This window comes from Schistocerca gregaria, chromosome 8 (assembly GCF_023897955.1).
Source record: "Schistocerca gregaria isolate iqSchGreg1 chromosome 8, iqSchGreg1.2, whole genome shotgun sequence".
In the NCBI taxonomy this organism is placed as follows: domain Eukaryota; kingdom Metazoa; phylum Arthropoda; class Insecta; order Orthoptera; family Acrididae; genus Schistocerca; species Schistocerca gregaria.
In genome coordinates, this window is record NC_064927.1 from 333,563,169 (window position 1) to 333,635,257 (window position 72,089).

Below are 72,089 nucleotides of genomic sequence, written 5' to 3' on the forward strand. Positions count from 1 at the left end.
AATTTTCATTTTTGTCATTGCTGTTTGTGTTAATTGTTTCGTGCTGCTGCTTTGCTTCGTCCCTTAGTTTATACATCCTAGCTCAGTATATTTAAGTTAGCTTAAGATGGGGTAGGCTATATAAGAGAACGAGTGGTTATGAATGGGAAGAAATGCATTGAGAAGTTATATGAAAAAGATTTGGACCAAAATGAGTATTGTACAATGAGAAATAATTATTTTGAAACAGAATATGAACCAAACATTACGGTTTAGGGACAACAGGCAGAGACAGGACATTTTTTGAATAATGATGAACTAAAGGAGATCTCCAAGAAGTAAAGAAAGTCTTGTTTGGAAATCAAATACGATAAATACTGCAGTAAAACAAACCCTGTCTTTCCTTTTGTGTTATTCCACTATGTGTTTGTGTACCATTATGTATTTGTGTTCTTCCTGTCTTTATGTGTTTATCTGATAAAAATAATGTTGTAGAATTTTCTAATACTATGTTAATTACTTTGTAAAGATGTTTAGACATTATTTATTCTGTTCTGTTTTAATGCTCATGTGTGAAGTTGCTGTTTCTAAAACTATTGTGATCTTTAATTTATTTTCTTATTTCATAATTCATGTAACACTGATGTATATGTTTATTTATATTCTTTTGTGAAGCCTGTATTACTACAAATGGTATCTGTATTAATATGTTCTTTAATGATGTATTTTGTACCTTTGTAATTGTATTCTTATGTTGTAAATTTGCAACTGTATAGACACTAGATCTTTAAATTAAGTTTCGTTTCACTGCACTCGCTCCTGTTGGTCATAGTATATGCACAATATGTGAGAAGAAAATAAGGGGAACGGTTAGTGTTTGCATGTGTGTTAATAATTCAGCAAGGGACTGGTTAACAGCAATACTGGTTCTAAGGACAATTCCAAAAAGTTTGCGAGTACACAATTGGTGCTTCATGGACTTGCTACATTGTCTGCAAGACCCTTCAATGGTGATTGTGCACCCTCACAGTCGCAACGGATGGCTGCTAGCCATGTCTACAAGGACTACAGCGGGACTCCTATTTGATGTCCTACCTACCCATATTCTTCAAAACTTCGGCTGACTCTGCTGTTGGTTTGCTCTGTTGTGGGCCATTACCTGTCAGCATGTCAAGAGTTATCTCTGCCTTTCCGTTGGAAGGACAACACTACTTCTTCAAGACTGCATGGAAATCCACTACTTCCATGTGCATTTTCTTTTACTGCTCAGACTTTGAGAAAAAACTGCTATTACTACTCTGATGAATGATCAGGACTGTCTTTTTGGACTTTGAGAAAATTTTTGGTTTTGACCAACATTGTATCGATAACGGTGTGCGTTTGATATATTTATTAGCATTAATATAAAAAATTTAACATATATGTATTGGCCAGTGCCCAAAATACTTGTAAATTTTGTTTGCGGGGAGCATGGGGGCTATGTATGTAGGTTGTTTAGGTTTTTGTGTTGGTAACGCCACGTAGGAAAATAGGAATGCGGGTAAGCTACTACAAACAGCATAGTGAACGCATTATTGTGGCCAAGATAGATACGAAGCCCACACCTACTACAGTAGCACAAGTTTATATGCCAACTAGCTCTGGAGATGACGAAGAAATTGAAGAAATGTATGATGAAATAAAAGAAATTATTCAGATAGTGAAGGGAGACGAAAATTTAATAGTCATGGGTGACTGGCATTCGAGTGTAGGAAAACGGAGAGAAGGAAACATAGTAGGTGAATATGGATTGGGGCTAAAAAATGAAAGAGGATGCCGCCAGGTAGAATTTTGCACAGAGCACAACTTAATCATAGCTAACACTTGGTTCAAGAATCATGAAAGAAGGTTGTATACGTGGAAGAACCCTGGAGATACTAAAAGGTATCAAATAGATTATATAATGGTAAGACCGAGATTTAGGAACCAGGTCTTAAATTGTAAGACATTTCCAGGGGCAGATGTGGACTCTGACCACAGTCTATTGGTTATGACCTGTAGATTAAAACTGAAGAAACTGCAAAAATGTGGGAAATTAAGGAGATGGGACCTGGATAAACTGAAAGAACCAGAGGTTGTACAGAGTTTCAGGGAGAGCATAAGGGAACAATTGACAGGAATGGGGGAAATAAATACAGTAGATGAAGAGTGGGTAGCTTTGAGGGATGAAGTAGTGAAAGTAGCAGAGGATCAAGTAGGTAAAAAGACGAGGGCTAGTACAAATCCTTGGGTAACAGAAGAAATATTGCATTTAATTGATGAAAGGAGAAAATATAAAAATGCAGTGAATGAAGCAGGCAAAAAGAAATACAAACGTCTCAAAAATGAGATCGACAGGAAGTGCAAAATGGCTAAGCACGCATGGCTAGAGGACAAATGTAAGGATGTAGAGGCTTATCTCACTAGGGATAAGATACATACTCCCCACAGAAAAATTAAAGAGACCTTTGGAGATAAGAGAACCACTTGTATGAACATCAAGAGCTCAGATGGAAACCCAGCTCTAAGCAAAGAAGGGAAAGCAGAAAGGTGAAAGGAGTATATAGAAGGTCTATACAAGGGAGATGCACTTGAGGACAATATCATGGAAATCGAAGAGGATGTAGATGAAGATGAAGATGAAATGGGAGATATGATATTGCGTGAAGAGTTTGACAGAGCACTGAAAGACCTCAGTCGAAACATGGCCCCCAGATTAGACAACATTCCATTGGAACTACTGACGGCCTTGGGAGAGCCAGTCCTGACAAAACTCTACCATCTGGTGATAAAGATGTTTGAAACAGGCGAAATACCCTCATACTTGAAGAAGAATATAATAATTCCATTCCCAAAAAAACAGGTGTTGACCGATGTGAAAATTACCGAATAATCAGTTTAAGAAGCCACAGCTGCAAAATACTAACACGAATTCTTTACAGACGAATGGAAAAAGTAATAGAAGCCGACCTCGGAGAAGATCAGTTTGGATTCCGTAGAAACACTGGAACACGTGAGGCAATACTGACCCTACGACTTATCTTAGAAGGAATATTAAGGAAAGGCAAACCTACGTTTCTAGCATTTGTAGACTTAGAGAAAGCTTTTGACAATGTTGAATTTAATGCTCTCTTTCAATTTGTACAGAAACCAGATGGCAGTTATAAGACTCGAGGGACATGAAAGGGAAGCAGTGGTCGGGAAGGGAGTAAGACAGGGTTGTAGCCTCTCCCCGATGGTATTCAATCTGTATATTGAGCAAGCAGTAAAGGAAACAAAACAAAAATTCGGAGTAGGTATTAAAATCCACGGAGAAGAAATATAAACTTTGAGGTTCGCCGATGACATTGTAATTCTGTCAGAGACAGCCAAGGACTTGGAAGAGCAGTTGAATGGAATAGACAGTGTCTTCAGAGGAGGATATAAGATGAACATCAACAAAAGCAAATCGATGATAATGGAATGTAGTCGAATTAAGTCGGGTAATGCTGAGGGAATTAGATTAGGAAATGAGACACTTAAAGTAGTAAAGGAGGTTTGCTATTTGGGGAGAAAAATAACTGATGATGGTCGCAGTAGAGAGGATATAAAATGTAGACTGGCAATGACAAGGAAAGCGTTTCTAAAGAAGAGAAATTTGTTAACATCGAGTATAGATTTAAGTGTCAGAAAGTCATTTCTGAAAGTATTTGTATGGAGTGTAGCCATGTATGGAAGTGAAACATGGACGATAAATAATTTGGACAAGAAGAGAATAGAAGCTTTCGAAATGTGGTGCTATAGTAGAATGCTGAAGATTAGATGGGTAGATCACATAACTAATGAGAAAGTATTGAATAGGATTGGGGAGAAGAGAAGTTTGGGGCACAAATTGACCAGAAGAAGGGATCGGTTGGTAGGACATGTTCTGAGGCATCAAGGGAGCACCAATTTGGTATTGGAGGGCAGTGTGGATCGTAAAAATCGTAGAGGGAGACCAAGAGATGAATACACTAAGCAGATTCAGAAGGATTTAGGTCGCAGTAGGTACTGGGATAGTGTAGCATGGAGAGCTGCATCAAACGTAGCGCTTTGTATGAAAATCACTGACTTCGAAGTGTGAAGTCTGAGGCTGGATTAATTGTTGGAACATTTTCTATTATAGTGTTGGGCAGTTGGATGTGAAGAGCACATAGTGTTGTGCTATTGCAGAGTTTTGGAAAATTATTAATGTAAATACATTGTTTGTTCTCTATCAAAATCTTTCATTTGCTGACAGTGCCTAACAGTAGTTAGTGCCTTCCATAGCTAGAATCTTTTATGTACATGACAGTATTGGCGCTCGCTGTATCGTAGTAGTTCGAGTAACGAAGATCTTTGTGAGGTGATTCATGAAAGGTATAGTTTATTGTTAGTCAGGGCCATTCTTCTGTAGGAGTTATTGACAGTCAGATTGCGTTTCGCTAAAAGTATTGTGTGTCACTTTATTGGTGATCTGAATAAGTAAAGTGTGAAATGTTTGAGCATGATCAGTTTTGCTCAGCTGTTTGAAAATCAAATAACGTAAGAGGTTTACCGGCACAGTAATATACACTCCTGGAAATTGAAATAAGAACACCATAAATTCATTGTCCCAGGAAGGGGAAACTTTATTGACACATTCCTGGGGTCAGATACATCACATGATCACACTAACAGAACCACAGGCACATAGACACAGGCAACAGAGCATGCACAATGTCGGCACTAGTACAGTGTATATCCACCTTTCGCAGCAATGCAGGCTGCTATTCTCCCATGGAGACGATCGTAGAGATGCTGGATGTAGTCCTGTGGAACGGCTTGCCATGCCATTTCCACCTGGCGCCTCAGTTGGACCAGCGTTAGTGCTGGACGTGCAGACCGCGGGAGACGACGCTTCATCCAGTCCCAAATATGCTCAATGGGGGACAGATCCGGAGATCTTGCTGGCCAGGGTAGTTGACTTACACCTTCTAGAGCACGTTGTATGGCACGGGATACTTCCGGACGTGCATTGTCCTGTTGGAACAGCAAGTTCCCTTGCCGGTCTAGGAATGGTAGAACGATGGGTTCGATGACGGTTTGGATGTACCGTGCACTATTCAGTGTCCCCTCGACGATCACCAGAGGTGTACGGTCACTGTAGGAGATCGCTCCCCACACCATGATGACGGGTGTTGGCCCTGTGTGCCTCGGTCGTATGCAGTCCTGATTGTGGCGCTCACCTGCACGGCGCCAAACACGCATACGACCATCATTGGCACCAAGGCAGAAGCGACTCTCATCGCTGAAGACGACACGTCTCCATTCGTCCCTCCATTCACGCCTGTCGCGACATCACTGGAGGCGGGCTGCACGATGTTGGGGCGTGAGCGGAAGACGGCCTAACGGTGTGCGGGACCGTAGCCCAGCTTCATGGAGACGGTTGCGAATGGTCCTCGCCGATACCCCAGGAGCAACAGTGTCCCTAATTTGCTGGGAAGTGGCGGTGCGGTCCCCTACGGCACTGCGTAGGATCCTACAGGCTAGGCGTGCATCTGTGCATCACTGCGGTCCGGTCCCAGGTCGACGGGCACGTGCACCTTCCGCCGACCACTGGCGACAACATCGATGTAGTGTGGAGACCTCACGCCCTACGTGTTGCGCAATTCGGCGGTACGTCCGCCCGGCCTCCCGCATGCCCACTATACGCCCTCGCTCAAAGTCTGTCAACTGCACATACGGTTCACGTCCACGCTGTCGCGGCATGCTACCAGTGTTAAAGACTGCCATGGAGCTCGTTGTGCCACGGCAAACTGGATGACACTGACGGCGGCGGTGCACAAATGCTGCGCAGCTAGCGCCATTCGACGGCCAACACCGCGGTTCCTGGTGTGTCCGCTGTGCCGTGCGTGTGATCATTACTTGTACAGCCCTCTCGCAGTGTCCGTAGCTAGTATGGTGGGTCTTACACACCGGTGTCAATGTGTTCTTTTTTCCATTTCCAGGAGTGTATATTTTTTCTAAGCGCACGTTTCAAGTATGACGACCACGAACTGTGTTACATAATGTGCAACGACAAACTACGCATAATCTCGAGAATGAGATTTTCACTCTGCAGCGGAGTGTGCGCTGATATGAAACTTCCTGGCAGATTAAAACTGTGTGCCCGACCGAGACTCGAACTCGGGATCATTGCCTTTCGCGGGCAAGTGCTCTACCATCTGAGCTACCGAAGCACGACTCACGCCCGGTACTCACAGCTTTACTTCTGCCAGTATCCGTCTCCCACCTTCCAAACTTTACAGAAGCTCTCCTGCGAACCTTGCAGAACTAGCACTCCTGAAAGAAAGGATATTGCGGAGACATGGCTTAGCCACAGCCTGGGGGATGTTTCCAGAATGAGATTTTCACTCTGCAGCGGAGTGTGCGCTGATATGAAACTTCCTGGCAGATTAAAACTTTACGCATAATCTGATTTTCTTTAAAAATCCACGCTATCCTTTGATGTTATCGACTATTACATAATTGCATTGACTAAGCCGATGTACTGTTCCTAGTGGTGTTAACTGCACATCGGACATTGTATAACCCCAGAGGAAAAGGTGGCAAAGTGAGGGCAGCTCACGGACTAAGGGACGAGCCATTCCCTTCCAACTACATACACTCTGAAGCTGTCTGTGAGCTAGAGCGCCAGTGTTCTGAAAACACAAATTAGTGCGCAGTTACGAGGGACGCATGGCCACAACAGTGTTTGCAACTGGCCACGTACTAGAGTTCTGCGTTTTTGCATTTGCAACAAAAGATTTTCTGGGTGGGGTCTGGATCCGCATTTTTCTATGTTATTATGAGAATCACTCCTCCTCTCGCATGTGTTGAGCGCAAACTGATAAAATCTGGTCGTTACCCAGCGATGCCTGCACTTGTAGGCGGTTTAGAAGAGAACGGTACAGAGAGAGGTCTCGAGTAAGCAGCGGAATGGGGGTTTACTACAGATTTACAGAGATGTCCACAGCAAATGTTTTGATGTCTCAATGGTACAATACCACAAGACACCTTTTCTCTGCTTCATAAACTCGACATGATTCTGTGTCTGGCTGTTTGAAAATATCAAGTGAGACACCGAATGGCTTTCTGTTCGTAAACGGTAATGATACAGTGTACAACCTCATACCGAAGACAGGTTTCACTGAGTGCAGCAAATATACTGAAATCCTGCAACTAAAGAATTTCGTACCAAGCGAGGAACGCCATAGCTGAGTATAATTTCAGTAGTAAACATAAGACCCAATAAATAACCACCAATGGGGTATCCAAATAATTTGTCTGGACGGTTATAAGATTTAGCTTCGATAATGCGACAGAGACAGTGCAATTAGGTTAGCCGAACGTCAGATTTATGACTGCTGGGCATGTACTGAGTGAGAGTTACAACTGCCAGCCACAGTCTCATGACCTTCACTTAGCAAACAAACCCTCAAAAAGTGAATGCGCTGGAAGAAGAACTCCTTCGGTTGAATATGCAACCACTTTGTCGCAGCTGGCAACAGTTCCTCGTCTGATTTAGCGTGGTGCCCCTGGAGGCGTTTCTTCAGGGGGACAGAAATACGGAAATCAAGGACTGAAGTTGGCCGGGTGATATATCGTTTACCACTTCTACGAGTACGACGCTAGAAGATCCTGTGCTTGTTTGGCGACATGAGGCCGGGTATTGTCATTCAATAAGATGATGCCCTTTGTGATGTTACGCCGGCGTTTATTCTCGATTGCTATCCGCAGCCGACGGAGAACGTTGTACTGATTGCTGGCTTTTAATGTTTCCCCTTTGGGGAAGCAACCAACAGAGGCCTCTGCTCATCGAAGAACACAGTCACCATTTCCTATGCAGCCGATGTTATGGAACGGATTTTTCTTGGTTTAGTCGATCCTGCCTGCTTCCACTGCATACTCTGACGTTTGAACCCCAGTTGAAACAGTAAGAATACACATGCATCTCCGGCGATGATCTTTGAAGGGATATCGTCGCCCTCGTTCTGAAATCACTTTAAATGCTTCGTGATGTTCCCATTCTGTTGTGTCACTGACCTTTGGACAATCATTTGGGGACTCATTGAGAACAAACCTTCTGGCAACCGAGTCAACTGCTCACATCGAATGCCCACAGCCATGGGGCACCTTAACTTGAGCGCCAATAACATCCAAGCTGATCCATTTATCAGTCTGAATGCAACTGGCAACAGCAGCAACTGTCACATCAGGAATACGATTCGTCACCTGCCCCGCTAGTACATCACTCATCAGTGTCTCCTTGCTACCACGAAGACGCCGACACCACTTACACACTGTTTTTCTGAACCGCATTTCGCACCATACACACCTTGCACTCTCCACTGGATGCACACCTTCCGCACAAAGAAAGCGTATCATGCCCCTCTCATCTTCCTCGGTAGCTTTCCTCACTGGCACCTCCATTCGCGTCTCACATGGCGCCACGTCTTACGTGGGGAAGAAAAATGAACAGTGCCATGTAACCAAGTTCTGCTCACATGCCACACTATGCCCGTGCACAATAAACATAACATTTATTATGGCCTGTACACAGTAGGATATAAACAGCGTACAGGACTAACATCTCAGTCAACAGGGATTCCGGATGTCTGCAATTGCACCTTTTCATATGACTCGACACAGGCAATCTCCTGATTGACTGACCCCTCCTCACCCAGCCCAAGCTGCTAAGGATAGAAACATGAAAATTGGAGAGAGTATTGATGTTATACTGTAGCACCCGTTTAAGAAGGAATTATTCGAAATCACACCCCTAATGGAGTGAAATATGGCGTGAAGGGGTTTTTTGATAATATTTCGTTATTAACACAGTTTCCAAGCTCTTTAAACATTTTCGTAAATTTAACTCCTTTGGTGTTGAAACAGATGGTTAAAGATTTTGTTTTTGAACTGTATTATTATTATTAAAGAACGTGTTAAAGCATTTTTATAGCTACATCTACGAAAATTGATATTGTTAGAAATAACAGTGTAAAAAGCTGTGTAAACAGAAGTACTGCCCAGATCTCAATTGATTCATATACTGATTGTTAGTTTCACAAAAGTTGCACTTACATCTTCAGATCATCTTATACGTGAATTATGATGCAACTATATGCGGCACATTGCCATTGAAAACAAGGAGGTAAACTCGTAGAAAGGACACTCCCAAGCAACACTAAGCACACTAAATAACAGCCATAACTTTATAAGCAAGGCACGGAGGTATCGTATACATCAAATAGAGCACATAAGCTGTGAAACTTCTTTATTTCATTCCGAAACTGCTGAATGCAACTGAATCTTCTTAAACTGCTGTGTGAAACTGAACCTACAGTCACATTACTTGTTTTTATCGTTTCAACACTGACTTATAGAACTTTCAACTTATTCATTCATATATGACCCACAATTACAAACGTAACGCAATCTGACTGCAAATAATGAACACAAAAAATGGCCCTGAATTTGAAAAGATCGTACCAATAACCGATACATTTCATAAGTCACTTACCTAACAGAAAATCTTCATGACACGAACTATAGCAAGTTTACAGCCAGGTAAATGAAAAGAGTCTAACTACTGTAGACTTTAATTACTAAAAGGCATGTGGTTAGCAAAAGAAATATTTTGTTGCAGAGAAAACAATGTATTTAGTAGATTTTACCTCAATAATGTGACATACAGTTCCAAAATTACAAAATCGTCAATAATTCTATTTCCCAGACATTAGCAAATACATCAATCATCATTTTACAATCCATTTCCCATCGACACTAAATCTCAATGACAGACACACGTCCAAACCGTCCGCTTATGTTAGCTCTCCTAACTTTCTGCTAAGCATTAACTTCCAACTGCGAGTCCGACCCGCCGCAAAGTTTCTTTCTCGAGCACGCAGAGGGCTGTCAGTGATATTAATGCCGTTTATAGCGCTGCCAACGTACAAACATATAAACAGGCTACTTAAAACTGCTGCCAGATGCGCATATGCTGATAGCATGAGCTGGAGATGACAATATAACTCTGTTGAAACCTGTAATCAGGATGTCTGTCAACTTACATCTGGGAAATAAAACTTCTATTTTGGAAGCCGTTTTACATCAAAAAGTTAATGTTTCAGTGTTTCTGGAAAATGAACCCCTAATCGGATGAAATAGGAGATGGAAATTTTTTTTGAAATATTTCATTAAGAAAGCATTTGAGAAGCTAAATCTCCAGTGGAAATAAAAACAAAGGTGTTTCGGTGTTGTTGGAAATTCAACCCCTAAGGGGTGAAATAGGGTATGAAAAACTTTATGAAAATACTTCGTTTCATTAAAACATTTTTAAAGCTTAAGCTATGAAATATATGTTTGGCTTCTGAAGAAATGTGTTAAAGGGATGAAAGTCTTTATGGAAATATCACAAGAACTCAAAAGGCAGGCTTAATTATTACCTCCGAGCATGCGAAAATCGCTTATTGATCATATGCACATTCGCGAATGATTATGCTTCAATGGCCTTAATTAGTGTACAAAGTTTAGATAATTTTGCAATTTGTGAAGAACATAAAGTTCTTTTAACGGAAACAGAGAAAAATATGTGCAGACCATACAGTCAACGCGAGCGTCGTAGCTGCTCTAAGCTGCTTGTAAAATACTTGAGGGGGAGTAATTTCTATTGTGTATACTAACATTATCTTCCGTACCATATTGAGCTGTGGAAGACGCTTGTATGTCATTTACTGGATCGGTATTACCCAAATTATATCTTCAAGAACTGCAGACGTTCCACAATATTCGTATGCCATTCGATTCATAACGATAAAATGTATTAATTAACCATTAGTATAAAACGAAATAAGAAGCTCCCAGTTGCATAAAAGAAATTCAATTTCTTTACCAGTTTCGGGCGCTTAATGCCCTTCTTCGGTAGGTTATACCTATCGCATTATTAGCCAGTGTGACATTCGCAACAAATTCGATAGTTATAACCTCATGAAGAAGGGCACTAAGTCTCGAAACCCATAAGGAAACTAAATTTCTTTTTGCTTATTATTTCGTTATATAGACTGTCAAGCCCAATCTTTACTACCACCCGCTTCGCAACTCGATGGCCCACTTTTAATCTCAATACGTCACCGACTATGCGTATCAAGGTTTCGACAGTTTGTTGATAGGTTTGTGGAGGGATTTCGCACCATATGTCCAAGCACAAGTCACATGATTTCCTCAAACTGCAGGTCACCGATTTGTGTACGAGGTGATGGAGCCTAATAGCTACCCAAATGAGTTCCATTGGATTCATATCAAGTGAATTTCGTTGACAGACATGGACGGGAGTACACTATCATGCTCTTGAAACCAGCGTAGCAAAGTTCTGGCTTTAAGCCACAGACGATTATCCTACTGGAAGATGGCATTCGCTGGCGGGAGAGACAACAAGCATTAAGGGCGGAAATGTGTCTCACAGCTGTCAGCGTGTCACCGTTGACTGCCGCAGGTCCCACGCGAGCGCAACAGATTGTCTTCCATAACAAAATATTGCTCCCACCAGCCTGCGTCCTTAATGCGGTGCACATTTCGAACCGCTGTTCGCGTGGATAATGGTGTTTGTGGAGGCGACCATCGACTTAGCGTAGCAAAAATGTAGTTCATCCAAGAAGGTGATATGTTTCCACTTATCCACGGTCCAATCTAAAAAAAAGGGTGGCCACTGCAATATGAACTGACGATATCATTGCGATCGACTGCTGTTGAGTCCCTTGTTGAACAACGTACGATCAACGGTGTGCTCCGAAACACTTACGTGCGCTTACGTATTGTGCTCCTTTGGCAGAGACGCCACGGGTCGCCACCTGTCATGCTATACAGAACAGGCAAGCCTCCAAGTCTCACCTTCTGTGAAGAGAAGTGGACATCTAACGAGGTATCATCTAATGGTAGTTTCACTGTCGCTCTGCCACTTTCCACAGATGCAAACTACAGTAGCTGTTTTCGAGCTACTCGTTTGCAGGCTCTCGGAAATTATAATATCACCTTTGCCAAAGGCACTTATGTCAGCAGATTTCCCCATTTGCGAACGGTGTCATCTCTAGAATGATTCCCCTCCTTGATCCACTTCCTTTCCTTAACGAGTCACGTTCCCACAATGCCACCAGGCAATATCCGACGTTGTGGTGGTCAATATGGTTCAAAAGGCTCTGAGCACTATGGGATTTAACATCTATGGTCATAAGTCCCCTAGAACTTAGAACTACTTAAACCTAACTAACCTAAAGAAATCACACAACACCCAGTCATCACGAGGCAGAGAAAATCCCTGACCCCGCCGGGAATCGAGCCCGGGAACCCGGGCGCCGGAAGCGAGAACGCTACAGCACGGCCACGAGCTGCGGACGCGCTGGGCAATAGTCATAACGTTGCTAAGGATGGACAAAATGCTATTATAGGTAGAGAAAACACTTAAAACTTAAACTGTTTTTGGAATTTTCTGACATTTTCTTACCGGGTACCTTCCTGCTCTCAGCATTGTCATTGCCCCAGAGTAAAGCACAGTAGATTTCAAGACAATTAGGACAAACCGGCGCCGGCCGGAGTGGCCGAGCGGTTCTAGGCGCTTCAGTCTGGAACCGCGCTACCGCTACGGTCGCAGGTTCGAATCCTGCCTCGGGCATGGATATGTGTAATGTCCATAGGTTTGTTAGGTTTAAGTAGTTCAAAGTTCTAGGAGACTGATGATCTCAAATGTTAAGTCCCATAGTGATCACAGCCATTTGAACCATTTTTGACAAACCGACTCTCGTAATGTTCTCGATAGGTCTCCTCACGTTATCGTTCTCACCTAGTTTCTAGGATCATCTCCACAGCAGGAGACAGGATGTTTACTGCTTGCGGAGCTAGTGTGAAGTGGTGCGATGCCACGGTAATTACGGGGTTGTGTCGCCTTCCGTCGAACAACACACGGGCGTCAAATTTCCGGCCCATCGTGCGGTTACCTCAGCTTCCAAGCGGAAATTTGGCCACCTCCAATTTATGTGAGCGTCCTCGCAACATCTAAGGCTTACCTGCAGTCAACAGTGAATGTGTTGTTCTTCATCCAAGAGCTATGCGCAGGGTTACAATTATTTAAGTATATGAAAAAACCTAATTCTATTACGTCTACGATGTGTAGACACTTTATTCAACATGTAAACGTCATTTCAGATATTCGATATGCCTGCCATCATTGGTGATGATGTGGCGCATACGAGTAGGGAAACTCGGCATGAGCGTGAAGTGTCGGAACATCGATGCTGTCGATGACCTCCTTAATGGTTGCTTTCATCTCAGCAATGGCTTTGAGGCTATTGCTGTACACCTTGTCTTTAACATAGCCCCACAGAAGAGTCGCTTGTGTTCAGATCTAGAGAATGTGGCGGCCAATAGAGGTTGATACCAGTGGCCTGTAAGTAGCCAGAGTTGGAATGCGGTCCCCAAAGTGCTCCTCCAGCACAACACTCTCCTGCTTCGATGGGCTCTATCTCCGTCTTGCATGTCATTAGGGTCACTTTGGCTATTGGGAAACGTACCGTTTGGTAGCCGAAGTGCCATCAGGGAATATCGTACCGATTATTCCTTCACGGGACATTACACACCGTACAGTCAGGTTGAAGAGACTTCTCCATGGCGAAATGTGGTTTCTCAGTCCCCCCCAAATGAGCCAATTTTGCTTATTGGGGAACCCATCCAAATGAAAATGGGCTTATCGCTAAACCAAACCATGCATGCGCGCACAAATTCCCATCGTGCCCCGCGGCCAACAGTGCAGTTTGAATGTCCTAAAGTAAACGTTTCAGAAGCTATGATGATTTTATTTCATATAGTTCAATAATTGTCACTCTGTAATTTTCAGAACAGACTCTTTGAAACAAGTGAATCATTTTTTCGTACTGAAGGATAGAGGTCAGTCGCCGCAAGTAAATGACTGAATGATTGTGTCTAATTTGGTGATAATTACCAAGAAATTGTGACGAATACAAGATATGACGCGGGAAACGGTGCAAGTAAACCTCTTCTGAGGATATTTATGGATCTGTATTTGCCAATTTTTCACGATATAGAGTCTATAGAACATTGTCAGATATCTCGATAATAAAGTAGTTTAGAATGACTACATCTGCATCTGCAATCCGGAAATCACATTTAGGTTAGTCACTGTCGCTTAAACCCTTGTCTCTTCCAGTCACGACTGGTTCCGGCGGAAGTTCGAGTCCTCCCTCGGGCTTGGGTGTGTGTGTGTGTTTGTTGTTAGGATAATTTTGGTTAAGTAGTGTGTACGCTTAGAGCCGGATGGCCTTATCAGTTAAGTCCCATAAGTTTTCACACACATTTGAAATTTTTTTGTTCCAGTCACGAATGATTCGCAGGAAAAGAGACTCATAATATTTCTCACGCGAGATATAGTCCATCTGTAGTACTACCTTCATAGTCTTTCCACGAGATATACGTAGCAGGAAGCACAACCGCTCTTAGGAGGGCGGATTAACTCTGCATCGAAGGCTGTAAATTGATTCGGCAGAGTAACCCTGAGAACACACCGTGTAGGAAGACTGCTGTGCGACAGAGTCCATGATTATTTGGAGCCATCAGTGTAAGTTGCCTTAAAATTGCGACGATCATGTAGAGTTCGTAAAACACTTGTACTTCAACTAGTATCAAAGGGCGACCTTTATTCCAGTCCTATAATAAGACATTCATGTCTGCCACAGGTAGGTTTGTCACATGCTAGTTTGCGTAGATCGTTTAAGACAAGGTTGCTCTACCATGATTTAGAAAAACGCGGTCGAACGTGGTTCGTGCAACGAAATGGAACACTGGCAACTGAGGGAATGAGTTTATCTTATAAGCATGTCGTATGGAAGAGAAATTTTTCCGGCTGGGAAATGACAACGCACTACCTACCATTCTTACGTGGGGAAATCTCGAATTTAGTTCAAGCTTTGTACCCCTTTAGTAGTCCATGAAAAAAAAATGTGCAAGTAGTAAGTAGCATTACTGTGACAATTCCGAGAAAATTGCAAGAGTCATTTTACGCGGCTATCACATATCCGATGCATCTGTGCGAAGATGCCAGCTGTAAGAAGTCATTGTGGCCAAATGGTTAGCGTTCGCACGTTGCAAGAGGGGTGACGGGCGAAGCGACGGTTTGAATCTCAGTAATATTTATTTTTTAGCTATATTTTTCAGGACTGGTCAATTAATTTAATTTATATGACATTTGAGAGGTAATGTAATGAAAAAAACAACCAGCATTTTCATGAAGTTGTAGCAAATTTCATAAGTTATTTGACTCTTTACTATTTGTAATTAAATGTGCAAGGACAAAGGACAGGTTGGAAAAGCCCAAGTCGAACCTCGATAAACAGTGATGCGAATGGCGATTTTCACAATCAGTAACATAGTAAGTGTCCACCCTTTGTAGCTGAGTGCTTCAGAGAGTACTTTTTGAAATTGATAAGCTAATGAACAGAACTTATATGACATTGAGATTGTGTATCTAATAGGTGCATTGTTGGCTTATACTAGACATTTGGAAATAGTTTTTATAGAAATTCCTTCTCGATTGGTTAAAACCATAAGATTCTATCTAATTTATGTCATATTCAATGGCTGGCACATTGCCTGGTTCATTTTTGCACTGTGATGTGTAAGTCACTTTCGCAGTGTGAGACTGATTATACAGATCTGATCACTTCAGAAACTTAAGAGTCAATTAATGTCCTGAAAGTGTAGTTGGAAGGCTAGGCAACTTTATTATATATCTCCTTTCCGCCATTCTCAAGTATTTCAGAAATAGTCTAATATGATTATTAAATTGTTTTATGAGAATGAGATTTTCACTCTGCAGCGGAGTGTGCGCTGATATGAAACTTCCTGGCAGATTAAAACTGTGTGCCCGACCGAGACTCGAACTCCGGACCTTTGCCTATCGAGGGCAAGTGCTCTACCAACTTAGCTACCGAAGCACGACTGACGTCCGGCACTCACAGCCTTACTTCTGCCTGTATCTGACCTCCTACCTTCCAAACTTTACAGGAGCTCTCCTGCGAACCATCTGAGCTACCGAAGCACGACTCACGCTCGGTACTCACAGCTTTACTTCTGCCAGTATCTCGTCTCCTACCTTCCAAACTTTACAGAAGCTCAGATGTTAGAGCACTTGCCCGCGAAAGGCAAAGGTCGCGAGCACGACTCACGCTCGGTACTCACAGCTTTACTTCTGCCAGTATCTCGTCTCCTACCTTCCAAACTTTACAGAAGCTCAGATGTTAGAGCACTTGCCCGCGAAAGGCAAAGGTCGCGAGTTCGAGTCTCGGTAGGGCACACAGTTTTAATCTGCCAGAAAGTTTCATATCAGCGCACACTCCGCTGCAGAGTGAAAATCTCATTCTGGAAATATCCCCCAGGCTGTGCCTAAGCCATGTCTCCGCAATATCCTTTCTTTCAGAAGTGCTAGATCTGCATGGTTCGCAGGAGAGTTTCTGTAAAGTTTGGAAGGTAGGAGACGAGACACTGGCAGAAGTAAAGCTGTGAGTACCGGCCGTGAGTCGTGCTTCGGTAGCTCAAATGGTAGAACACTTGCCTGCGAAAGGCAAAGGTCCCGAGTTCGAGTCTCGGTCGGGCACAAAGTTTTGATCTGCCAGGAAGTTTCAAATTGTTTTATGTTTAAAATTATCCCACCAACTTGCTGATATCCATCATAAAAAAGTAATTATGCTTCTGTAAAGATTGGAGCTCATGTAATTCAAATTGCAGATTTTACTTCTTTAGGTCGAAGTTTGAATATCCTTACAAATGTTTAACTTAATTGTTTCTGGGAATTTAGTCAGTAACACAATCTTCTGTTGTCTTTCCTTAACGTCAGCGTAATTGAAATGATCAAACCGTTTTGTTTAAATAATTTCTTGTATGTATAACTTAGTATGTATTTGGAATGTGTAACATTGGTTTTTTTAATAAATGTTTTTATAAAAAAAAAGCGTGTTCGGTGAGAGGACTGCGTGCTCTCTGTAACAAAAAAACTCAGTTAAGGCATCAACGATGAACTTGAACGGATGTCTTGTGACATCCACCAAGACCAAACGCAATGAACTATATGGAACAAAATGAAAAAAAAGAGGAAAAATTGGACAGCTGGACAGAATGCCATACCTAACGGCCTGGGTTCAATTCTCGACTAGGTGACAGATTTTCTCCGCTCATTAACTGGGTATTGTATTGCCCTTATCATCATCATTTCATCCCCATCGCGACGCAAATCGCCGAATTGGCGTAAACTCCAATGTAGTAAGTCACAATGTGCCAGATAGCAAAAGTACTGTACAATTAAAGGGAAGAACAGCGTTGCCCGCAATACTGATGTTTTATTAATAGCTGAATCGATTTTCGATCACATGGTGATCATCTTCAGTGCTGTACAAATCAAACTGTATAATTGCTTATCGGATGTTCTGTTGACATCACGCCTTGCAGGATAGTATTTGTCATGCATACAGGGAAAACATAAATTAAAACTTCAGACGAATATAAGCATTTTTTCATTATATTACCTGTCAACTAAATAATATGATGAGTGATAAAGAAAAAAGATTAGTAATTAAGGTGGAGCGGACGTCGGACTGTCGCCTCATATACACTCCTGGAAATGGAAAAAAGAACACATTGACACCGGTGTGTCAGACCCACCATACTTGCTCCGGACACTGTGAGAGGGCTGTACAAGCAATGATCACACGCACGGCACAGCGGACACACCAGGAACCGCGGTGTTGGCCGTCGAATGGCGCTAGCTGCGCAGCATTTGTGCACCGCCGCCGTCAGTGTCAGCCAGTTTGCCGTGGCATACGGAGCTCCATCGCAGTCTTTAACACTGGTAGCATGCCGCGACAGCGTGGACGTGAACCGTATGTGCAGTTGACGGACTTTGAGCGAGGGCGTATAGTCGGCATGCGGGAGGCCGGGTGGACGTACCGCCAAATTGCTCAACACGTGGGGCGTGAGGTCTCCACAGTACATCGATGTTGTCGCCAGTGGTCGGCGGAAGGTGCACGTGCCCGTGGACCTGGAACCGGACTGCAGTGACGCACGGATGCACGCCAAGACCGTAGGATCCTACGGAGTGCCGTAGGGGACCGCACCCAGCAAATTAGGGACACTGTTGCTCCTGGGGTATCGGCGAGGACCATTCGCAACCGTCTCCATGAAGCTGGGCTACGGTCCCGCACACCGTTAGGCCGTCTTCCGCACACGCCCCAACATCGTGCAGCCCGCCTCCAGTGGTGTCGCGACAGGCGTGAATGGAGTTACGAATGGAGACGTGTCGTCTTCAGCGATGAGAGTCGCTTCTGCCTTGGTGCCAATGATGGTGGTATGCGTGTTTGGCGCCGTGCAGGTGAGCGCCACAATCAGGACTGCATACGACCGAGGCACACAGGGCCAACACCCGGCATCATGGTGTGGGAAGCGATCTCCTACACTGGCCGTACACCTCTGGTGATCGTCGAGGGGACACTGAATAGTGCACGGCACATCCAAACCGTCATCGAACCCACCGTTATACCATTCCTAGACCGGCAAGGGAACTTGCTGTTCCAACAGGACAATGCACGTGCGCATGTATCTCATGCCACCCAACGTGCTCTAGAAGGTGTAAGTCAACTACCCTGGCCAGCAAGATCTCCGGATCTGTCCCCCATTGAGCATGTTTAGGACTGGATGAAGCGTCGTCTCACGCGGTCTGCACGTCCAGCATGAACGCTGGTCCAACTGAGGCGCCAGGTGGAAATGGCATGGCAAGCCGTTCCACAGGACTACATCCAGCATCTCTACGATCGTCTCCATGGGAGAATAGCAGCCTGCATTGCTGCGAAAGGTGGATATACACTGTACTAGTGCCGATATTGTGCATGCTCTGTTGCCTGTGTCTATGTGCCTGTGGTTCTGTCAGTGTGATCATGTGATGTATCTGACCCCAGGAATGTGTCAATAAAGTTTCCCCTTCCTGGGACAATGAATTCACGGTGTTCTTATTTCAATTTCCAGGAGTGTATGTTTGTCTTGCGAAACTCGAACGCCAAACACTTTTTGTTCAATCTCATATTGTTCGTTGCGCTTCTCAGGCGTGGACGTCCCTAGTTCATCTTTGATCTATTCTCTCAGGGTTTTTTTTTTTTTTTTTTTTTTTTTTTTTTTTTTACACAGGCCACCTAACCCTCTGTGTGAACACGCTGCTAATACCGTGACGGGGCCTCTTGACCACTATAGACGCTAACGCCTGGCACCTACGCCTAGACATATAAGCCACATAATAGACATGCAAAAGTTCTGTTGCGATTTTCTCGGAAGTGCCAGCGTAGTGCCACTTGCTACTTGCACTTTATGCTGTTTTAACGGCCTACTAAAGGTGTACAAAGCTCTGTAGTAATTCTGTGATCTCAACGTCGTGGCCCCCCTTTGTTAGATAAGATATTCTTGCTGATGCATAGATTTCTTAGCCGCAGTCCGATCGGGATCGAACGAAATAGGATGATAAAAGACCTGTCTGCATCCCTGGTTCTCACAGTAACTCACTTTAAAATGCTTAAGGTCTTTAAACATATTTTAAGATCTCTTAGGTGAAGCCACCTAAGTTTCTCGTCAAATAAGCACACTGGACAAAAAAAGAAAAGTAGAGATCAACATAATCATTTTTGTCCTTTTTATTGCTCATGAAAACCACACATTCCATGTTGTACTACCATACAGCGAGACCTTCAGAGGCGGTGGTCTAGATTGCTGTACACACCGGTACCTCTAGTATCCAGTAACACCTCCTCTTGCATTGATGCATGCCTGTATTTGTTGTGGCACGCTACCCTTTGAGTGTGGAGTTCATCAAGCCACTGTTAGTCCAAATAGTCCCACCCTCAACGGCGATTCGGCGTATATCTCTCAGAGTGATTGGTGAGTCATAGCATCCATAAACAGCCGCTTTCAACCTATCCCAGGTACGCTCGATGTGATTCATGTCTGGAGAACATGCTGGCCACTCTAATCGAGCGATGTCGTTATCCAGAAGGGAGTCATTCACAAGTTGTGCACGTTGGGGGCGCGAATTGTCGTCCATGAAGACGAATGCCTCGCCATTTAGCTACCGATATGGTAGCACTATCGATCGGAGGATGACATTCACGTATCGTATAGCATTTACGGCGCCTTCAATGACCACCAGCGGTGTACGTCGGCCCCGAAACAGCAAGGAATCTCCACCTTGCTGCACTCGCTGGACAGTGTGTCTAAGGCAGTCAATCTGACCAGGTTGCCTTCAAACACGGCTCCGACGATTGTCGGGTTGAACTCATATGCGGCACTCGCCGTTGAAGAGAACGTGCTGCCAATCCTGAGCGGACCATTAGGCATGTTGTTGGGCCCATCTGTACCACGCTGCATGGTATCGTGGTTTCAAAGATGATGCTCGCCTTGGGCGTCGGGAGTGATGTTGCGCACCATGCAGCCCATGCAGTCCATTGCCCACTATGCGGGGACAGTTTGAGTCGTAAAACCAAGTCCTGTGGCAGCACGAAAAGCATTATTCAACATGGTGGCCTTGCTGTCAGGGTTCCGCCGAGACATAATTCGTAGGTAGCGGTCATCCACTGCCGTAGCAGCCCTTGGGCAGCCTAAGCGAGGGGTGTCGGAGACAGTTCCTGTCTCTCTGTATCTTCTTCATTTCCGAACAACATCGTTTTGGTTAACTCTGAGACGCCTTGACACTTCCCTTGTTGAGAGCCCTTCCTGGCACAACATGTCCTGCAACCGATCCCTTCTTCTGGTCAAGTTGTGATACAAACTTCTCTTCTCCTCACCCTATGAAATACTTCCTCATTAGTTATGTGATCTACCCATCTAATCTTCAGCATTCTTCTGTAGCACCACATTTCGAAACTTCTATTCTCTTCTTGTCCAAACTATTTATCGTGCATGTTTCACTTCCACACATGGCTACACTCCATACAAATACTTTCAGAAATGACTTCATGACACTTAAATCTATGCTCGAAGTTAACAAATTTCTCTTCTCCAGAAACGCTTTCCTTGCCATTGCCAGTCTTCATCTTGTATCCTCTCTACTTCGACCATCAATAGTTATTTTGCACCCCAAATAGCAAAACTCCTTTACTACTTTAAGTGTCTCATTTCCTAATCTAATTCCCTCAGCATCACCCGACTTAATTCGACTACATTCCATTATCCTTGTTTTGCTTTTGTTGATGTTCATCTTATATCCTCCTTTCAAGACACTGTCCATTCCGTTCAACTGCTCTTCCAAGTCCTTTGCTGTCTCTCACAGAATTACGATGTCATCGGCGAACCTCAAAGTTTTTATTTCTTCTCCATGGATTTTAATACCTACTCCAAATTTTTCTTTTGTTTCCTTTACTGCATGCTCAATATACAGATTGAATAACATCGGGGAGAGACTACAACCCTGTTGAACCCCCCTTCCCAACCACTTTTTCACTTTCATGCCCCTCGACTCTTATAACTGCCATCTGGTTTCTGTACAAATTGTAAATAGCCTTTCGCTCCCTGTATTCTACCCCTGCCACCTTTGGAATTTGAAAGAGAGTATTCCAGTCAACATTGTCAAAAGCTTTCTCTAAGTCTACAAATGCTAGAAACGTAGGTTTCCCCTTCCTTAATCTAGCTTCCATGTGTGTATATGTATATATCAAATCACCCCACTGTGCATTCAGTGATCAATCGCCATTACACATCGCCGCACATACAATAACTTCGTGAGAGTGTAAGGCAGTAGAGATAGGAGAGACATTTATGTTTCAAGCGGACATCTTACGAAAGAAGAATGACTTCAGGGACGTGGCAGGATGGATAATACGGGCAATCGTGTCTGGCCGTGCATGTGAAGATGCTGGAGTGGTCGGTGTTTCGCAGCGGACAGTTTAGAGGGTCTATAGCAGTGGTGTGACTCATGTGGCCACGTAACACAACGTCAGAATTATGGTCAAAAAAATATCCTGTCTGAGACGGACTGGAGACGCAATTCATGGCTTGTGAATCAAATCGCTTCCAAACCCTACAGAAGATGCACTACGCAGTGAATGAGTATCCATCACCTCGTGTTAGTGAGAGAACGTACTATGAACATTTTGAATCGGTCACCTAGCAAGAGATCATTGCACAAACAGTCACATAACGACGAGAAAATCTGTCTGGAAGAACATATGACTGGTTGTCTGAACTATATTATATTATTTTAAGTGTATTTATTTTATATTTGTATTTGTTTATTTGTGGGTGTGTTGGATGATATGAGGATGGGTGACTTAAACCTAACTAACCTAAGGTCATCACACACATCCATGTCCGAGGCAGGATTCGAACCTGCAACCGTAGCGGCATCGCGGTTCCAGACTGTAGCGCCTAGAACCGCTCGGTCACTCCGCCGGCTTCACAGCATCCTTTGTTGATATAGTGTCCTCACTGAGATCACCATCAATATTGCGGCTTAAGAGGAGTCTTGGACCATAACGTTAGCTAAGGCGGTTTTGTGAACACACACTCTGTTTATTAAACTATGTATATCTCGGTTCCGTCCCATAGAAAATATGTTGTAAATGTTGGAACGCCGACATCAAAGACCCCGAAATTTCGTGATATTGCGCGATAAAATTCTCAGAGATTGGCTTAACCTGGATGCGACGTAGCTGCACAATCCTATGGATTCACATCCTAACCGAAATCAGGCGGTTATCAAGTCTAGGTGCGGGACTATACCGTATTAAATGATAGTTGTAATGATTTGTGAAAAGGTGACAAATTCTTTTCCAATCATAATGACGGATCATTAAAGGCGCGGCGGATTCAGCTAGCACATACACTTCACTCAAGGCAGAACTTACGTGCTGTGTCTTCAGCCAAAATCTTCCATCTCATCAACGTCACTTGTATCTGAAATGAAGCGGCCGACAGATTGAAGCCAGAATATGAAGTTGAACTATTGTCCATTACCAGACAGAATCTGGCACGACGCCTTGCTGATGATCATATGCTGGCTTTCCCTCTACCAAAACATGTAGTACTTAATACGCTCGTTTGAGCAACTCTGGTCTCTTGTGAGTACTGATTTGAGAAATAGCAGTCAACTTGAATCCGAAATGTTGTTCAGCCAAAACCGATTGCAATATTATTGGTAGGCGGCCGCAATATATCTAAGACGTTACACCACCATGATCTATCATATAACCTGTTATTAAAAAAAATTTTCACCTACAAATACTGTCAGCGTACAAAGACCTCCTATACTGACGATTACTGTAAGGTGTGGTTATTGAATGTTGAGCTACGTTTCTTTAAACAGCTTTGTGCAGTGCTCTGCTGGGTCCTCAAGTAGCAGTACTAAATGGCATTTAATTTGGTGCTCTAGTCTTTCCAATGCGGCTGGCGAGGAACACATTTAAATAACTATCGAGTTTCGTTCGGTCCTTCATTGGTTTCAGGCTCAACTACAGTTAAAAATATCAGGAAAAATGCTGTTAATGTGCTGCTTCAGTGCTTCATAGTGTACACTTTGCGGCGTTGGTTCTGTAGTGTGGGCTACAAGCAATGCTGCAACTCCCACATGGTAAAGAGGCAAATGCATTCCTCCAAATTCGTTGAATTAAAATTCAAACATCATTTTATCTCGGAAAGACGTTGGTGTATAGCACCAAGGTTCTCTCATATTAGTGCCGCGAAGGTAACACTACATCTCGCGTTCATTATTCACAGAATTTAGAAAAGCGACATTATTCTCGTGTCGTTTTAAAATCTCAGCGCTGGCTCTGTCTGAGTTATGTCCTTTCTGTGTGGTACTGGATCTGAAGACTGGTTTTTCAAAAAGGGCAAATGTTTTCCTACCACAGTTCCGTTAACTTTTTTTTTAACCATGCTAATCGGTTCCTGGTACAGTGCCCCTCACCTGTAACCTGATATTATACGGTTAATTCATAGGTGAGTGTTCGGACAAAAGTTTGAAATACTTGACCGTCCGTACAAAATGAACCTACGTTCCTCCGTCTCAGAGCGTTGGCATTAGCAACGGTGGTGAGCAGCGACAACATCAGCGTTGCACTCCTCCTCTGTTTCATATTCATCACATGCAAATTTGCATTCGGACTGGAGTCTCTTCTTCGTAGTTATAAAAAGTTTCGGATTATTTCTCGCACAACGGAACATGTAACGCGTCGAAGTAACTGCCACCCATTTCTTTTTACTGTAACATCTTTTTTTCCGCAGAAGAATGCACGGGGAAATTCAGGCGCTAAATTTAGGGAGTTTTCTCCACTGATACCTCTGAGTGCTTCACTACCTCTGCTCCATTACTACGGAACTTGGAGTAAGGACCAAAGTTTCACTAAGAAAAGATACCCGTCAACGTATAGATGAAAGGAAGAAGCTAATAAAACAGTAATTTAAAAGGAGCTTCTAATAGTTGATGAATTTTTCATACGTAATAGGTTAGTTTTGTGTTCTCTTTGAAAGTAGTTGTTGCGCTGTGGACAAAGTGGCTAAATTACTGAGTAAATGAAGATCATTAATGCCAAGAGCGCTACATGTAGACCTACATAAAATACCGAGTAACACGTGTGAAAAATCGACTACACTTGTAGCGTGGAGCATTTCAGAATCGTTATTATTTTAAAGGTTGGTGACCCCAGTATTTTCCGCTTCACATACATCGATATTGATCGTAATGGTTAAAGCTCTTAATTATGGAACATAGATCCTAAGAAGAGGTTGTTACTTGAATCGTATATTTCAGGACGTCATTGACCAATGTTATGTCACATACATACCAGGAAAATTTACTGTCGAAGATCACATCCATTTACACGTCACCTCTGAGAATTGTGAAAGACGTAAACATCTGCCGATAAATGAATTGGGACAGATTAAATTTTATTGAAGGACGCCTCGGTTTGTATTACCTACATGATATCGTGACCACTATGTTGTTGTTGTGGTCTTCAGTCCTGAGACTGGTTTGATGCAGCTCTCCATGCTAATCTATCCTGTACAAGCTTCTTCATCTCCCAGTACTTGCTGCAACCTACATCCTACTGAATCTGCTTAGTGTATTCATCTCTTGGTCTCCCTCTACGATTTTTACCCTCCACGCTGCCCTTCAATGCTAAATTGGTGATCCCTTGATGCCTCAAAATATGTCCTACCAACCGGTCCCTCCTTTTTGTCAAGTTGTGGCACAAACTCCTCTTCTCCCCAATTCTATTCAATACCTCCTCAGTAGTTATGTGATCTACCCATCTTATCTTCAGCAGTCTTCTGTAGCACCACATTTCGAAAGCTTCTATTCTCTTCTTGTCCAAACTAGTTATTGTCCATGTTTCACTTCCATACATGGCTACACTCCATACAAATACCTTCAGAAACGACTACCTGACCATTAAATCTATACTCGATGTTAACAAATTTCTCTTCTTCAGAAACGCTTTCCTTGCCATTGCCGGTCTACATTTTATATCCTCTCTACTTCGACCATCATCAGTTATTTTACTCCCTAAATAGCAAAACTCCTTTACTACTTTAAGGGTCTCATTTCCTAATCTAATTCCCTCAGCAACACCCGATTTCATTTGACTACATTCCATTATCCTCGTTTTGCTTTTGTTGATGTTCATCTTATATCCTCCTTTTAAGACACTGTCCATTCCGTGCAACTGCTCTTCCAAGTTCTTTGCAGTCTCTGACAGAATTACAATGTCATCGGCGAACCTCAAAGTTTTTATTTCTTCTCCATGGATTTTAATACCTACTCCTAAATTTTCTTTTGTTTCCTTTACTGCTTGCTCAATATACAGATTGAATAACATTGGGGAGAGGCTACAACCCTGTCTCACTTCCTTACCAACCACTGCTTCCCTTTCATGTCCGTCGACTCTTATAACTGCCATCTGGTTTCTGTACAAATTGTAAATAGCCTTACGCTCCCTGTATTTTACCCCTGCCACCTTTAGAATTTGAAAGAGAGTAATCCAGTCAACATTGTCAAAAGCTTTCTCTAAGTCTACAAATGCTAGAAACGTAGGTTTGCCTTTTCTTAATCTTTCTTCAAAGATAAGTCGTAAGGTTAGTATTGTCTCACGTGTTCCAACATTTCTGCGGAATCTAAACTGATCTTCCACAAGGTCCGCTTCTACAAGTTTTTCCATTCGTCTGTAAAGAATTCGTGTTAGAATGTTGTAGCTGTGACTTATTAAACTGATAGTTCGGTAATTTTCACATCTGTCAACACCTGTTTCTTTGGGATTGGAATTATTATATTCTTCTTGAAGTCTGAGGGTATTTCGCCTGTCTCATAAATCTTACTCATTAGATGGTAAAGTTTTGTCATGACTGGCACTCCCAACGCCGGCAGTAGTTCTAATTGAATGTTGTCTACTCCCGGGGCCTTGTTTCGACTCAGGTCTTTCAGTGCTCTGTCAAACTCCTCCCGCAGTATTGTATCTCCCATTTCATCTTCATCTGCATCCTCTTGCATTTCCAGTACCTCGCCCTTGAACAAACCTTCTATATACTCCTTCTATATACTCTTTCTGCTTTCCCTTCTTTGCTTAGAACTGGGTTTCCATCTGAGCTCTTGATATTCATACAAGTGGCTCTCTTTTCTCCAAAGGTCTCTTTAATTTTCCTGTAGGCAGTATCTCTCTTACCCCTAGTGAGATAAGCCTCTACATCCTTACATTTGTCCTCTAGCCATCCCTCCTTAGCCATTTTGCACTTCCTGTCGATCTCATTTTTGAGACGTTTGTATTCCTTTTTGCCTGCTTCATTTACTGCATTTTTATATTTTCTCCTTTCATCAATTAAATTCAATATTTCTTCTGTTACCCACGGATTTCTATTAGCCCTCGTCTTTTTACCTACTTTATCTTCTGCTGCCTTCACTACTTCATCCCTCAGAGCTACCCATTCTTCTTCTACTGTATTTCTTTCCTCCATTCCTGTCAATTGTTCCCTTATGCTCTCCCTGAAACTCTCTACAACCTCTGGTTCTTTCAGTTTATCCAGGTCCCATCTCCTTAAATTAGCACTTTTTTGTAGTTTCTTCAGTTTTAATCTACAGTTCACAACCAATAGATTGGGGTCAGAGTCCACATCTGCCCCTGGAAATGTCTTACAATTTAAAACCTGATTCCTAAATCTCTACCTTACCATTATATAATCTATCTGATACCTTTTAGTATCTCCTGGATTCTTCCATGTATACAACCTTCTTTTATGATTCTTGAACCAAGTATTAGCTATGATTAAGTTATGATCTGTGCAAAATTCTACCAGACGGCTTCCTCTTTCATTTCTTCCCCCCAATCCATATTCACCTACTATGTTTCCTTCTCTCCCTTTTCCTACTGACGAATTCCAGTCACCCATGACTATAAAATTTTCGTCTCCCTTCACTACCTGAATAATTTCTTTTATCTCATCATAGATTTCCTCAATGTCTTCATCATCTGCAGAGCTAGTTGGCATATAAACTTGTACTACTGTAGTAGGCGTGGGCTTTTTGTCTATCTTGGCCACAATAATTCGTTCACTATACTGTTTGTAGTAACTTACCCGCACTCCTATTTTTTTATTCATTATTAAACCTACTCCTGCATTACCCCTATTTGATTTTGTATTTATAACCCTGTATTCACCTGACCAAAAGTCTTGTTCCTCCTGCCACCGAACTTCACTAATTCCCACTATATCTAACTTTAACCTATCCATTTCCCTTTTTAAATTTTCTAACCTACCTGCCCGATTAAGGGATCAGACATTCCACGCTCCGATCCGTTGAACGCCAGTTTTCTTTCTCCTGATAACGACGTCCTCTTGGGTAGTCACCGCCCGGAGGTCCGAATGGGTGACTATTTTACCTCCGGAATATTTTACCCAAGAGGACGACATCATCATTTAATCATACAGTAAAGCTGCATGCCCTCGGGAAAAATTACGGCTTTAGTTTCCCCTTGCTTTCAGCCGTTCGCAGTACCAGCACAGCAAGGCCGTTTTGGTTAATGTTACAAGGCCAGATCAGTCAATCATCCAGACTGTTGCCCCTGCAACTACTGAAAAGGCTGCTGCCCCTCTTCAGGAACCACACGTTTGTCTGGCCTCTCAACAGATACCCCTCCGTTGTGGTTGCACCTACGGTACGGCCATCTGTATCGCTGAGGCACGCAAGCCTCCCCACCAACGGCAAGGTCCATGGTTCATGGGGGGAGGGTGACCACAATAAGGTTCTAAATACATATTGTGCGGTAGGATTTCGTTCTATATCAAGAAACTAATCTCTGATACGTGTAAGGCTGGTCAACTAAATTTGTTTTTTTTCTTTTTTTTCTGTTTAACGTTGAAAGGAGTATAACGAGTGATTCTGAGTGTTTCTTGCTGTTTTACGGAGCTTTTCCAGCGTAAATATTCTATGAGTAATCACATTTGTAACATTTATGGTAATTATATATAAGACGTGGCGGCTTCTGTGAGAGCACGTGATCCTACTGGCGCAACTTTTCCGCGCGTTCCATCGGATCTGTCCCTCGTCGTATCATCTTTGCCTGGTTATGTGTTTCCTCTGTGGCTGTGTGGTAGAGAGTCGTGTGTGAGTCACGGAGCTGCACGGGTGTTATTCAGTACTCGCCGTCTTGGCGGTTGTAACGGGTAGGAACTGTGGACTGCTGGGCAATGGGGGCCCATGCTTCTCTGCTGCGTTGACCGTTGCTACCGGCAAGTTTAGCGAACAAGGAACGGCTCTCGTCGTCGCGTGCAACCTGGTTACGAAGTGCATCAGTTAATTGTGGTGTGCCAAATACGCCGAGATGTATTGGACAACTTGCTAGCGGCTACGAGCAGTAGGGCTGTATTATTCGGCGCCTACCTGGATTCCTGAAGCTTTTGGTCTCCTTGTAATTTATCTGAAATTATATATGAAGACTGTCCAGTAAGTACTGCACGTAAGGATTGTTAATTCTGCCTCGGTGTGAGCTGTCCAGAAATCTGGTTCTTTTAGGCCATTTTGGGGTGTGTTTGGTTTAAATGGTTGAAACGGCTCTGAGCACTATGGGACTTCACATCTGAGGTCATCAGTCCCCTAGACTTAGAACTACTTAGACCTAACTAACCTAAGGCTATCATACAAATCGATGCCTGAGGTCTAAGGCGCTGCAGTCGTGGACTGTGCGGCTGGTCCCGGCGAAGGTTCGAGTCCTCCCTCGGGCATGGGTGTGTCTGTTTCTCCTTAGGATAATTTAGGTTACGTACTGTGTAAGCTTAGGGACTGATGACCATAGCAGTTAAGTCCTGTAAGATTTCACACACATCCATGCCCGAGGCAGGATTCGAACCTGCAACCACAGCAGCGGCGCGGCTCCGTACTGAAGCGCCAAGAAACGCTCGGCCACAGCGGCCGGTGGTTGTGTTTATCAGTGCAGGGTTTTTTATAAGCACCAAGCTAGTATCTTGCAGTTTTAATCTGAAACTTGAAATTGTTGTTTGCTATCATTGAGTATGTAATATTTAATTTCTGTTTGTTGTAGACCCTATGGCCTTTCCTGGATAGAGTTACTGGATTTGGCCTGTAACAGAAGTTGTGTGCGCTTTTCATAAAGGTAGACACGTGTGGATCATAGGTGTGTGCGTGTTTGTATTTGCAGGCTTTTTTACTCCGTGCCAAAGGACCATCGAGTTATAGGTGTACATTTTAACGATCCGTCTGCCATTTGGTGCGTGTCTAGATTATAGTATCTATTAGTCTCCAAGAGCCTGCAGTTGAGTTATACATTGACTTACGTAGTCTTGTTCGAGTTATTATGTAATTCTTTTTTGAAATAGTTTTGTGACAGAGTTTCTTGTTATTGCTAGAAAGGCTAACTTGCAATGTTTATACTGAAGTTTAAATAGTAGGTTTCCTTGAAAATAATCTTTAATGGGCCGTTTAAGTATTGTTGTGTATAACAAATGATTGTCGTAAGGACTGACGCAGCACACAACAACCTTTCCGAAATTAAATGTAAGGGTAGTAACATTAAGAGCGAAATGGGAGTTGCAATGTTAAATGCCCAGGAAAGAGTGGATAGGGGATAGGGGAAAGAGTACACTGAACGCCTCTGTTAGGAAGAGGACTTGTCTCATCACGTGATGGAAGAAGAAACAGGAGATACAATACGGGAGTCAGAATTTAAAAAAATTTTGGACAATCTGAGATCATATAAGGTAAAAGGGATGGATAACATTCCATCCGAATTACTAAAATCATTTGTGGAAGTGGTAGAAAAATTGCTATTGACATTGCTGTCTGTAATGTATGAGACTGGCGATATATCATCACATTTTTGGAAGAACATCATCCACGGAGTTCAGAAGATAACAAGAGCAGACAAGTGCGAGAATTATCACACAGTCAGGTTAACAGGTCATGAATCTCAGTTGCTGACATAATGTACAGAAGAATGGGAAAGAAAACAGGCTCTGTCACATGATGATCATTTTGGTTTTAGGGAAGGTAGAGGCACCAGAGAGTTAGTTCTGATGTTGGTGTAGATCATGGAAGTGTGACTAAAGAAAATTCAGAACACATTCATGTGATCTGTCGATCTGGAAAAAGCGTAACAATGTACAAATGTCGGGAAGTCCGAGAAAAATAAGTGTAAGGTAGAGGAAAAGAAGGGTTATATACAATACGTATAAGAACCAAGAGGGAAGAGTCAGACTGGAAGATTAAAAACAAAGTTATCGGATCGAAAAGGCTATAATATAGGATGTAGCTTTTCGCCCCTACTCTTTAGTCCATATACATGAAATAAACAGTGACAGAAAATAAAGAAAAGTTCAACAGCGGGATTAAAATTCAAAGTCAAAGAATATCAGTGACAAGATTCGCTGATGATATAGCTGTCCTCAGTGAACGGTATACAAGAATGGAATGAACGCTCTAACGAATACAGAATATGGATTGAGAGTAAATCGAAGAAAGACGAAAGTGACGGAAAGTAGCAGAAAGGAGAACAATGAGAAACTAAACATCCGAACGGGGTATCACGAATTGACGAAGTTAAGGAATTCTGATACCTAAGCAGCAAAACAACCCGTAATGGACGCAGCAGGGAGGACATAAAGATACGACTAGCACTGACATAAAGGCCATTCCTGGCCGAAAGTCTAGTAGTATCAAAAACGGGCCTTGAGGATATATTTCTGAGAATATACCGTTTAGAGGACATCATTGTATGGTAGTGAAACATAGACAGGGGAAAACGAAATTAGAGGAGAATCAAAGCATTTGACGTGTGGTTCTATGGACGAATGTCGAAACTTAGGTGGTCTGACAAGGTAAGGAATGAAAAGGTGCTCCGCAGAATCGGCGAGCAAAGCAGTATACGGAAAACACTGACAATATAAAGGGACAGGATGGTAGGAATCTGTTAAGACATCAGGGAATAACTTTCATGGTACTAGAGAAGGCTGTAATGGGTAAAAGCTGTAAAGGAAGAAAGAGATTGGGATGATTGGAAGGCAATGTTTCTCTTCGGCGACGCTTGGTAGTACCTGAGGGCTTTCAAGATCACAGTAAACTCTGCCGTCATTCATTTCCATTGGCAGCTTATGTTTACATCCAACCAACGCATAATCATCCCAAAAGACATTCTGTTCTCACCGGGTGCTCTGAGTGGTATGTGTAAAACTCGGCTTTGTATTACGTAAAGAAACCGAGGTTCAACTGCGATACACTCGTATAAGTAACGTCTTTCAGACGTGAGCAGTGATAGCGCAGCGATGAGTAATCGAATGTCCTATGGTGGCTGTCTCTATATACCTTTGCTAGTTGAGGCAGATTTTTATGCAGCCAATAATTGGACGTGTAACATATCACAGAAAGTTTCCACATAAGAGATAACACACCGTACTTTGAAATCTGATCACTCTTCACAAGGAATTTTATGCTTGAATATCTGTGTTGCAACTGTGGGGAATGCATGTATACAAATGTTCTAATGGCTTTGAGCACTATGGGACTCAACTTCTGAGGTCATCAGCCCCCTAGAACTTAGAACCACTTAAACCTATCTAACCTAAGGACATCACACACATCCATGTCCGAGGCAAGATTCGAACCTGTGACCTTAGCGGTCGCGTGGTTCCAGACTGTATCGCCTAGAACCGCTCGGCCACTCCGGCCTGCATGCATGTATAACAGTCCATATGTTGCGCCTGCTACTGCTTTTAACAAGTTAACGTTATTCTCGCACTTCGTTACCGCTTGATTTATAAGTGCTGTCTATCGCAGTTTGCAGTCGATGTACGGCGCATAGAACATATTATACTCGTACCATCATAGACGGGATCTACTGCGTCCAACATCTGGTTCTAGATCCTCATTCAGCGGAAGTTATGAAACGATCAGTCCGTCTTGCTCCAGCCAGTAGCCGATTTGCGTCCATATTACACGGTCCATCTTCTAAACTCCCGCTTGTGGTGTATATACTGACTAGCCGGAACATAACGACCACTGACCCACTACCGAAGTAAATCCGTCCATGTGATAGCACCGTCACCTGGCGAGGAATGACTGCCAGTCAGACACACGCACGGTGCATGTAGTTTCGGTGAGCGTGGTGTCCGTCAGTAGAATGGGGTAGGCGTGCCATCTACCCGAGTTTGACTGAGAGCTGATGGTAACGGCGCGGAGGCTCGGCATGAGCATTTCGGAAACCGCAGGACTTGTCGGCTCTTCGAGGAGTTTTGTGGTAAGTGTCTTCAACACGTGGTGAACCCAAGATGCAACCACGTCCAGACGGGGTTGGGCGGTCACCATTCATTACAGATATAGGATGTCGTAGACAGCTCACGCTGGTGAATAGAACAGGTGGCCAACTGTGGCGGAACAAACGTTACACTTTACTGACTCACAGAATACAAGTGTGTCTGAACATATATTGCCTCCAACACTCTTAACGAAGGGCCTACGCAGTCGATGACTCACGCATACGCCGATGTTAGCACCACATCGGTAACTACGATTGTAATAGGCACTCGATCATCGGCAATGGACAATGGCGCAGTAGCAGAACGTTACATGGTCCACTACACAGCGGGTCAGCTTTCGTCCTTTTCAGACCAAGTAAACTGCCAGACCGACCAGCATACACTGACACTGCTAATCACAGCGTGACCAACGTGGCAGCGTGAACACATTTCTGGGCAGATTCAGTGAGCATAGTTCTTTGCCTTCAGTTTATCCACTGACAACCCACAGAGCTAAAAGTAAGTATGTTCTCCAGGCACACTCGGGGTGGTTTATGTGTCTTGTCAAAACCTTCGCTGACAAAGCAGAATTTCAAGAGCTACAATCATTGCTGTAGAACTGCCATAATGAGCAGCGTTTGCATTGGTCCACCTTTCATAACCTGAGACATGGTCTGACACTCAACTTAGTGGCACAGCGATTTGTACAAAGTCATCCAGTGTCATTACTTCCATTAAGCTTGGTGTGTGCGTCTTAGCCAATATCATCTCCCATGCGTGTCCAAAATACTAGATTTACAAAGGAATTAGATAACTACTTTCATCCACCTTAATTCAATAATGTATCGTCCTAAGAAACACAATTCTATGCACATTTCCCTTATTCAAAATCCTTGTCTAAAATATACAATAGAAATGGTTATAACCTCTGTATGAATCGTGCGTAAGACCTGTCAATAAAATTATGATGTCATTTTAACCAGCTGCTTAAACAAATAAGCAGTTAATCATCAATCTGACATCAAATGTCGATCTTGAATACGTTTCTCTATTATTTCGAAATGCTTCACACAGATGAAAAGACTTGGATCCAGTTTCTTACTTTATCTGTCCGGCCATAATGGTAACTGCTACATATCTCAGGTACAATAAGTTCAGGAATACGTCTGGTGACCACCGAAACAATTAATTATTGTATAGGCTCTCTTAGAACAGAAAATCTTTCTAGAGTCGAAATAACGTCAGTCATGCAACAATCTACATCTTCTATTACTGGAGCAAAAATATAAGTGGTAACTCATCTTAGAATTTGTCAAATTCACTGATATCATTTCGATTACGAGACCGTTATCATTCATAGTGATAAAAGAACAAAATGTAAATTATGTTTTCATTAACAAGCTGCAAGTTCCTGATAATTCCAAGAAGGTGTCAACTGCGAAATACATCTGTTATCTGTTGAGGAATTCCTCATAAAGGCATACATACGGAACACTGTTCTGAAAAGAAAAAAAACAACATGTTAAATGCATTTTGGTCATCGTTTACACTGCTACAAAGTGTACTGATGACCTTGGAAAATGTGACCTCTAGAGGTTTACCAGTAATAACAGCCTTAATTTTGATTCGTTTCAATGGAAGTGTTGGACATACAGTTAATTCCTGTAATTTAATGAAATCTGCCTTATTGATAACCGAAACAGGACGACTGGAGTTTTTTACCGTTGATTAAGAAACGTGTCCACCATAAACTCACACTATAAGATGAATTAAGATGTTCTGATTGGGTTCTTCGACATCTCTCTTTCATTTCGATTGTTGTAGTTTCACAATGTATCAAATTTACAGTATGGGTAGAAACACGAATCGTTTGCCGTGTGCGCTATCTGTCGCTTTTGTGCAGCCCATCGCCCTTAGCACTGTCTCTTCGATTAGTGACCTGACCTCATTTACTTCAGCGAGTCGTTTCTGCTATCACGCCCCTTTATTCCTTTCATCGGAACTATCCAGTGTCTGGTTGTAATGATAGTCATGTGTTCTGAAATCAGTGTTCTCCGTTCCTGGATATGAATTAAACTTTCGTATTTCACGCCAATTACTTTTTTTCATTGTACTGGTCTATTATAACCATCATTATTGCCGTAATTCCTGTGATTGCTACAACCACGACCTCTGTTTCTGTCTCTGAAATTGCCGCAACTATACGAATAATCTCTCAAATGCCAATTACATAAATAATTATGATGACGACTATAATCGAACCGATTATCGTGTATCGTAATTGTTGCTCCGATTATAAGAATAGCCATCATCTGATGTGTCCCGTTGTGATCGAAAATTTTGTCTGTTGCCGTCTCTGTACTTAGTTCGCGAATGCAGTCAGCTCCGAAGTCTTGCAATAAGTTTTGAAAAGCCTCAACGTCATCTTTATAGCTTCCTGCCAACATTACGTGTTGTAAGCGTGTCCATAGTTTAGTTAAACAAATTCCTATTATTCAGAGGGATGGTAAGGAATTGGTAGGAAATGTTTCTTGCCTATCATTTGCTGAAAAAAGTCTGCCGGGTTGGAAAAAATCTGATTGTTCAAAACTCTTTAGTATAATGATATAGTGTTTGACACTGTCTTGCGTTGCTTCAGACCAATATGCCAACAAGAATGCGTGATAAAATTCACCTTCCTTTTGGTTTTATGGTGAAATTGCTTTCATTCTTGTCGCTGGTTCAAATTCTAGACAGACACGCATATGTTTAACTTTATGATCAGTTGACCATGAGACAGTATTTGAATTCTTGTAGCCACTCTCTTGGTTGCACGAGATTGTGAGAATTTCGAAAAACCTTAAACTTTCGAACAGTGAGGAAATGTTCGTATCCAGATAATCATTCTGGTGGGAGGTTATGGTCACTTGTCCGTGTTTAAAATGGTGAAGAGAAAGAAATTCTTCAAAATCGACAAATGAAGATCAGAATAATTGTCCGCATTGCTAGATAGTTGATTCACGGTTACAGAAAGCTCGTCAACCTGTTTGGTAACTGTATTAACTGTTCTTGGGTAGAAAATTCTGTCCTTTTAGCGTTAAGCGATGCTTTCATACTTATTATCCCGCTGCTTTAACTGTGAGATTTCGAACTTTTCAGAGTGTTCAACGCTCGACCTTAGATTATTTATTAGAGAATTAGCTCCTCACGTACAACTCCCATAACCGGCTTGATCTTATCCTTTTATTGAATAACTTAAGCTCTGATAACAACATCTGCACAAGATCGTCGTTATCTGTGGCATCACTACCGGAAGGAGTGGAGACTGGCTCAGTTTTGTAAATAGTTGTATATGCAAAGCCTGAATCTTTAAGTAAAGAGCCTGACTGTTGTGAAAAATTACACCCTACAGACTCAATTTCCGAGGCACAGTCCCCAACTGCACTCTCTTGTCCTACATTCTGTAGAGAAAGATTATTCTGATTAATCCTGTCAGCCATTGTCCTATGTGTCTCAGTTAAATCAGTATTGCGAGAAGATCTCTCACAGGTTGTTCCTTCTCTGCCTATGGAATTACAAAAAGTTACATCAGATGCAGCTCTAGCATTTCACGTAACACTGGCAACTTTTGACATTTTGATAAAATTGTAATAATGCAGAAAAAAAGAAAAAGAAATCTCTGAAACACAGAAGATCTGCACTACATGGACAACTACTAAAGTCACATCAAATAAATGCTAGTCAGAACACAGTACAATTAATCAAAAGAGAGAAATGTATAAATAACCATTGACAGATTTCACTGAATAAATGTAATTCCAAGCTTCTGATAATGTCACTGTGCAATGTAATGTTCTACAAAACTTTTGTAAATAGTTGACTGGTAAAAAATAAGTAAAAAAACTGTGTTATTGTAATGGCATGTGAAAGTCATACTAGGCAGGAGATGAAAAAAAAGGACCGAGTGAGGTGGCGCAGTGGTAGCACGCTGGACTCGCATTCGGGAGGACGACGATACAATCCCGCATCCGGTCATCATGATTTTGATTTTCCGTGATTTCCCTAAATCGCTCCAGGTAAATGTTGGGATGGTTCCTTTGAAAGGGCACAGCAGACTTCCTTCTCCGTCCTTCCCTAATCCGATGAGACCGATGACCTCGCTGTTTGGTCTCTTCCCCCAAATAATCCTACTCCAATGAGAAAAAGGGGAAAAACGATCAGCGCTGTTTTAGTAACAATGCCGACAGAAATGAGAAACAAATACATGCCATAAGAATTATTACAGCACTTCTGAGACGATAACGTACCTGTTACCACATGGCGTGGTTTATTAGACGGTACATGTGTTCATGCAAGACTTGCCCCATCTGGTCAACACGGTAGTTTCTTACTGCCGTCGTCGGACGTCTGTTGTATTATAAAATACCATCATCCCTAGTTTGGAAGTAAGGGGGAGGATCGGAAAGTAAAGCACAACAACGTTTTTCTTCCCTGGTGTTGCAGGTGAAATGTTGAAATTTCACGATAATGTAGTTTGAAGTGTGTGCTACAAGGTTTTTTTTTCATGTGCTGAGCTGACCTAGTGAGAGAAGCTTGAGCTACGAAACAAATACGGTGCGCATGTTACTGTATTGAATTTGTGAAGCGCAGCGAAGTGCAGTTAGATGTTTTAGGAACAAAGGGCATAAACCAGGTGAAATTCACAGAGAAATGTCTGGTGTGTTTAGGGACGACTGTATGAGCTGTACTAACGCTTCCAGATGGTGTGCATTCTTCCAAGAGGGCCGTCTGAACCTTTGTGACTCGGCAAGCTCCAGGCCGCCGTTACAGATGCAACCCCGCAAAATGTTGAAGTTATTGACGCAGCAATTTTGAACAACCGGCGTGTAAAACTATGAATATTATCGCCGAAGTTTAGCATTTACTATGGTGAAGTGTACGATATTTTCATGAAAGGGTGAAATTTCGTGAGATTAGTGCTCGCTTGACGCCTAGAACCATACAACCACAAGGGCCAGCGAATGATAAACTTGAATCAGTTAACGCGTTACGCAGCAGAAAGGCATGTCTTTCTCAAAGAAATCTTCACTGCTGATGGGTCGTGGACACACCATAACACGCACGAAACAAAACAGCTGCTTCCCCAGTAAGAAAAATTTAAAAGTGACTCACTCTGCTAGAAATTTTCTTATGGCAGTCTTCTGGGGCAGCATGGCGTGTTGTTGGTGGATTTCGCTGAATACGGTACCACTGTGAATGCTGCAGCCTACATTAAAAAATACATGAGATGTAGTAATGCTTCCAGATGGTGTGCATTCTTCAAAGAGGGCCGCCTGGACCTTTGTGACTCGGCAAGCTCCGGGCCGCCGTTAACAGATGCAACCCCGCAAAATGTCGAAGTTATTGACGCAGTAATTTTGAACAACCGGCGTGTAAAACTATGAATATTATCGCCGCAGTTTAACATTTACTATGGTGAAATGTACGATATTTTCATGAAAGGATGAAATTTTGTGAGATTAGTGCTCGCTTGACGCCTAGAACCATTCAACCACAAGGGCCAGAAAATGATAAACTTGAATCAGTTAACGCGTTACGCAGCAGAAAGGCATGTGTTTCTCAAAGAAATCTTCACTGCTGATGAGTCGTGGACACACCATAACACGCCCGAAACAAAACAGCTGCTTCCCCAGTAAGAAAAATTTAAAAGTGACTCACTCTGCTAGAAATTTTCTTATGGCAGTCTTCTGGGGCAGCATGGCGTGTTGGTGGTGGATTTCGCTGAATACGGTACCACTGTGAATGCTGCAGCCTACATTAAAACTTGGGTTAAGTTGCGTTGTGCTTCTCGTGACTAATGCCACAACATCAATGCTGACGGTGTCAAACTACTTCAAGACAGTCCTCGCCTTACGTGTTGCTGCACTTGTTCGTGAGAATATCGCAAAATTTGGGTAGGAGGTGCCTGCGAGCTAACGTCAGAAAGATGTTCTGGCTCATGTGCGGTTCCTCTTCGTCGAAATGTTTTCCCTCACACTCGTGTGGAGGTTGAACCGCCAGTGCCACATTACACTACCTAAATTAGACACTTGAGACCGTTTGATAAAATTGTCTGGCTGATGGCAAGTTTGCGAAACACAAAGTTAACATAACATATAATAGCAGAAATAATACACTCCTGGAAATGGATGAAAGAACACATTTACACCGGTGTGTCAGACCCACCATACTTGCTCCGGACACTGCGAGAGGGCTGTACAAGCAATGATCACACGCACGGCACAGCGGACACACAAGGAACCGCGGTGTTGGCCGTCGAATGGCGCTAGCTGCGCAGCATTTGTGCACCGCCGCCGTCCGTGTCAGCCAGTTTGCCGTGGCATACGGAGCTCCATCGCAGTCTTTAAAACTGGTAGCATGCCGCGACAGCGTGGACGTGAACCGTATGTGCAGTTGACGGACTTTGAGCGAGGGCGTATAGTGGGCATGCGGGAGGCCGGGTGGACGTACCGCCGAATTGCTCAACACGTGGGGCGTGAGATCTACACAGTACATCGATGTTGTAGCTGGTGGTCGGCGGAAGGTGCACGTGCCCGTCGACCTGGGACCGGACCGCAGTGACGCACGGATGCACGCCAAGACCGTATCATCCTACACAGTGCCGTAGGGGACCGCACCGCCACTTCCCAGCAAATTAGGGACACTGTTGCTCCTGGGGTATCGGCGAGGACCATTCGCAACCGTCTCCATGAAGCTGGGCTACGGTCCCGCACACCGTTAGGCCGTCTTCCGCTCACGCCCCAACATCGTGCAGCCCGCCTCCAGTGGTGTCGCGACAGGCGTGAATGGAGTTACGAATGGAGACGTGTCGTCTTCAGCGATGAGAGTCGCTTCTGCCTTGGTGCCAATGATGGTCGTATGCATGTTTGGCGCCGTGCAGGTGAGCGCCACAATCAGGACTGCATACGACCGAGGCACACAGAGCCGACACCCGACATCATGGTGTGGGGAGCGATCTCCTACACTGGCCGTACACCTCTGGTGATCGTCGAGGGGACACTGAATAGTGCACGGTACATCCAAACCGTCATCGAACCCATCGTTCTACCATTCCTAGACCGGCAAGGGAACTTGCTGTTCCAACAGGACAATGCACGTACGCATGTATCCCGTGCCACCCAACGTGCTCTAGAAGGTGTAAGTCAACTACCCTTGCCAGCAAGATCTCCGGATCTGTTCCCCATTGAGCATGTTTGGGACTGGATGAAGCGTCGTCTCACGCGGTCTGCACGTCCAGCACGAACGCTGGTCCACCTGAGGCGCCAGGTGGAAATGGCATGGCAACCCGTTCCACAGGACCACATCCAGCATCTCTACGATCGTCTCCATGGGAGAATAGCAGCCTGCATTGCTGCGAAAGGTGGATATACACTGTACTAGTGCCGACATTGTGCATGCTCTGTTGCCTGTGTCTATGTGCCTGTGGTTCTGTCAGTGTGATCATGTGATGTATCTGACCCCAGGAATGTGTCAATTATGTTTCCCCTTCCTGGGACAATGAATTCACGGTGTTCTTATTTCAGTTTCCAGGAGTGTAATATCGGGAACCAAATGTACGACCCATAAGTTATGTAGTCCACACAGTTGCTATTTGGTTAGAATAATGTTTATTCAGAAAGCAATCTAATACCGAAAGTAGTCTATTTAGAGTTAAGTTACAATCGATCGCATATCCACTTGACACGTTCGATCGTTCACAATCTCATCGCGAAACACAAGTTATTTACGCGAAAAGTAAGAGTTCACACCAGGCACGCGGCTGCTCACCACTCAGAGACTAAACCTCGCTATTCCACACAACGCGAAATATTCTAAGTGGTTTCATTTCCTACCCGCCTAAAGACCCACTGTCCGCTTTCGCGTTTCAATCCGAACTGTACCCTTTGGTTTCTCGAGCGAAACTGTTCGCTTTCGCGTCAGCGCCTGCACCTCCCCTCAGCTCGTCCCCGGCCGCATTTCCCGCGCGCCAAATATCCTCGCTCAACTGGCTAGGGCAGTTACCTTTCCTGAAGCCGTCCATCTGATTGGCTACAGCTTATTCTACATTATGTTACATTTTAACGTATTTAAATAATCAAAGCTTCATCAGTTTCACGTTCTAAATAAAGTAACAATAACATCCGTTACATAATAAACGTTAAATTCGTTTACATAATGCTAATACAATTTCCTTCTTAACTTTGGATGTCATGGCCAGTAGCCTTGCACAAATGTGCTCTCTGATAAATAAATAAAGATCAAAAGTAATTATGCACTAAACTTTACAACAAATTTTCTACTAAAAAAGGCTCAAACGGCGCCGAGCACTATGGGACTCAATTTCTCAGGTCTTCAGTCCCCTCGAACTTAGAACTACTTAAACCTAACTAACCTAAGGACATCACACACCTCCATGCCGTAGGCTCGATTCGAACCTGCGACCGCAGTGGTATCGCGGTTCTATTACCTAATGATTCAATAAGGAGTCATGCTGTAATCGTTCAATGTGTTTTGTGTGGAGGGAAATACTGATAATTTAAATTTACTACATACTTTACACAAATAAAGTTACAGAGTTGACAGGTACAACATTTTTCATTTTAATGATGCGCTTCTATATGAAATATCGGTTCTCGAGATCGACCAGAGCGTTCAGATGTTAGCATTCATGTCTTTGTTACACTACTGGATTTCCCTATGACGTAGCTTCTCGTTTGTTTCACTCACACACTGCAGTCCTTGGGCCTAAATAGACAATAGACGCCCTTGAGTTTCCCCATTTCGTGGTGAATCTCCCTCCTTTGTGGCACATGATCCTAGACGACAGAGTTCGTTTCACAATTCTTGTAGGCTGACTCTTTCTGCCATGTATTTAAATGAGAGGGAAATGCTCGTCAACTCACAAACCTCCACTTCGTAACATTTTCATATGCCATATACGTTATCAAGTAGCACCCAAATTTATAAGACACAAATTCATAATACAATAACATAAATATCCTAAGCACAGATCAATAGTGTAATTATTTGTAGTGGTGTTGATGTGGCGTGCTTTAAATTTAAAGAATTATATATATAACACAAATAATGAATTAATTAAATGCTAAATAAAACTATAGTTTTATCTATACTATTGATATATATTAGGTATACTATAGATATACTAAGGATTTATAGGTTTATATGTTGAATTTCGGCAGAAATATCAGCACCAGTGCGCTCACTTTCACAGAACCTTTTTTCACAACGATGTGTCCAGCGGCGCTTCACAGGTTCGGAGTCGAGTACCCCGCCGAAATTCTGCATGGCTCTGCATTCCATCGGAACAAATCTATTGAAATTCGAATCGGGTATAGACAACAGAAAACAAACACTTTTCGACACCACGCAGCATCTGCACTTAACGCTTCCCCCAGTGGAATCGATACAAATAAATCTAAACTACACAGTAGACCATTGATTTACAGCACTTGCCAGGCGCTCCTCAACGATTCTGACACGTCACTCAAGTCTCACTAGAGACATGCATCTCGTGATAGATTCCCAATCGACTTCCATGGCAAATTAATTTTTTTCTTGTAATTTAAATAACTCCCTTAGACCCGAAACTAACAATAAATATGAACTAATCTCCCCTTCGTTTAATTCCGTGCAGTGAAGTGGCATGCACAAATCGTTCCTCCATGCAACAATAGATTATTCTCCCAAAATATTCTCAGATAAGTAGATAAACATACATTTGTCATCCGAGGTAAGCATTATTATTTTTCATTTATCAAATTTCTCCAACCTCCAAGCACCCAAATTGGCAGGATCATAACTCATAATTAGGAAATAGCAAGTAACACATAACCATCCAATAATATAAGTCTAATTTAAGTCTATACATACATAAATACAAATCACTCCCTTATATACCCCCAACAATCTAATTTATATGCATACTGTGCACTGATTTTTGACTAGGTATTGATCACCAAATAATTGAGTCCTCCAGCCTCCTCATACCCAAACGTGCGTCTAAACTATCTCTTTATAATTGCATAGACCTTGTGCCAAAAAAATATACTTAAGTAATGAAACAACAAAAAGCCACATTAAATCCTGAAAGAAAACATTGCCATTTACACTTCCAAATAATCTTATAATCTAAACACACATACACTTACCTATTTTCCCCTTTTCTTCCATGTCTAGAGTACACATATCTTGTTCGATCCACCCCTCAATTTTGTACTCGTCCCAAATAATTCATTAAATGCTTCTTTCCCCCCAATTTCATTTTTGCTCCCTTCTAAACCTCTCGCTATCTTAAACTTCTCTCGAGTCCACAAATGAGGCAATAACGATCATAATGTTCTACAGTACCATCGCCAATCAGTTAGAGTAAACTCACATTGCTCCTTAACAGCATTCTTTCCAAATATCACTTTCTACATTAGAACCAAACTCACTGTATTTTCCCTTAAAGTTATCGACGTTAGTAGCTACAACACCATTATCATGAAATAAAATATTACTTTTTACTTCCATGTCCTTACAAACACATTCACAAACAGTTCTTCCAACAGCCGCTGTAACATCATACAACTCGCTACATAAAACCTCATTTACCTCTGTCGACAAATCAGTAATATAAGAGCCGTTCACAGTTTTACCATCATCTGTCGTTACATTACATAAATTGTAGCTACAGCGTCGTGCCCTTTCAAAATCAACAGTGCTATTAAATTGTGCTCCATTTTGAATTAAACCTGACCACATTACCTTCTGCCGTCCGCGGTGGTCTCGTGGTTCTAGGCGCGCAGTCCGGAACAGTGCGACTTCTACGGTCGCAGGTTCGAATCCTGCCTCGGGCATGGATGTGTGTGATGTCCTTAGGTTAGTTAGGTTTAAGTAGTTCTAAGTTCTAGGGGACTAATGACCACAGCAGTTGAGTCCCATAGTGCTCAGAGCCGTTTGAACCATTTGAACCACATTACCTTCTCCTCTCCTACAAGCTCCTGTGCCACATTAATTTCAGATTGCACATAAAATTCAGTTCCACATTGATTCTCAAACAAATATTCAAGATCCACAGATCCCTGCAGACTTTTGAGGTCACCTCCATTAGTAGAAAGATACGCACAAATTCCTTCCTCTGGAGTATCAATACCAGTAGCATCAACTTTCGTAACTTCAACACATAAAACATCATTACTACGTTCCTTCTGAAATAATTCACCAATATCCGCCGTTACACTGCCAAATTCATCAACTGATGAGGAGACTAATGCTATGCCACCCTTATTAACATCCTTAACAACTTTCGCCATCATAATATTACCTGAAACATCATCACCTTCATCACTATAATCGATCCCGCAGGTTAGTGCCTCTTTAAAATTCTCTATACCATCTAAATCCACCAAATTCAGATCCACCTAAGCCTCTTTTTGGGGCATGAATCTGTAATTGTATGAACATTCACACACTCTTTCGTCTCACATTCATGAAACAAGTAATTTAGCCCTAAATCGTCGTCGCAAGATTTATCGTTATCTTTCATTATCTTAGGATTACGTCTTTTACGTACGATCTGATCTGAAAATTTACCTATTTGATTCTAATCTCTTACTAATTTCATTTCAATGTTCTGGCGCCTTTCTGCCAATTTATTAACACCTAGCACATTCCCGTTGACTCGCTTTCTATTCATGGTCGGTTTATTTTGCGATTCCCAGACCTGAGGTGCGGAAAAACTTAGTTTCCCGATGTCCCATTATACTGGTTTATTTCGCCATGTGCCGGTCTCTCAAATCTGTGTTCTTGGTGTCAGTCGCTGTCACGGAAGTATCCGGTTCCATTGATCCTCTGAAATGTATCATTGGATGTGTTTCTGTTACCGTTTCCCTTATCAAAACTGGTGTTGGCCTTCTGTTCACAGCTCCCATGATAATTTTCATAGTAATCACTCGGACTGTAGTTATGATTTCCACTCTGAGGACTATTTGTATGCTTACTTGGCGGTTTAAATTTCAACGTCCGTTACAATTTTTCTACAAAGTCCACAAAAATTCCTCTATTGAGTTGCTAGGACTGTGCACTAGATCCCACTGAAAATTTTCTGGTAACCGCCTTTTCAACGTCGAAATTTCAGTAAGTATTCCCAATGGACGTTCACATGCATTAGTCTCGCAAATTAACGTCCAAAAAATTCTCGCTTCGACTCTTTCCTGTATTGATTAAATGTTGGCCCGTTCAGAAACTAATTTTAGAGTCGTGTTTGCTTCGCTTCACTCTAGAACTTGTTCAGGAAACTGCTTTCAAATATTTCGTAGGTAGTGAACTTATCACCGTGTATATTTACCCACAATTGCAGCTCACCTTCCTAATGTCTTTCACGAATTTTATCTTCGCCTCATCGGACATTCCCCTTACAAAACCAAAAGGTTCAAATGGCCCTGAGCACTTTGGTACCTAACTGCTGAGGTCATCTGTCCCCTTGAACTTAGAACTACTTAAACCTAAATAACCTAAGGACATCATACACATCCATGCCCGAGGCAGGATTCGAACCTGCGGCGGTAGTGGTCAAGCGGTTCCAGACTGTACCGCCTAGAACCACTCGGCCACTCCGGCCGGCTTACAAAACCATCCCAGTATGACGCTAGAAAATTACTGGAGGTATTTACAGTCGTCTCGAAAAAATTTTACCTATCCTGAGTTCATCCACGGAACATTGATCACTGTAGAGGTTTGATGTGCAGCTGAAGAATCCATTTCGCTTTTTATTTCAATGAGATTGCTTTTTAACTTCACTATTTTCAGTTTTAATACCAGATTCCACTTGTTCCTTTATTTTATCTATTTCTTTCTCCCCTTTACCTATTCGAACGGATAAGGTGATAAAAGCCTGCGTCATCTCAGCCATTAGAACATCTTGCTTACTCACACAATTTCTTACGTTGCCTCCCAGATCTGCCTGCAACTTCCCCACCTTATCACTGAAGTTTTTTCCCGCTTGATCCACCTTTGAAGCAAGTGTCCCAACTTTATCAATAATTTAGACCATTTCTTCCCGAATGGTTTTTAATTTTCCATCTATCAGTTTCTGGATTCCACCAGCATTCTACCTACTTCGTCGTTCACAACTGAAGTTATTTGAGATTCAACCGAATCAGTTTTTAAATTTACGTCAGCCAATTTAACAGAATCAATTCTGGATCCCATTCCTCTCATCATTTGCTTTAACTGCGACGTCGTGACCCCCCTCCCCCCCCCAAAAAAATTAATCTCCCTTGCCTGATTTCGGGCTATTTGCCCTACCAAATACACCGCCAATCACCCTCTACCGCTCCGACATCGGACTAAACGGCTCGCTAGTATTTTCAGACCCACACAAACTGGCCGACTGCATAATATTAGCGACGTTTATTATCAGCGACTGAACTACGGAATCATACATAATCTCGCTACCAGCGGAGGTACTTAGCTTTGTCGTGCTGAATCCTTCTGTCATGGTATTGTTGTCGATGTTGCAGTTGATGCCGACGCTGATGATCACGTAGCCTCTGTTGTGGTGCTGCAACCGCCGCTGCGCGATGGATAGCCGTTGAAGATGCCGCTGCTGTCTGGAACCAAATGGTTTCGATGTCGCGTCTTCATCTGCGTTACTTTTTTGCCACTCCTAACCACGGCTAAAGTCGGTGCTATAACGATATGTTTACGTAATGTGTATACATAAACATACGTTATAAACGTCCCCGTTCGTAGTCGCTAATTATAAGAATATGTTTCTTTTGTGCTGCAACATATAGCTATAATCAGCGGTGGAAATATATTTGCGAACGCCGACCGTGTGCGGCTGCCTCTTGTTGGATCGTCTGATCAGTCGGACGTTGCATTGCAGAGGAGAGTAAACAACAAGCCTATGAGTTAGAACACATGTTACTACAGCACTAAAGAGCGTTTTCGTGGAAGCCAGAGTACATGAAGGAGTGTGAGAACCGTTTTCAAGTAAAGCTGCATGACCCCTTTAGGTTTCCATTCCACTGACTAAAAGGGAAGTTGCGGACAAAGAAATTAAAAAGATGATTGAATGGAAAGTAATAGAGAACTCCCTAAGTAATTATAGTAGGCATTAAATAAAATAATACAGCCACAAATGGATCGCCCTGAAATGTTGGACGAATTGCTGCAAAAGTTTTATGGTGTCAATACATTCACAAGCATAGACTTAACAGCCAGCGTCTGGCCAACACCTCTACCTCAGGAATGTAGAAAATACACAGAGTTTGTATATGGAGGAAGAATTTATAATCTCAGAGTGTTGTCATTTGGTCTGAAAATATAAACATCGGCCTTAATATGCATGTTGGACGAAGTGGTAGAAGAACAGCTACTAGACAAAATCACAGTCTACATCGATGACATTCAGATTACTACCAAAAGGTGGGAGGAATATAATGAAATATTGAAACAGATTCCTGATAAATTTGACAAGAATAATATTAGTGCCAACCTAGACAAGTCCGATGATTTTGCTGTCGAGTACCTTCATGGACAACATAACATAGTGGAAGACGCCTTATCTAGCTTACCTGTTGGAATGGCCGTTAATGATTGAGGGCAAAAGGAGGTACCAATTCTCTTACCTCACACGGGTAAAGGATGAGGCCAGAATTCGAGTCATCCTATAAAACCTAAGAGGGAACAAATTAATGATGAGGATATTAAGCTTATCAAATTGGAATATTGTAGGAATACTAACAGTAAAATCAGGAAATATTGAATGCTACATAAAGGGATCTTATATAGGAGACGAGATCCTGAGAAAAGGCAGTGGAAGGCCTATTGGCAAAAACGGTATCAGTAGCATAATTTGGTTTATACACTACACGTATGCACAAATTGATGTGAAAACAATTCGCAGATAAGATAAAGGAAAGCTGCGACTTCACCAATATTGAAAAGAAGGTCAGCAGAGTACTGAAAACGTGCGTTAAATGTCAAAACACCAAGGCGTATAACTCTAGCAATAGTATGGAAATGCATAACATGATTCCGACCAAAGTATGGGAATGGCTCTGCGTGGATTTATATGACTCCCTTCCAACATCACGAGGAGGATATAATTATCTATATGTGGTGTAGGATGTGTTGTCAAAGCACGTGAAATTGTATCCGCTCAGAAAGTCCACTGGTAAGTCAGTAACAGACAAAATAAAGAATGACTATGTTACTAAGGTAGGGAAATCTGAGAGAATCGTAAGCAATCATGGAAAGCAAGTAACTTCAGTCCACTGGAAGCGAGTGTTGAATGACTTACATGTAAATCCCATTTACATTACAAAGTACTATCCTTAATATAACTGGGCGAGAGTGTGCTGAGAATGCTCGATAGGTTATTTAGAACCTAGTACGCTAAGAAACATTATATGTGGATAGAATATGTGGAAAAGTTTCAAAGAATAATCAATGAGCTGCTCCGCAAGAATTGATGACAGGTGAGAGGGTTCCCAGTATTACAGACTAAATAATTATCCTTCCATCCAGGTGTGAATTATCCCTTCAAGCGAAGAGAGCTGGCATTAAAGAGGATAAAGGAAATGGTGGCTAAGCAAAAGACTATCATGATTAGCAAACCTGACAGGCGTTCTACGAAGTTGATGCTCTGGTGTTATTTAAGTCCAGACCGAGGTCCTCAAAAATCAATTCTGAGACCAAGAAGTTCCATCAAACATATGAGTTTCTGTGTACAATAATTAGACTGGCTCACCCTATTGCCGTGGGCCAAACCATGGGAAGAACAGAGCAAAAGATTGTGGAACATTGTTGAAATCACAAAGTTTTATCAGAAACAGAGGAACCTCAGGGGGCAACAGCACTCTTTATATTGCTAGGTAGCTGACCCCTATCAAGTACTTGAGTTGACTAACAGTTTACGTCCTTTATTTTAACGCTTTTATTTCTTCCCATTTTGAACTACAATCTGTCATATATTCTTCTCCTCCATTCAAGATAAAAAGATAAAAAAGACAAAAAAACTGAAACAAAAGACGTACTAATTGAATCTAATACTCCAGATGGTCGGCAATTCCACTACACAAATAAGGAATACTGCCTAACACGATACAACTAAGATTGCGTTCCACAGGTTCTTGGGTGCCCTCACTATATGGTGATAGTATATGATATGTGACAGTAACCAACATATATGGACGGCCTAGTGCTGGTATAAGTAAAAAAAAGTGTTATTAGGTAAAAGTGGTCGGCATTGCACTGATATTAGATAAATCCGTGTGTTGTGTAAATATGGACAGTGTTGCATCGACGGCATTTATCGTTTAGTTTCTGTCTTATATAAACATCAATAAGTGTAGTGAGTGTTTATGAGGAGATTTAATGGTTCAGATGTCGATTTTCATTGTGGAATAACAAGACTACAGCAAATTTAATGGACCGCTATATGCTGAAAACCATAAATGATATTATGTGGCAAGAAGAAGTTCATGATGTAATAAGCGCTTAGTTAAGGGATTTTCATGGAATTAAGACAAAGTACATTTGTAGCATTAATAAGTCGATGGTTCTGGTTAACTGGGTTGATATTTTAGGTTCAACGATTTCCCAGTAGCGGTATTTTTAAGGAATTTCCATGAATGAGAGAGTAGGGGAGCTACTGAGCGATGGAAACATGATTTTTTTAAAATTTGGGGCAAAAGTTTCTCATTTGAAAACTTGCTAGCTGTCTTCGAGAACAAGCCAATTTTGGAAATCGAAGAAGGAGAGGGATGTATGATAATCCTGTCTGTGGCCGCCAGTAATTTATTTTGCTAGAAGCTCGCCTTGATGCAGCTTGATACCCTTCAAGTAGCATGTGGTACAAAAGTGGAGTGAGGTACAAGCAGCAGATGCTACCACTCCCATGCGAGAGTCCGCCAGTTGTACTGAACTTCCATCTGATCGGTCGCCAAAACACCGACTTCTCTTATTATTTATTTACATACGTTTCATTGTATTTAAGTTTTTAGTATGACAGTCTCTCATGGTTACCCTACAAGTCTATCGGTTTTGTTTATTAAATGTCACTAGTTTTGAGAAACATAAGAGTAACTCTATTGCAACCGAAGTGCCTAAGACACTTCCAGGTCGCTTTGCGCACCTGGAAGACGAAGTACTCCGGCTGCACTAGTCACTGCATCTCGGGCGTTCTTAAGAGCCGGACATGTATCTCTATTTCGGGCGGACATGTCGTACTATGTATCGGAAGTGGGTAGAAAAGTTATCTTACAAATCAGAAAGCTATGTTGAGTGCTGTAAAATGTGTGAACATTTAAGTAATAACCAACCAGGAAATAGTAATGAGAACTGTCACCTACCATAATTGTCAGTACTACAGATCTTGGCCTCTGTAGATACAGAGACTTATCTGGGCAAGTGGCATCCCAAACAAAGCGGAATCATATAGGTTCGAGATGACAGCATAGCAGCATGGGCTGAAGAAGATCCCATGACCAACGAGCTTCTTCTGCGCCGTGGACACAACTTTAGAAGACGACAGGTCGGTGGAAAGAACGGTTAGAGACTTGTTCAACCTCTCCAAAACACTCCAGCTTTCGGATCTGGCTTCCCAAAGCTTCCAGCATCCGATCTGACTTCCCAAGAACACTTAATTTATGGGGATACGGTACATTTTCCCCAAATTCGGGCGTGCGGCGTTGCCTTGGGGAACCATAATTGTGCCTCCACGAGGTGAAGATAACTGTATTTCGGAGCCACTGAGTAATTTGGATAAAAAGTTTGTACTATGGCGTACTGCTTTGCTGAATACGTTTATGATATAGCCGAGTAGCAGCGCTTCAGTTACCGTGAGCTTCGCCATACACAATGAGCATTCGGAAAACCAGTACGGAAACATGTTTACTGTGTGGGAGACGCACTTGAACGGAGCAGGTCTTGCAGCAAGGCAGACTTAATTGTCATCACTTTACCGTCTGACGTAGTACACGTCATATTATATGCCCTGCTCCATACCAGGACGGGCCACTCTGAAACTTTTTCTCTTACTCTCAGCATACGTGGAAGCGTTACACATCTCACCTGAAAGAGCCGTATAAAGGAAGCTGTACGTTTCCAGAGATGGGTTCCTGTTCCAAATTTTATATATTCATTCCCCTCTGAAAGTCATGTAAGTTTGTAACGGGAATTTCCTAACATCCTGCAGTCACAGTTATGCGACTGTGACTTCTTGTCAGAAATATTATGTCTCCATGTTCGTCGTCAAATAAGTGGTGTCTAGGAAGCCTGCTTAGTAGGTTTGCTAGACAAACATTCAAACAAATTGTATTAATGCGTTTTATTATAAAATGAAAAGAGACAATAGTTTACTTCTGCAATTACACAGATGTGCCGCAAGCAAAGACCGACATACGAAATAATGAATCTTCTTCAGTATAAACCATTCCTAGTCTGTGCTGCATAGAGTGTACAAGTGAAGTAGCCAGAGTTGGCGCTAGTCTAGAAGCTGCAATTCAACTGGGGCGTCACTAATGCTGACGCTGACGCTGGAATGACGAGCCTGTCCTTGGCTCTTGGTGATGCAGTCCAGCCAAAATTTGTCATTCCTGCGGTTCCTGTAAGAGAAAGAATTATATACCGTCACTAATCCGTCGCGGCGCTAATGTACTCTTCGCATAGGTGCGAGTGTTGTCCCGTTGTCGTCCTGGAGAGGGGTCGGTCAGAGTGTGATTGGTTGAATTCTTCTCACAGCCATCTCTTCTCTGTGGCGTGCCGGTACTTGACATTACGCCGTAACACTCCTCCCCCCACCCCCCCCCCCCCCGCCCCCAAAACGACGGACCGTCGTCCCATAAGGAGCACAATAACGGGAGGGGAAGCAGAGGAGCGTGGATGTAGCGATAGATCGGAAGCTGTGGCTCCAGGGGATGTCATACCTCCCGTCGTACACTGCCTTCTGGCCTTCTCTCTGGTGGAAACGTCCCCCGAAAAACGGCCAGAAGTGTACGCGTCCACCACCTGAGGCCCATACCACGATGGCGAAGGCTTCGGCTGCTGCGGTATAGGTGGGTCCAGCTCCAACTGCTGTACGAGAGGAGTCGGAGGAGGCGAAGGACCCGTCTCCAAGAGGTCATCCGAAGGTGTCGTGATGACATCCTCTGGTGGTTGTTTTGGCCGCGTTGTTCTCGGGAAGAGATGACCGTGGCGAATTTTATTGCGATTTCGGCGCTGAAATGAGATACATGCATGCTCCAAGTCGACGAAGAATCTCGCCTCTCGCCCACAGTCAGCTGCCGCAAAAACCCGGAAAAACACAATATCATGGGGCGCGAATGACTATTTGCGGCTTTTCTTCGGCCCCGGATGCTGAGGAGGGTGGAGCAGGTTGGGCAGTGTCCGAAGGCAGCAGCCGTGAAGCAATTCCGCTGGCGATGGTCAATTTCGGGGATACGAATGATAGGAGGTGAGAAACAGTTGCAATGCATGATCCCTAGTTTGTGCTGTGCGAATTTGGCCATCTGCTGCTTGTGAGATCTGACAAAACGTTCTGCCTCGCCGGTTGACTGTGGATGGAACGGTACACTGGTTAGATGTTGTACGCCATTGCATTCACGGAATGTTTCAAATTATTTTGACGTCAACTGAGGGCAGTTATTCGACACTATGACTTCAGGTAAAAGCTTCGAGGCAAGAAAACAGAGGACAACGTCTGAATTGTGCTACTTGACTTCGACGGGCTCATTGCCACAGGAAAAGGAAAATTGCTATAAGAGTCTACCACAATCCACCAACGAGTGTTTCAAAAGGGTCCTACATAATCTATGTGCACACGTTGCAATGATGATTGCGACTTAGGCCAACAAGGGAATTTCTGAGGCGGAGCAGACTGATTTTCCGCACATGCGATACACTGTGACGTCATCTGTTCCGTTTGGGAGTCCACCATACCCTACCAATTACAGTGTCGACGCGTTAACCGCTTCGTACGAGCAATCCTCTAGAGTCCTTGGTGAAGTAACAGCAATACTCCTTTTGCCAAAACCCTTGGGGATCAAAACATATGACTGTCCACTGTTCTTTAGAACAAGAATCGCACCTTGCTGTATAGCGAGGCTATGCCGACATGCAAGATATAATCGCACCAGAGTTATTTATGATATGTAATGAGAGAAGCCAAAATGAGCGAGTGTGTCTTAGCAACACGTTCATATTTGAATCAGTTTCTGTGGTCTGTGCAATTTTCTGATAGTTCAGAGGAAAGGACTGATGTAATTAAAAATTCTGAGCATCGATGTAACAAGATGCAGCAGGATGCAGCAGAAGTGTCAAAATCTGTACCAGGGCCAATCACAAGATTAGAAATTGCATCCGCATTGCCATATTGAGCTGTCGTACTGATATTGAGACAACCACAAAGCCCACCTTTGCAATTTTTGGGCAGCTGGTACAGGAACAAGGAATGCAATGGCTTGTGATCCGTTACTAAGTAGAATTTTCTGACATACAAATAGTGGTGGAGTTTGGTGCCACCATACACAATAGCCAGTGCCCCTTTTCTCTATTTGGGAATAGTCACAACGAGCTTTGGATTACACTTTTGATGCGAATGCACCGATTCCTTAAGGAGAAGCGTCTACTTGAACACAACTGGTTTGTCAGGAACAAAATGAACCAGTTATCGATCACTTAGCAATGCGTCTTTAAGGTTTTGGAAAGCTTCTTGGCATTCATTTGTCCTAACAGAGAAGACGTTCGTGCGACGCAAGCGATGCAGTGGAGCTGCGACTTGCGTAGCATTCGGTATGAACCGAATATAATAGTTCATTTTTCCTACGACTGACAGCAATTCTGCGACATTGCGAGGAACTGCCAGTTCTTGTATGGTCAACAAGTGTGACTTAAGCAGATGTACCCCTTCAGTGTTTATGACACAATAAAGTTACTGGAACTCACGTTTAAAAATCACACTTGTCCAGTCTACACTTTAGTCCTGCATCAGATAATACACGGAACAAAGCACGCAAATTTGCAATGTGTTCTTCAGGTTACGACTCGCTACGACCATAACGCCGAAATAATTTGCACAGTTTGGTGTTTGTGCATTCATCTGTTCCAAATACCGTTGGAAAATGGCGGATGCGGAAGAACCGTCAAAAGGCAAACGCAAATACTTAAAAAAGCCTAAATCAGTGTTCAATACACACACGTTTTGAGATTATTCATCAAGCGGTATTTGAAGATATGCGTCGCGAAATCAGTCTTTGGAAAATAGCGATCAGCCCCTAATCTTTCCATGAGAGGCTACCTGAGGGTTTGGGGAGCAAAACCAGTGGACCTGCCCACTCACCAGCTTGTATGGGCATAATAGCTTCGCTATCTTGCATTTCCTTAAGTTCAGCAACGATTTTGTCCCGTAATTCAATGGGAACAGTTCTGGCCCATCAAAATTTCGGCTAGTCATTGTTTTTCACAGTAATACTGCAAAACAAAATTGTTAGCCTTGCCTAAACCTTCAGTAAACAGTCCAGGGAATTCTTTCAGCAAGCTAGCTACACCGTCTTTGGCATTTAATGCAGTCATTGACCAAATATTATCCTTAATTTTATAGCCAAGCAAATCAAACGAATAAAAGCCAATTATGTTGTCACCATTGCGTGATTGTGGTGCAGTGAAAGTCACAGTTCGCATATGCTAGCAATACATAGCTGGCAACGTACATATTCAGAAAACAGGAATGTCTTGTCCATTACAAGCCATTAGGTGTATACGGGTTTTAGGCAGGCTTGTGGAGCCCAACAGTTCATATGTGTTACGAATAATCAATGTAACAGTGACACCCGCGTCCAACCGAAATTTCACACACTTTCCACCAAGATCCAAATGAACAAAATGTTCGTTGGAGTAGCGTTGCACGGAAGAAACTGTTTGCTTGCTAGTTTTCCTAATCAATTCAGCAGACTGAATACACTGTATTGATTACATGGAGGCCCATTTAGATTTTTGTGAGTGGGCAGAATTCTTATGTTTGTTCCATTGCAAACATACGGATTGTATGGGACCTTTATTGCCACAATCATAACAGTCAGCTTGTCTGGGCGGGCAGTTAAGTTTTTGGCGTTTGTGCCGTGAATATCTCCGTGCCCACGGCTTAATTCTGTCGCCTGTAGGGAGTTTTATAGGGTGATTATCGTTCGCGATACTTATTACGTACCCAGTGAATTATGTTGGAAAATCTGTGAGGTTATTCACGAATCATGGCATTATTAACTTAACATTCTTTTAAGGTAACTAAACAATCCTGTCATTTTGTAGAGCAGTAGTGTGAACGAGCGCAACTTACAACTCAAACGACTGTAATAAACGTAGTGTCAAACAAAGTTGAACTTTTAATCAAAACTAGGTTATATGTATCGATGGAATTATGAACGTCAGGTCTCGTGTCTATGGCGGGACGCGACAGTATCTACCGCTCCCAAATCTTCGTGAAACGAAGACTCTCTTGTCTGAGCTGAGAGCAAGATGCCGATCCAATTCCAAGAGTACACCGAAGGCGCAGGGTCGGCCTGTTCAAACACTCCGCAAACTCGGATCGCGTTCTCTTCAGCAGCGTTTGCTGCTGTGCTTTCGTTCTGACTTCTGAACGTATGAAAAGGAAAAGAATCCACAAATATGAAAACCATTCGCTGTAGGTACTGATTTGTATGCAATTTCAATTTGAAATCGTTAATAAAAAGAGAGAAAGGAAAGTAAATGTTTTTGTGGGGAATACTCTAGGCAATTTTTGCCAAGAATATAAATCTTACCAGATATTGTAATCACTATGTACTGTGCAAAATGGCCTGATGCTTCAGAAAGATTATCCGTTCCATAACACTGTCCGACGAAGTTTATATTTTCAAAAGAGCAATCTGCTCTAGGGAGAGCACTTCTAGCAACCACATGATCCAACAACTTATAGCTGGGGCCAGATTAAAATTTTAGTTTCGATTTCTTTCTTTCTTCATTCACGTAAAAGATATGACCTTTTGGATATCAGATAAATCTTGGTGAAAACCCCTTACTACGTCGTATGTTTTGTTCTCAAAGAATGCTGTGATACCATGCTACGAACAGCATACGTTGCAAAAATCGTCGCTATTACATGGGACCGTATTTGAAATGGAACTTGGCACACTCAGCAGTGGAAGATTACTACATAGTAACAAAATCATCAAAATTCTGGTGTTTCTTAACTGTGTACGTAACCGGTTCTACGTGGTGTGGCAAATAGGCCTGGAGAGTGGACGTGCATTTATGCATTTAACCACACCTCATGACGTGCCCGCCACGTGATCCACAACGGTTCAGAGCCTAGTGTTGGCTGTTTCAGTGCGAGAGGAGCAATGCAAAGGAGACGATGGTACTCAAAGTGGACGGGCGGGTATTCGTCATGGAATGTTAAGTGACAACAAATTTGTGGAAATGGTGTGGTCATTTCTTTGTTCAGAAGTTTAATAGTGTGAATGTGCCAGCTGAGGGTGTCTTGCAACTCTTAGTCCGAAAACGGCGTCAGACAGGATCTGTTTTGAACAAGTCAATAAACATTCCGCGAATGGCCTGCAAACCAGAAATTTTAGGTGCAGTTCACCAAGAAACGCCTCAAAAATTGGTTCAAATGGCTCTGAGCACTATGGGACTGAACATCTGAGATCATCAGTCCCCTAGAACTTAGAACTACTTAAACCTAGCTAACCTAAGGACATTACACACATCCATGCCCGAGGCAGGATTCGAACCTGCGACCGTAGCAGGCACGTGGTTCCGGGTTGCAGCGCCTGGAACCACGTGGCTACCGCGGGAAACGCCATATCAACCCGACGCCTGTCCGAGAGGCGGCATATCTGAGGACGAATACTCCACCTGGACTTGCTAATGCTTACCTACCGAGTGCCTTTTGTTCACACATTAAAACCAGCAGATGCTCCTCAGTGTCTCCAGTTTTGTGACAGTCTTCAAGAACTGCGGCAGAACATTCCGGAAGAATCTGCAGGAATACCAGCATTGTAGCTTCGATCCGCTTTCAGCAGCTTGCTGAGCAGGGATCCAAAAGTGCAAAGCGATGAAGCGTGGTTACTTTGAAAATCTGCTATAGTCAGGCCAGCGTTGTATTTCCTTTGCTCTGCTGTGTTTCTTGTTACCTTGGAACTTTGTTCTCCGGGCCACTTTTACTTACCCCACCCTGTACAACTGCCAGTTCTATAATGCAAACAGTGACCTTGTTCAGTCTGTGCACAGTATTGAAAACATCTACCTCCTCTTATATCGGCACTGTATCGACTGTACAAAAAGGCGAATTCTGTAAGCTATGTAGTTTCTGTACGTTTGGAAATAAAGTAAATTTTATATAGAAATAAAATCTCATCAAGGTAACGGTAAGGGGCACAATAAAACTAGAGGACAGAGTACTTTACCTTTGTACTGAACGGGTAGACTACTTTTTATCTTTTCAATACAGCTCAAAAATATATAAGGTGTTTGTCACTTACAATTACATACTTTCTTGACGTGTTGTGGAGCCCGACTAAGTATCGTCTGGAACATGAAAGCGTTTGGAAAAGTTCCATGGTCATAGTGCCGCGATAAACGAGTAAAATTTACTGTCCCTCTGGTGAAAATTGCTTTTCGTAAATTCCTAACAAGTGAGGTAAAGACATAGAAAAGGTAGCCTACAAATTAGGCTAGGTAGAATTGGAAAGTAATAGCTAACCAGTTGCCAAATTAAAAGTTTGTTAACTGTTTACCATGATTTCAAAAATAAAATGTCTTGTTCAGAAAGAAACTCTGATTGGCTGTTATTATCCAGTACTATAAAGTTATGCCGTGCACCGTTGCTGAAGCGCAGTCATGCTTAAAGTTATACTACTTATGTACAGTATTCGAGTGTCACGCTTTATGCCTGTCGCCGTTTCGTGCGCCGATAGTTCAAACCTGTTCCACCACTGCAACAGCAGAAAACATTTAGCATTGTAACTACAGTGATACATTAGAAATGTGTAAAGGTTTTATTCTTTTTTTAAAATTACCGCTACCAGTTACAAACTTCGTCAACTATTGTATTACTTATTTATTTAGCGACATGTTTCGGGGTACACCTCATCTTCAGGCTAAATGACATTACAAAAACAACTTTAAAATAAGGCCATGCTGATGTAACATAGTCTTTTCGTAAATGTTGTGGTCATACTTTTTCTTCTGGCTTGGCAGTCTCGTAGTGATGCACCAGGGTGTCTCCATTTCCGTGACTTCCTGGTCACTGTTCACGATTTGTCATTAACATAGCAGTACCTTGGAAACACGATCACAAAGAGTTCTGTAGTGCAGTGGATAGAAATGCCATGGTTATCACACACTAAACTGTATACGTTCTATGGCCCAGCGGATCCTGAATTATGGACGTGCAATTTTCAAGCCTTCGTTCCCGTGGAGGGAGATCGATAAATCACCGGTCATAAGTTTCCTTTCAAAACATTACATTCTCGGCCCCCATTAGACACTTCAAATTATATAATTAGGATTAAGAAATACCCTTAATACTGCGAATTTGTCCAGAGATCCAACTGAGAGTCTACCTGAAAATCTGTACGCAGTTGTCTGTCAAAATATTCATCTTTCAACCTGCGGCTGCGCCGAAAAAGAAAGGAACAACAGAAACGCGAGATTGAATTATGACATTTATCGTCCCTCGATAGAGAGAAACGGTTGGCGCCTCATAAACACTCGTGATAGCTGATGGGCGAGTTACGAGCTCGTAAGCAACCAACGACAGTAAATCTCAGGGGGCGCTAAAAGTTACGACAGGCCGATAGGAGGGGGATAAAATGTGCCGATGGACGCGACGGGTGGAGATGGAATCTGAGGAAAACACCGGCCTAGGGTAAGTCACGCGGGGATAACCCCATTAGTATTGTTCCTCAAGACAGGACAGATTTTGTGTGGCAGTGAAACTGAATTAATGAGAGTCGATCATGTAGCGACATTTTTCAAGTTTTCAATCCGAAGCCCGTAAAGAAAGAGGTACAAATAAAATAAATGCCACTATGCCAAATATTACAAAAGAAAGTTTTAAGTCCGCTGGTACTTGTGTTGTTACATAAAGGAATCCCACTGAATTCATTAATATGAAAGAAAAAAAATTGTTCAGCTTCGACAGATGAACGAGTTTCTTCTGGAAGGACTACAGATGAAATTATTGGAGTTCGCCAAATGAGTAAACTCCTTTAAGAAGTGATCTGCAGCAGGTTAGGATGTGAGCTCTTGATCATTTGGACTTTGAAACAGGTGTAGCGTAGGTGATATTACCCTATTCGCCCAGGTACAGCTCTCAAGTGAAGTAATGACACAGGAACAGCATTGGCCTCAAGCACTTTAGGGAAATAAGGCCTAATTCAGGGTGGCGGGACGCAGATTTGAAGCGCCGTCATCCCGAAAGCTAGTCCAGTGTGCTAACCACTGCCCCACCCCACTCGGTACTATTCCCTCAAGCGTCAGCAATAGGTAACACCTTTCGGCATCGAAACCTCGAAATTTAATTTTACAGGTCATAGCTTCCGAACGTAACAACTTATTGTGCAAATCTGTTATTTGTGATGTTACGTATTCTGTAATCTCGCAAGAATAACTACGCTTGCAAACTAAGTGCAGCTCTGGGTAATTTATGTAATTAAAGTAACACTGCGTTCACTGGGTTACCAGTGATTAATGGACCTGTGTCCGAAGTGAAACACAGAGAGAGAGAGAGAGAGAGAGAGAGAGAGAGAGAAAGAGAGGATGGGGGGGGGGGGGGGAAAGAGATATAGATAGAAAGAGAGAGAGAGGGACTAAAGGTAGAAGTGTGGTAGCTTAATGGAGAAACAATTTTATTCTAACGAAACAGAGGCCGTTCAAGGTGAAATTAGAGGTGTCTCCAGCGTCACGCAACACGAGGCAACGACCTCCAGAGGCAATCGAATTTTAGGAAAGCTTGTGGTTGATTTTTTTTTCTTTTTGATGGGAAACATCAAACAGTCACTTTCTTTCTTAACTATTCAAAGACTCTTGTACCACAGTTGACAGAGAGAAAGGAAAGCACAGTTGCTAAGAATCTCATTATCAGTTACTATATTTTACCTTGACGTAAAAAAGCCCAACACCAAAATATAATTAATGTGAAATAATGAAATTTCAGGAATACATGAGTCGACTTAATATATTTAAGTGATCAACATTGCATGATCAGAGGTTACTGAAAGTGTCAGATAAGCCACTGCAAACGTGAACTACTGGTACGTTAATAATCCGTGTTATCGCCAGGATGTTGAATAACGAAAGCCGGCATGCTTTGTCTTCCACATTTGCCGGATGTCAGTTTGTGAGATGGAGCGCCATGCCTGTGCACTTGTTTGGCCAATACAGGAACGGTTAATACTGTTTTGGATGACGCTGGAGTTATCGTCCGATGATGTCTTATACGTGCTCGATTGGAGACATATCTCGTGAAAAGCAATGTCAACACAATGTGACGACACTCTGCAGTGCATGGGTTACAACAGCGGTATGTGGGCGAGCGCTATCATTTTTGAAAGCATTCCACTGAAATGCTTTTCATGAATGGCAACAAGACCGGTCGAACCTCAAGATTGATGTACAAATTTGCAGTAAGGGTACGTGGGATAAGCATGAGAATGCTCCTGGTGTCATACGAAATGGTTCGCTAGATTATAAATCCAGGTGTAGGTTTAGTGAGTGTAGCACGCAGCAAGGTTGCTTGCAGTGACTCACCTGGATACCTCAAAACACATGGCCATAACTGACAGCGCGACAGGACCCATCAGAAAACACAAAATACCTCCACCGAACCCTCGAATCACCCCTCGCTTGACACGAATTAGGTCGCAAGTGGCCGTGGTTTGTGGTCAGTACAATGCAAGCTTCAGTTTATCTGGCTCAGAGCTGTCCTCGAAGTAACCAATTTGTAACAGTTCGTTGTGTAACTGTGGTGTCAATTGCTGCTCAAACTGCTGCTGCAGATGCAGTTCAATGCACCAGAATCCTAAGCTCAACGCGGTTATCTTTCATCTCGGTAGTGTTACGTGGACATCCGGCCTTTCAGGGAACAAATGTTCTCGTGACTACCGTTACCAGCAATCACGTACGGTGTCTACGTTCCTGCCGAGTCTTTCTGCATTATCGCAGAATGTTCAGCTTTTCATAGCCCTAATTCAAGACGTCGTTCGAACTCACTGAGGTGTTGATGATGGTATCTTTGTTTCCGTAAAAGCATTCTCGACCAACATCAACTCACCACGTCCAGTCTGGAAGGTAGTTAACGCTCAACGCAGTTACAGCGAGTGTTTGAAGAGAACCAGATTTACATCCTCATAGTTGTCCTACTGGTGCCCCACTGATGCGACTGGCGCGAAATTTGAATACACATCATCTTTGAGATGTAGAAACAAGCACAACTCGTTCTTGATGTTACCATCTTTTTTTCTGTCAGTATATTTCTGTGTAGAAAAGGTGACACAGTATGTCGCAATCAGAAAATCGTTGCATCGTAACCACGAGAGCGCAGTATGAATATGCAACGTACAGGGAAATATATATGTTCCCACAGTCACTTCTTAGTCATCAATGTATGTATCTCTACGGAAAATTTCCTCGTTACAGCTCTACTCAGGTCTGTTCTGCAGGAAAAGAACTGTTTGAATTTCCAGTGACACACCTTTTAGTAACGTCAAAGAAAATTCTCAGAAATAATTTAATAAACAGTAAACGTTATCTCAATATGCTTCAGTTTGCTTTCGGGAGTATGGGAACAGGCAAATTTGTTAAACTAGCAAAATGGTTCAAATGGCTCTGTGCACTGTCGGACTTAACTTCTGAGGTCATCAGTACCCTAGAACTTAGAAATACTTAAACCTAACTAACCTAAGGACATCACACACATCCATGCCCGAGGCAGGATTTGAACCTGCGACCGTAGCGGTCGCGCGGTTCCAGACTGTAGCGCGAAGAACCGCTCGGCCACTCCGGCCGGTGTTAAATTAGCATTACAATGTTTTGTACAATAGAAATGAATTCACAGTTACTCTCAAGGTAATAACAAAATTCTTTCAGAATCATTACTTCCTAATAAGTGACAACATTTCCCGAACTGCCTCTATAATTTAGCTACAGACAGAATTTAGTGTTAACAAGCATGTGAAATACTTAAACACTGTAATAAAAATGTCATACTATGAGCTGTCTCTTCTTACGAAACGAATATCCTTCAAGTACAGGAATTCTGAACATTCATTCCCACAAAAAATATCTTTCCTTTCTCCTAATATTCCGTTAACTGGATTAAAACTATGCAGACTGATATAAACTGTTCCTACCGCTCTGACCGAAAGCATTACCTGACACATTTTTGACCGAGTCTTACAGCACTCTACCGAAAAAGGTCACCGAAGTTTCCACCTATATATAATCAGATGGGACAGCGATATGCGCATTTACAGATTGCGATATTGTCGGGTACACCAAGTGTAAAACGACAGTGCATCGTCGGAGCTGTCATTTGTATTCAGGTGTCTCATGTAAAAACGTTTCCAACGTGATTATGGCGGCGCGATCGGAATTAACAGACATTGAACGCCGAATGGTAGCTGGGGATAGACGCACAGAACAATCAGTTCCGTAAATCGATAGGGAATTCAATATTCCGAGATCCAAAGTGTGCCGAGATTACCAAATTTCAGGCATTACGTTTCACCATGGATAACGCCGTGGCAGACGGCCTTCACCTAACGACTGAGAGCAGTAGCGTTTGTGTAGAGTTGTCAGTGTTAACCCGCATTTAACACTGCATTAAATAATGGCAGAAATCAATGTGGGACATACGTCGAACGTATCCATTAGGACAGTCTGGTGAAATTTAGCGTTAATGGGCTATGGCTGCCGACGAACGACGCGAGACACTTTGATATAAAAAAAACAAAAAATTCTAATGGCTCTAGCACTATGGGACTTAACATATGAGGTCATCAGTCCCCTAGACATAGAACTACTGAGACCTAAATAAACTAAGGACCTCACACACATCCATGCCCGAGGCAGGATTCGAACCTGCGACCGTAGCAGCAGTGCGGTTCCGGACTGAAACGCTTGGAACAGCTTGGCCACAGCGGTCGGCCTTTATTAGCAGCACGACATCGCCTGCAGCACCTCTCCTGGGTTCGTGGTCATATCGGTTTGACTGGAAAACCTTCAGATGAGTCCCTGTCTCAGTTGATAAGAGCTGATAGTACGGTTCGACTGTGCTGCAGACCCCACGAAGCCACGGACCTAAGTGGTCAACAAGGCAGTATGCAGGCTGTTAGGGTTCCAGCTGTGTTTACATGGAACTGACTGGGTCCTCTGGTCCATTCGAATCAATCATTGACTGGAAATGGTTCTGTTCGGCTACGCGATGTCCATTTGCAGCCATCCAAGGACTATGATGAAAATTTTGTGGATGACAGTGCGTCGTATCACCGGCCCACAGTGGTTCACGATTGATTTGAAGAACATTCTGGACTATTCGGACGAATGATTTGGCCACCCAGATCGCCCGACATGAATCCCATGAGACATATGTGGGTTATATTTCAGAGGTCACTTCGAACGTAGAATCCTGAACCGGCAGGACTTTGGAAATAATGGAAGGCTATAGGAACAGCAGGGTTCAGTATTTCAGCATTGGCTTCCAGCTACTTGCGAGTCCATACCAAGTCGAGCTGCTCCACTACTCCGGGCAAAAGCAGGTCTGACACGATATTAGGACGTATCCTATGACTTATATCACTTCAGTGTACAGTATCGTGTCGAATTCTCTTTTGCCCTGATAATGCAAACGACTGTTCGTCTAATAGAACTGCTTAGACTGTGGACGTCGTGGAGAGGACAGGTAACGTATTTCCCATAAGCCTTGCAAACACGTGAGATCTTCGACATCTCACCTGAACACTACTGGCAGCTGTCGAGTCGTGCGTGGAGGAAAGCGACGACTAGTTGCTCTCCCGAGACGTCATCGAGCGGTAACTACTGTTGTTACTGGTGCGAGTTGCTAAAACTAACGAAACACAGGGAAGTAGCAAGTGCTTTTGGCCAAAGAGGAATATATGAAGTATATTACACGGATAATCTATCAACAGGTCGCCATATGACTCGCCTTTCATGTCATACGTACAGGAAGTTCTATTTATTGCTACAGAACTAGCCATATCTATGAATATGTTGAAACCATAAGACAGCGTTACTTAAACTCAATAAAGTAAATAAATAAAGTAAATAAATATAATATTTCATTGAGTTATAGAAACGTGTTATATCAAATTACTATTAGAACCATAGAATAAGGTTATGGAAGAGCATTTTTTCTGTATACTTACTTTGTCGTAGGTTTGTGTACAATATGGATTAAGAGTTTTTTCATCTGCTGCTAAGCATTTCGTATCGCTACAGTTGTTTATGGTTTTCTCTGCAAGAGCGTACCGCAATCAGTTTCGACAACGGCAGTTGGGTAGCTGAAACAATGCTAAAAATCGGAAAGTGGAGACGAGAGAAATCAAACCTCGTACAGAAATGTAAGCGGGACACTCCTGTTTACCTTGACCATCCCAAATAACTTTTTGTCTAGAAGCAAAACGAAATTTACGTTACATTTAAATTGGAGGTAAGGATGAGGGAGGAGAAAGGAAAGGAAAGAAAATGGGCTATCGGTCTCAGCTGCATTTGAACTTCACCCAGAATAGACAAGCAACTGGAATCACTCAACAGAGGAAAGTCCACTGGACCTGACGGGATACCAATTCGAGTCTACACAGAGTACGCGAAAGAACTTGTGCCCCTTCTAACAGCCGTGCACCGCAAGTCTCTAGAGGAACGGAAGGTTCCAGACGATTGGAAAAGAGCAGAGGTAGTCCCAGTCTTCAAGAAGGGTCGTCGAGCAGATATGCAAATCTATAGACCTGTATCTCTCACGTCGATCTGTTGTAGAATTTTAGAACATGTTTTTTTGCTCGCGTACTCTGTAGGAATCAACATGGATTCCGGAAACAGCGATCTCGTGAGACCCAACTCGCTTTAATGTTCATGAGACCCAGAAGATATTAGACACAGGTTCCCAGGTAGATAGTATTTTCCTTGACTTCCGGAAGGCGTTCGATATAGTTCCGCACTCTCGCCTGATAAAAAAGTAAAAGCATACGGAATATCAGACCAGCTTTGTGGCTGTATTGAAGACTTTTTAGCAAACAGAACACAGCATGTTGTCCTCAATGGAGAGACGTCTACAGACGTTAAAGTGACCTGTGGCGTGCCACAAGGGAGTGTTATGGGACCATTGCTTTTCACAATATATATAAATGACCTAGTAGATAGTGTCGGACATGCGGCTTTTCGCGGGTGATGCTGTAGTATATAGCGAAATGCAGGAAGATCAGCAGGGGATAGGCACTTGGTACAGGGAGTGGCAACGGACCATTAACATAGACAAATGTAATGTATTGCGAATACATAGAAAGAAGAATCCTTTATTGTATGATTGTATGATAGCGAAACAAACACTGGTAGCAGTTACTTCTGTAAAATATCTGGGAGTATGCGTGCGGAACGATTTGAAGTGGAATTGTCATATAAAATAAATTGTTGGTAAGGCGGGTACCAGGTTGAGATTCATTGGGAGAGTCCTTAGAAAATGTAGTCCATCAACAAAGGAGGTGGCTTACAAAACACTCGTTCAACCTATACTTGAGTATTGCTCATCAGTGTGGGATCCGTACCAGATCGGATTGACTGAGGAGATAGAGATGATCCAAAGAAGAGCGGCGCGTTTCGTCACAGGGTTATTTGGTAAACGTGATAGCGTTACGGAGATGTTTAGCAAACTCTAGTGGCAGACTCTGCATCAGAGGCGCTCTGCGTCGCGGTGTAGCTTTCTGTCCAGGTTTCGAAAGGGTGCGTCTCTGGATGAGGTATCGAATATACTGCTTCCACCTACTTATACCTCCCGAGAAGATCACTAATGTAAAATTAGAGAGATTCGAGCGTGCACTGAGGCTTTCCGGCAGTCGTTCTTCCCGCGAACCATACGCGACTGCAACAGAAAAGGGAGGCACTGACAGTAGCACCTAAAGTGTCCTCCGCCCCACACCGTTGGGTGGCTTGCGGAGTATAAATGTAGATGTAGATGTAGAATCAGTGGCGACGGGTAAAAATGTGTACCGGACCGGGATTCGAAGCCAGTATCTCCTGGTTCCCAGGCAGTTGCGTTAATCACTGCGCCACCTGGACATAGTGTTTGGCGTAACCGCGAAGACTATCTCGACACACCTCCCGACCACCCATACTGAGACCTAGCGCCACCCATCCGCAATCACTGTCCATGTCCTCCATGCTCACAGGCCGTCGGACGTAATAGTGCACGTGTATTGAATTTGAGGCGTGGCGTGGTGTATGTTCTTTCGGGCTGACTGAGGGAATTACATCACGCATTGCTACGAAAACATACATCAAGCAAATGTTATACAGCTACCGGTAAATGGGGGCGGGGGGACATTAATGAGCATGAGTGCTTCTTTGAAACTCAGCTCGTTATGAACAACATCACGTCTTCTTTAAAGAGTACTATAGATTTTCTGTTTATTGATCCACTTCCCCTCCTCTAGCTCTGTTCGGGAATTTATCACAAAGTACGATTTACTTTTCTGAACTAGCACAAAGTGCTGGTGCCCTAGGTAACGTAACTCGTCTGCTTGCTGGACTTGACAAATAAAGGAAAATTCGCACCACCCGTTCAGTAAGCTTATTTAGTCGGTTTGCGTGAGTACACTGTACACTAACGAAGAAATGCTAGTATTCTATGAAGAACGAAAGTCAACAAAACACTAAATGCAATAAAGTTGGCTTGTCTACAACATGGGTACGTGTAGTATAGCGGAATAGTACTTTTAACGATATGTTGTGTACAGTAACTGCAGTCCGTAGTTACATATTTCTGTCGTAATTAATTTTCTTCCATTGTGGTTGAAGATAGGTGCAACGCTACATAAGTAGAGGAATTGTAAAGAGAACGTTATCCTGGAAAGAACCCACTTCGCCGACCGATGTTGTCTCACCTTACTGTCACACTTCATGTAACAGGAAGTTTCAACCAAGGCAACGAAATGTTCGTGGAACTCGCGCCAACGAAACCACCGTATTCAGTGATTTCGCTTCAGTTTCAATGAATGCCTGAGCACACGACACTTTGAACAGGTGACTGGCAGTCTTAAAATCAGACTCCACCGCACTCTAAAATTTGACTACTTCCATATTTATCATGTGTTACTACATCAAGCACTGCATGGGAATGATTTCCAGAATAGTGTACAGTTCCGTCAGTGAGTACAGCAACAATTCCTTGTAACATGAACTCTTTCTCTGACGTTCTTTTCACCGACCATTTTGACTCTCAAACAAAGGAGAGGTAAATGCATTTTCGATCATGCGAGTACCTACTATTGCTTCAACACATGAAATATCAGCGTAAGTGAAGAGTTAATATCCAGTGTTCGCTGCCTGGTACAACAATTATTGACCCTCATAAGAAACCAAAATACTCACGTGGTACAAGAAAAAATGCCGTGAGTGGACATTGTATTCTGAACCAAAGATATACTGCCAGACGGACTGATCGAGGAGGAGCAGTCGAATCGATCTACCTGCTAGGAGTCCTGACATAATCACGCTATTCTGTTTTCATTGAGGTACAATACTGCCTTTGGTCCATAAGGCCGACGGAATTTCACAGTGAATCTTGGTCTTTCTCTGCATCTTCTGTTTATCAGTCGATACTTTTAGCATATTTTAGGGTACTCTGTCTCGTCCCGTTATCATCAAATCTCCAAACCAAAGAAACTCTCTGTATTTCTGAAGTAGCCTTCTCAAGTATTATTTTTATTTTATTGGTTTAGTTTCTTAATGTAAACTGTTATGTAGGCTTGCTGTCCCTGTTTTGTGTTAAAGTCTTTTTCTGTTTACTCCGTCTTTACCTATTTACTATTAAATTTTTTTCATTTCACATTTAATTACCACCACACTGTCAAGGATATTATTTACTGTAGGTTTCTGCTTCAATCTACTCTTTTAACTTCTCTTCCAGTGTTGTTTACAAACATTGTAACTTGTTTGGTGACATTACTCAGTGAATGTCTGAAGATGACCTTGAAAGCCGAAAACGATTTAACACAATATAAGTAATACTGTAGAACGAAAGGAACCTAGCGCATCTCATTTATCAGTTTGTGTCATTATTTGTTCCATATTCACATAATCTACTACTTTCTATTGATATGTTTCCTGTTTTACTCATTTTTGACCTCGTTCAACAGCTTTTTGTTGCATTCCTGCACTCCTATACACTGTATACTGAGATATCGGCTTTTTCTACTCTGTATGCGCTAAGAAAAGTTCAGGAGTGGGATTAAAACTAAAGGTGAAGGGACATAACAGTGATACGACTAGCTGATGACATTGCTATCCTAAATGAAGGTGAAGAAGAATTGCATTATTTGCTGAATGGAATGAAAAGTCTAATGAGTACAGAATATGGATTGAGAGGGACTGATGACCTCAGCAGGTAAGTCCCATAGTGCTCAGAGCCATTTAAACCATTTCATGGATTGAGAGAAAATCGAAGAAAAATAGTAACAAGAAGTACCAGAAATCAGAACATCCAGAAATTTAAATCAGGATAGATGGTCAAGATATAGATGAAGGGATTCTACTACCTATGCAGCAAAATAACTAATGACTGACTGAGCAAAGAGGACATCCAAACAGACTAACGCTGGCAAAAAGGGCATTCCTGGCCAAGAGAAGTCTACTAGCATCAACCATGAGCCGTAATTTAAGGAAGAAATTTCTGCGAACGTACGTTTGGAGAACAGCTTTGCATAGTAGGAAACGTGGACTGTGAAAAATCCAGATAAGAAGAGAATCGAAGATTTGTGTTATGGTGTTACAGACGAATGTTGAAAATTAGCTGGACAGATAAGGTAAGGAACAAGGAGCTTCTGCGTACAATCGGAGAGGAAAGTAATTTGTGTAAAACACTGGCAAGGAGAAGGGACGGGAGACATCAGGGAGTGACGTCCATGGTACCAGCGGGAGTCGTAGAAAGCAAATACTGTAGAGGAAGACAGAGACTGGAATGCATACATCAAATAATTGAGGACGTAGGTTGCAAGTGCTACTCTGAGATGAAGAGATAGGCACAGGAGAGGAATTCGTGGCGGGTCGCGTCAAACCAGTCAGAAGACTGATGACAAAAAAAGCACTAAGGTATTCGTTTTCCGACATGTTATATGATACCATTTTATTTGACTATGAAAGGAGGAGAGCAAGAAGGCAATATGGAACTGAGCTAGGAGTGGGGAGGGGGTAGAGTAAATCATATTAGTTTTGTCGTCAATTACGAAACAGTTTTGAGCAACCTGCTGCAAGTAAAAACCTGTAATATGATTTGGTTTCTTCTGCCACTGTATTGACACGTTTGTCTGTAGGTCTTTTGGCTAGGTGGGATACGAGATCGGCAGTACACGTGACTCAGGACGCTGACAAGTGTTGTCACCGATGTGGACGTGTTATACTCCATCTGACGCCGTGAATCCTGCGTGAAGTTTCTCCTGCAGCCAATCAGCGTACAGGAGCCGGTTTTCTGCCAAAAGCGCAACGATCTAACTGCTGGAGCCAGCCTCAATAGCTTCAAGGCTCTGGAGGGTCGTAGTATGACGTTTCTGGAATTGGATCCTTTCATAAATCGGCTTCTCATAACGCCCGCTACACTTCACTCTTCGCGGTTGGTCGCAACCACTTTGTTATACCGTTTCTGTGGTGAACTAACTCCTGCTAAACTATCGTGCCACTTTGGTGTTGGTCGGATGTGATCTTTGCTTCTACCGATAACTCTCTATTAAGAACGACAACTGAGTTCCCACTGAGTGGAGGTCTTCTGTTCCACAGCCATGCATGCTGAAAATTCAGTAATTTTTTCGTTGTGTAGCAGGTGATACTGTGAAATTTCACCGTCTTCCTGCAAATGTGTCGTACTCTAATTATGCAGGTGATTCACCGAGCAGGAAATGTTGGTAAAGACTGTCTGTTAATGTAGTTATAGAGTTGGTGGATGGTTTGATGCAGGTTTCCATGTCAGTCTATTCCGAGCAAGCCCTTTCTCATCTGCATAACTACTGTCGCCTACACCCATTTGAATGTGCTTGTTTCTTTTTCTCCATTTAGATTTCTTCCTCATTAGTTATTCACCCTTACCATTTAATTTTCAACAGTCATCTGAAGCACAACATTTCAAAAGCATGTAACTTACTCCTCGCTGATTTGCTTATCGTCTACATTTCACTTCAGTAAAAACTTACATTAAATACAAATATTTGCTCTTACGTCTATACTCGATGTCAACGAATTCTTCTTTCTCAGGAATCCTTTACTGTCATTGCCGGTCTGCATTTTATATCCCGCCTAGTCCGACTATCGTCAACCTGAAAAATCTGACTCTACTTCGTCGAAACCAGCAACTGAAGGCATCTGACATTCGACCTACCGGTCAGGAAGACGCCAGTTTTGTTCTCCTGATGCCAACATCTTCCTTAGTAGCTTCGATCCAGAGATGGAGAAATATATGACCTCCGTAATATTCTGCACAGGAGGATGCCATCAAATTGGAGCTTAGATTCATATTCTCGGGAAACAACGGCTGTAGGTCAGCCTAGTAGTGGCTTCGTCTTTTCAGTGAGTTTAGTATCCACGATATTTAAATGAAGTGTCGGGTAGCTGTTTTAACTGGCTGGACCACTGATCTTTACCGTGGGGTATGCCGAGGGCGGGAGGGTGGAGGGACAATCACGCACTTGAGGCAGCTGGCGTTGCGTCTATGGCGGGGGAAAGCGGCGGTTCTCCGGTGCGGGCATTGAGTCCCTTTGCCTATCCATTCTGTCTGCGAACACTATTGTCCTGGGAACGGATCGCCCCTGTCTTAATATCGTAATTACGAAATGGTGCGCTGCTGAGCTGAAACTATCTGCCCCTGACTTCTGGTCGTTGTGCACTGGTATTTATACCACCCCTGTGGCAATAGTGTTCAGAACCAGAGGGCACAGCGTGGCTTATTCGATTGCTCAAAATCGCAAGTGTCTTCCTAGTTGGTGCTATGCTCTGCCACCACGGACTTGTACGTCTGCCGTAGTCGAACGTTCCTGATGTGTTCCGAACGTCGCTGTAAGGTGCATACCTGTGCATGTCCGATGTACTACAACCCACATTCACACTCAATACGGTAACCGAACGACGTCTGTAGTCCTAAGCGGTCTTTGGTCGAGAACGCGTCGAAAACGTTCTGTATTTCATATTTATCCATTCTTCTCACGATCTTGGCGGTCGGCGACCCACCTGTGTGGGTTCTTCTTCTTATTCTGGTTTGTCCTCCTTCCGATTAATGCCTTTAAGGGGGCCTTATATGCATCTAGTTGTAAAAATCCTCGCGGCGACTGTAACTCATTCGGGAAGATCTTCCTGTGACTCATGAAGCTAGTTGTATGCACAGTGGTTCTTAGTATCGTGTTAAGGTGCGCTGGGCATTAAGGAAAAGATCCGTGTGTATCGTCTTCCTGTAGGCCGTGTGTCCCTACGTGCCGTCCGTTCTCTTGATCAAAATATGCAATTGTTTGCTATCCCCATGATGAACTTTATGCTATACGAATGCCATCTAAATGAGCTATGAACACCGGTAGGAAGAAGTCATTGGTCCAGCCGGTACGTAGTTACGCTGAACACAGCATCCCGAAGATGAAGGGTAAGAAATTCACTGAAATATTGGGACAAGACGACGTCACCAATCGACTGAGCACGGGAGAGGATTTTATCATTGGTATACGCCGAGAAAGCGTGCAATCACATATAGGGTGTTTCAAAATGACACCGACAAACTTCGAGGTAAAGTTGAAGATGTCTTGAAGAATAAAAGGAAGAAAGGAACCCACAGCCAGAAACGTCATCCAGTGACGCTACAGAGCGTCGAAGTTACAGGCGCCAGCGCATGACCCTTGGACTCGAAAGTAGTACAATTTACGCAAGTCTCTCCTACAATCATCGAACTGTGAAATTTCAGCGCTACACCTTAGCAAACATTGATTGGGCTG